The sequence below is a fragment of the Diadema antillarum genome, unplaced genomic scaffold (assembly GCF_040938485.1).
Source record: "Diadema antillarum isolate AM-2024a unplaced genomic scaffold, OU_Dant_1.0 seq00000183_RagTag, whole genome shotgun sequence".
NCBI lineage: Eukaryota > Metazoa > Echinodermata > Echinoidea > Diadematoida > Diadematidae > Diadema > Diadema antillarum.
The window spans coordinates 2388150-2451769 of record NW_027271250.1 but is presented as its reverse complement, the minus strand read 5'-3'; the positions used below and the strand labels follow the sequence as shown (position 1 = coordinate 2451769).

Genomic DNA, 63620 nt, shown 5'->3' with positions numbered 1-63620 from the left:
GTTCGTTAGCAAGGAGTTTTTGCGATCGCTTTCTTTGCAGCGTGTAGTTTACATTTTGAATAATTCCCCGACATGTGTGAAGTACGAGATCTTTATTACACGAGTTCGATCGTAAAATACTGTGCTACAGTGGGGAAAAATCGCTAATTATGATAGGGGTGGGGTGCGTTCACTTCCGAACTGTAGATAGTGTAGGTTTAGGGCTAGCTTATCGACTGGCTACATTTTGGCAATTGACGAAAACTAACCTTCAGATAAAATTCTGTAGTGTTTAAGGGATTTATTTTACTTTGCATAATTAGATAATGCTTTGTTGAACAAATTATCAGCAAACTGGTGGTGATAAATGCATTTTTTTTTTTGCTACAATGTAGGCAGTTTTACTGACCATTATGAATCCAACGCAACTTTGCATTTGATCTGAACCAAACACAAAGCTGCGTTTGATTGCAAAGGACATGCGTTTAAACGCAAGTCCTTTCAGCAACAGACTTGCGTTAAAACGCAAAGTTTCTAGCAACGGGGCCCTGATTGATTACCCACTTTGTGTGTGTGTGTGTGTGTGTGTGTGTGTGTGTGTGTGTGTGTTATATCACTCATGGTATTACAGAAAATTAGATAACTTCATATTCTATCTTAATATCGTAGGAATGTGGGCTTACAAAAGTTAAAATGAATGTGTAGATCCTTCCATTCTTTTCTGGGCTGTAGTATAAAGATACACTGTACTTGGGTATTAACATTAACTGTGTGTGCATTGCTCTGATACATCTGCAACTGATATTAAGCTTTTTGTATGTATGCAAACATCTGAAGAAAGAGTGTGTGAATTTGTGCCCCACCCCATCCCCCTCAAAAAAATGAATAACACATGACAAATAACCAGATCAGAAAGGTTACCCTCCAAACAACAATTACCTACTGTCCAGATTACCAGTATATGGATGCAAAATACATAATACAGCTGTAACATTTTTCTGTTGTCTGTCACTTTAAAGGAATTATTTGCAGGAATATCTTCAAATAATACATCATCCTACTTGCAGCTTTCAAAGTGGATTAAATCTCTATAGGGATGTATCCCCCTAGGCTTCGATTGCAGTTTTACTAGGAAATTTTATCTTGTACTGTACTTACTACCTAGCAATTTCACAGATGGGTTTTTACAGCAACAAATCTAATTAGAAATTGCAAGATTTGGTTCCTTCCTCTCATTTCTAATACCTGATATATATTGCCTGACAATATGTGGAGTTAACAAATTTACCAGATTCAAAGTGGCAGTAAAAGGGGGGGGGGGGGGGGGGGGGGGGAATCAAACTTACTGCATTTCTGAGGAGTTTCACATTATAGGGAAATTTACAATCAGGAGGTCTATACGGCATGTTCACAAGAAGTACAAGCATGAACACTAAAGGCTGCAGTATTTGGTCTGAGCATTTACAGCATATCAACTGTGGCCCAAAGTGGAACATGTCACCTACATAAATACTGGTTCTCAGTGAAAACTCTTATTTGTTCACAAACAATTTTGTCTCTAAGCTGGTAAATCTGCCATCCCACAATCTGTGAGCACATTACTGAAAAGAAAGAGATCACACACACATGAACAGATGTTGTTGGTCAATAAAATCTTTTAATATTCTCTGCTCATTCATGAAATGTTCACATACAGGGATAACTCTTTCCCCCCTCAATAGATCACAGGCATGCTGACAAAGCATGATATTAAGTTACAATGAAAAATCTTGCCTCTTTTAAAAACTGCACCAAAAGAAAAAGTATAATGGTGAATATTTTTGCTCGCCAGCTCAAAGTTCACTTGGGAACTACTGACTTACCAGGACATGACCAGAGCTTTCAGAGTGTAGAGTACTTCTCATTTCACACAATATACTTTTAACATCACCATCTTTCTATGTTGGAAATTTTATACAGCGCAAATATCTCCTGATTTGCAATACCCGACAACAAATATCCATCTTCATCTGGAGGGCACATTTTAATTACTACACAAATTTCAAACACTCACGAAAAATATTAGATATTCTACAGAAGTGAAACTACTCTACAACCTCTACATACATACAAAGCATTCGTCTACATCATTTTCATTTTCAACAGTCTAGCTGTTATGTCCTTGCTGCAGACCTTTCTCCTGCCTTCCTGTAAATTCATGTATGCCAAACTACATACAGAAACTATTTTGTGCTCCTCTGGTTGATCATATTCATACCAATAACAAAGAACATTTTGAGATCATATCGTGCCATACTTTTAAGAACAAGCGAAGAGGAGCTTGTTAAAGCTAACTTCATGTTACTAGGTTAATAATAATCCTTTCACCTTTCAGGCAGTTACTAGAAGCTGCTTTTTCTTAACGCAAATCTGTTCATTCATATTTTTACAAGTGCCTGTAGTATCAAAAACTTCAAATAAATGTTTTCTTCATTGCACAAAGGTTCTTTGACAAAACACCACAGTGCGAAAAAGAGCAAACAGCTCAAACCATAGGTAAAGAGCACACCAGCCTTTGAACAAATATCTTCCACAGTCTCTTTTTTTTTCACAGATGATCTCTTTAAGAAACTTGCCAGAAACACTGAGCAGGAAACAGTCCGTAACAAGTTTTCATGCATGCCATGAAGCTACCTATATTTTGATAATCGCAAACGCCCTATCATTATAACAATATTTTCAATTTTCTTGAAAATATACCTATTTTCTTTTTCAATGCTATTACATGAAACTAATCACTTGTGTAATTATGAAATCTGTAAAAAAAAAGTCTTACGGTTGTTTAAATTAACAATTTCAATCTAATAGTTTTATCATTGCTCAGGGAAATTACAAGTAAAAACTGACAACTCCCAACAGTGTGCTGCTCATTTGTTTTTATTCCTTTTCTTGCATTTCCTGGTTACAGTGAGGTTAATCTGGAAAAGAACAAAAGTATTGAAATATTGATCAGTTTTTCTAAATTCAAACTGCAAACATAGAAATGTTTACTGCTGTCCAACATAAGAGCACACCCTGGAGGAAAGTTCATTAACTTCATGTTATCCTTTAACCCTAAAAAGACTGGGGTATTTTGGTAGCTGGAAAAACTGGGGGGGGGGGGGGATCTCGGCCATGGATCGCGCAATCACCGCAAAAATTTGCACAATGGTAGTGTGCGATGTAATCTACAAGATCACATAATTAGATTTTTCAAAATAGTCTTCTTTTATTTTATATCAATTAATTATGCTAATTTATGCAAAAATCACTTTTTGCTATAAATCAGTAAATAAAGTTCCAAAAGTGCAAATTTTTGGTCCAAATACTCTTTGTGGAATTCTTAGCAAATGTACTTGAAAAAAAAATCGGTATCAAAATTAATTTCTGATGTATTTTATTGTTTTATGAATTTCTTATGTATTTCTTTGTTTTTTGACCTTTTGTTTTTGTCTTTTTTTCAGCAAAATTTTATGTTGGACGTTTTTGAAGAACAATACTGCTAAAACAAATTGATTTCAGCCATTGAGAGTAAAAATAAGCATATCTATATGAACCATGTGAAAAATATCAATTTGCATTCACTTTGTACACAAAATCACATTTTGGAGCCATTTTCAGTCCGATGTGCACTTACAAAAAGTTACATAACATCAGAACCATACCCCCGGGCGTCACAAATTTGGTGTCAAAATGAGCGGGAAACTCAAAAGAAAAAAGTCATAGAGCGTCGCGGTGAAAGCAATACGCGTTGCCAAGTAATCGCACAAAATATCGAGGGGGGGCTTTTTAGCCCCCCAGTCTTTTTAGGGTTAAGAGAACTGGGGCATGCTGAAGATCCACTCTTTCATTTGAAATCAGTGGCATGCATTTTGAACTAAAGTCAACCTTGCCTAAGTTAAATCTATGTGGACTGAAGAAATAGCTTCAACTTAGAGAAAATTCAACTTATGGGGGATTAAATCAAGAGAATATAAAGACTTGAAAAGACCTTTGACTTAGGTGATTATTCAACTTATGCGAGGTCGACTTATGCAAGGTTGACTGTACAGTCTACCAATAGTACGGTTGAATATGGATTGATTTCCTAAATCTCCCCATAACTTTTATTGAGGTTTGCACATAACATCTCAGCCACTTGCCCTTGCATACTTTAGTCATGTACCAGTCCACAAAAATGTATGCTTATTGATATCTTGTTCACAATGAAATCTCATTTTTATCAAATATTTCTCCCTGCCCTAAATAAAAAATGACAACTGATGTGCTAAATTTTGCATTTATTCTAGTAGTTTTGTGATATTTGGGTGAATGCTTCAATCTTCTTGCATAATAATTTACAAACTTCTAACAGCCACCCAGAAATGAAATGGGTACTGAACCACTAGTTCAGAGGCACGACCATAAAATTTTGTTTTGTATTTCAAGAAATTTGCTCACGCACAAAAAATCAACAGAATAAGTTACTACCAGTCACTGATGTTTGCTTCAAGATTTTTGTTGTTGGTGGCAGTCAGACAAACTAAATGTGAACTTGTTGGTGATATCTTTATGATAAATATATTCTCATATATCATACTCTAAGTGGAAGAAATGAGAGTAATACAGGTTATTCAGAAGGGAAGTATCACTTGTGTGTGTTGGATATCCTCAACCCTGATACAGTGCTCAAGTAAGTGCGGTATTTACAGTCATGATTGTGTTGTCTCTCTGTCTGTATTACCAATACTGCACTCAGAAGATTCAATGGCATCACAAATAACAAATGAAGAAGACATAAACTTTACGAAGCAGCAAGACAAATCACACCTACAAGACTACAACCAATGGAATGAAAATGAAAGCAACACAAAGTGACAAGACAAAAAAAAAAAAAAATGCCAATGCTTGGAAGTCACATTGCAAAGGCATTACTAAGTGTATCTTGAATTTGCTAAAAATCTGCACCTACTCAATACTACATCAAAGGCAAGATCAAAATTTAGGAAGTGCTTCCAGAACATTCTACAACCAGTAATCTGACGAGGTAATCATTCAAAGTCATACCAATACTCACATAGTACAAATTATTTCTGTACCATGACACACATACACTTCTGTTTGTTGAAACATCCTCATTCAAACTGTGAACATATTATGCTGATCATACTTTCACTTAACCATGTTTTGATGATCACTGCAGAGAAAAATTACTTATAAGTAAGTCAGAAATACAGACAACCTCGCCAAGTCGAATCCAAAGGGACTGGGAGGGAAAAAAGTTATCAATTTACCGGAATTTTGACTCGCGTAACAGAATCAACACGTTTCTATCCATCTGGGGTAGAATTTTTCTTTGACTAAGCTAATTTTTTAATTTCTTCAAAGTTGACTCAGGTGCCTTAGATTGATTGTATTTTCCATAAGTTCTTCACATGGATGGATACAGTATGGTTTAAAATGTTTTGCTCTTCACTAGTAATTAGTTCTGCCATGTTCTGTGTTTGAAAGATTACCCTAGGCATCAGTCAATTCTTCTAAAAAGGCAGGCTTTCACTTAAGCGGTAGCATTAATGTCACTACTTTGATGATGACAAATCCCATTTGTCAAGACACAATGAGTCATCCAACAGAGCTCACACTATGGTCCTTGCAGAAAATAAACCAATATAATAATTTGCCACATTATGCAAGTTAAGGACAGCAGGTTCTCCGCTGGTTGAGGAAGAAATGGTCTTGGGACTTCAGTACTGCATTTCATATCTCCAGTATGACATCAGAACATTGTTACAATGCATCTCCAAAGTAAATTATTATCTAAGATACAATGATGTTTAACATACTCATTTGTCTCTGCAGATATAATGTTAGCATTGCTTTATCATTCCCACTGAAGTACTAGGATTAGAATATGAGATTCACTCTTACAAAACAACCTTCTCCATTACTATCTGTGGACTTTTCCAGGGAAAACAAGCTGTCTTCACCATTTTTCCCAGTATTTCTACAATAATTTGGAGCTGGCTATCAAGGTAGGGTCGAGTAAGATCAGACACAAGTTATGTCCACCCAGTTCCGGGTCCTACTGGACCTTTCCTATTGCCCCTACTTCCCCCTCTAGTTCCTCCTCTTCCTCCTCTACTAAATGAGGACCATCCCCTACCACGGCTACCAGGAGGGAAACCTTTACCGGAAGTGAAGGAGTTCCGCCCTTCTCCACTGCCAGATGCAGAACCACCAAATCGGTCTTTCCTGTAGGATTCATCTTTGCAGTATTGTGCACCAGGAAAAAGGGCCTTTGGCTGCTGGATGTGTACACTGTCCTGAGATGTTTGGTCTTCCATATCTGGGGGTGCAGCTGCAGCACCAGAGTTACTGGCATTGTTTGCATTGTTGCCTATCCCCAGTTCTGTCAGGCCTTGCTGGGCTATCATCTGCATCAGTGCTGCCTTGACACCAGGAGTCACAAGGGGGGCATCCTCCTGTTGCACCTCATGTTCCTCAGCTTCTGGGGACTCTGGAGGAGGGCCAGGTGGGGTGGGTGGTTTCCAGCTCTGCTGAGAATCATCAGACATTCCCAAGTCATTCCTGGAATTATCCCTGGAGTATGGCACACTGGAAGAATCTCCTATATGGGAGCTATACTCATCTAAACGATCTGATATTGAGCTGTGTCCGCCACTGAGTTTATCTGATATGGGGCTGACATAAGCACCCCCCTCTGGCACATCACCATAACTTCTGACTCCCTGGCTGGAGGAACTTGTTTTCGTTTCACTGCTTCCAGCATTGACTGGCTTACCAAAGAGTGCCGACACATACTGTGCTAACGATGTTGCAATCTCCTTTGCCTGCTTCTTCTGTTCAGAAGACACAGAGCCAAAAACCTGTTCCAATGCACCTCCACCACCCTTGGACCCTTCAAGTGCCCTCACCAGTAGCTCTGTGGTGACTTCCTTGCTCGGTAGCACAGGAGCTTTACTCTCCTCACCCCCTTCCTTTGACTTCTTTTTAGTGGCAGCAGCAGCTATCAACAGCTGCATATTCAAATTCTCCAAGAGCTTAATGGTGGAGGAATCCACTTGGACATTGAGGGTTTCTGCCAGCTTGTTGATATTCAATGCAGGTTGTGCCTGCAGAAGGCCTATCAGCTTGGCAAGCTGTTTCTCACCTGATCCTTTCCCACTCTCCATGGACACATCCTTACCTTCTTTGACCTCAGGTGTGCTTGTGAGACTAGCCAAATTTCCTCTCTTTGAGCTACCTCCTTCTTCTGAACTGGGTCCAACACCCTGAGAGGTTTCCTCTTCTGCCTGTGATGGAGGAGGTGGCTCCTTACGGCTTAGTTTGGCATGACTTGGGTCTGAGCCACTACCCCGACTCTGTGCAACAAGCTGCTGCTGTTGCCGTTCCTGTCGCCTTCTCCGTTTGCTCCACAACTCATGACAATCTTGCCAATGTGGTAGACTGTGAGGAAGAAGAAGAAGAAATGTACACAAAAGGGAGTTCACATATTCATGACATGTTGAGTCACTGTTGATTGACTGACAGACTAGACAGAAGCACACAGACCAGAAACAAATTCATCACACTAAATTAGCATCACCATCAAAGCTTTATGATAATCTATGGCACAAAGAGTTTGCACAGGGCAACTCCCTCAGTCTTTTGTTCCCTTCATAAAAATGTTCTGAAGAAACAGAATGCATGATCTCAGCTGTGTAGTAAAATGCAAAACTTTATTTGATAGCGTGAATGGATGATTAAATCTGCATGAAAGGGAGGGTAATGTGTGAATTACCGTTGTAGCTAACTTGAAAATTTGATCAACTTGGCAGTTGCAACAAGCATATGGGTAGAAATATATCTCACTCCAGTACAGTTGTACCATCTTTGCCAGAGCAGATAACTACATGGAACAACTCCAGACTCCAGCCTTAGTCGGATCACTTTAACCTGCCCAGTCCACTTATTCATCACCAGAGAAAGGACCTGGATCTCATTTCATGAAGGATGATAGGTTAGCAACTCTTGCTAGAATAGCAACTTCTTGTGGCAGCAGCCACTCAGATAGAGTGGAATTCTTGTCATTGCCATGACACATGCCACTGCAGCATCTTTCTCAGAAATGAAGCCCAGACCACACTGCTTACTATGTTTGCTATTAGGATATCTCTGCACAACAACAACAACAACAACAACAACAAAAATAATAATACTTTGAAGGTAGTGTACACTTGTATTTGTGCATGCCAAAAATCACACTAGCCAAGTACTGGTATCTACCAGAAAGCTCTTCCCCCCCCCCCCCCTCACCCCTTGACTATTGGCCTCAAGGGCCAACACATCTTGCTGGTGAAAAATTTAGGTTGATTGCAAGATACATATGATGTCGGAGAGTTGGCATGAGAAGTTTCCCTGAAAGAAAATATAATCCTTGGATATTACTGACATCTATTGATCCTCACACCTATAAATATATAATCCCACTTGAAGGAGTCTGCTATGGAAAACATGCATATGATAAAGATGAAAAAAAAAATTTAGAAATGTCGCTTTGGCAACTTGTATTCCTCCGCCACATTGCATGCTTCTCCCGATAGGTCTAGCGCATGTCTTGACAATGTGAGAAGGCAGTTTCACACAACTAGCAAAAAAAATAAATAAATAAATAAAATAAATCTAAATGACACAATTGTCCCACATGTACATATTGTTTACTTTCCTTGAACTTGGTTTCACTTGGATGGATGGCAAAATTGTTAAAGAGAGCAAGTATTTCAGAATTTGAGCATTTCTACTTGACCTTTGACCCTTACCCTTTGACCCCATGGCAATTTTTTTTTAATATAAAATAATCACCAATTGGTAACATCCATTTTCATGACAATACCTTGAGCTATTTTTAAAATATAGACAAAAATTGTTACATTTTTAACATTTTCACTGGACCTTTGACACCATGGCCAAAATCTTCCATACAGAATCAATGTGCACTAATGCATGTATATCTAGTTTGAGTAAGTTTATGCATTCCATAATCTCCAAGGTATGGAAAAATGTATATTTCAGTATTAAAGAATCTTAGCATTTTGACCTGATATTTAACATTTGACCTTTGACCCCAAAATTCCCAGGAGAATCATTGTCAGAAAGTAAATGCATTTGTACTATGTTTCATTTCTGAGATATGGAGAAAATGAGAGATATTTCAGTATTTTCACTTGCCCTTTGACCTCTGATCCAAAGGCCCAAACTTTCTTCAGAGAATCTTCATCTGGCAATACATGAATACTAAATTTCAAGAAAACTTATACCTTGAAGCTTTGCATAAATATGGAGAAATAGTGAAATTGTAAGAATTTGACCTTGACATTTGACCTTGACCATGTGCACCAAAGGTTAAAAGGCACAACTTCTTCTACTCTATACACATGCCAAGTTTCATTAGCATACCTCAAACAGTTTTTTAAGTTATACTGTCCACAAATTGATTACGGACGGATGGACGGACAACCTGAAAACACAATGCCTCCGATGACACTTTGTGGCAAAGGTAAAAATAAAAATTCTTACATAATATGCTAATAGACAGCTGTGTGAATGTGCGGAGCATTGTTTCAGTTGTCACCAGGCCAAAAGGGCTCTAAAAAGACACATTAGGATTCCAGAAAAGTACACCTCATGCATATGTCACTGCAGAAGAGATACAACATCAATATGCCTCCCCTCTTTTCATTACCTCCCACATTATCTCCGCCAAGGGAGGAGGTTATGTTTTCGTTACCGTTGGTTTGTTCATTCGTTCGTTCGTTGGTTGGTTCATTTGTTTGTTTGTCCATTGGCAAAATAACTCAAAAAGTAGAGAACGGATTTGGATGAAACTTGCAGGAAAGGTTTAGAATGGCACAAGTAACAAACGATTAAATTTTGGTAGTGATCCTAGAATTTGGGGGGGAATTTATGAAGGATTTTTGACATTTTGGCAGGTAGGGTCAATGAACTTGGGCGTTCAGGCTGCGCGTATTGAGGTTTGCATGCGCGCACTAAAGTGCATGCTCTAGTTTCTGCTAGGGTTAGGCGCGCCATGCAGCTGAGGGTTTATGACGTGACAAAAGCTTCCATATTGGGAAATCGGGTGACTTTCAGCACATGTTGTCATGCTCTAAGTACGTATGGGTGGAAGTCACTGATATCTCTAATGGAAGAACAAGATCAGTGGTGGAAATGAGCTGCATGCTTGGCGGAGGTCTGCGCTCTCAGAGTGCTTCTCTAGTTTATAATGCACTTTAATAGATATTCTAAATCACCCTGCAGTATCATCACGTAGCAACTTTCTCCAAACAAAGCAGAGCTTTTTTGAGATGTGATCCAGTGTAATTAATAAATCCTGCATATTCATGCATGTATTATTTTGAGCATTGATATGTGCCTGAAACCACAGATGGAAAGCTCACACACTTTTTGATGAATATAAGGACTTCTGCCATGACTTTGAAAAAAAAAAAAAAAGGAAAAATTACAAAAACCCTAAAGTTGATGAACAAATACTTACTCTGGCTGGGGTATCGAGATTACATTCAGCCCCCTTAGCCAGACACAATTCAATGCATCCTCTGCAGTTGTTCTCTTGTCAGGGTCCAGGGTCAACATTCCATCTAACAGGTCAAGGGCATCCCTCGGCAGTCTGTAAAAACAAAAAATAACACAGAATATGTAGATGAGAGTATACCATATCATGAGACCTACAAATGCACTCTAAAAATACTGTATCATGTGACGTAGAACAGTCCATATAAAAGAAAACATTTAGAAACGTTTCTCCCTCAGCTGTACGTAGGAGCAACAAAAGTTGGATTCCGGTGATTTGATGGCAAACTTTAATATGTGATCCAGCTAGAACAGACATAGCAACAATTCCCTTTAATTCGATAATATAATGTATGTGCAAAAGGGTAGTATAGAATGTGTGCATGTGCTGACTTACAAACTGTTTTTATCACATTTAACCAAATGACTGTTCCTTTTTAAAAAATTTGGTTGTTGTTGTTTTTTGCCATCTCTATGGCACTGCCATAATACACACAACACTATGCATAAATATTCCCAAACATTTACATTTGTGTTTAATTTTTCATACTGCTGGTGGTGTTCAGCAGATCATAATTGACTGTGTATGTTGACATAATCTATGATATACCATCAGCTGAGAACCTGAAGTGTTTGAACACTATATTCTTTACACAAGGTAAAAGCAAAAGTTTATCAAAATATATGTGTGGATTGAATGAATGCAGCCATATTGAATTCTTTACACAAGGTAAAAGGAAAAGCTTATCAAAATATATGTGTGGATTGAGTGAATGCAGCCATATCACTAGAACACATCATTGAAAATTGAGGAAATCAGACAATCCGTTCAAATATGAATGTTCAAAGTTTCTGAGCAGCCATCGCTTGATGAGAAGATTAGTACAGTGTGTGATGTCACATATATAACAATATGATGAAAAAATAAAGAGAAATCCACAAAATTTATTCTTTTATGAAAATCACAAAATCCCTTGACTTGATACTGACACATGTGATAGGCAATATTATTCCCCCCGCTTTCTAAGAGGTAAGTCAAGTGTTCTTTCATTTTGCTAGAAATATGACAATATGTTCAATTCTGTTTACATTATCTCTATATCACTGTCCTTCAGTGACAAAAAAAAAAAAAATATTGTAGTCTTCTCATCTAGCTGTGGCAGCTGAGAAACTGTACAACTTCATGATTTTTGAGCGATCGTTCAATTTTCTTCAAAATTTCACCATTGTGTTTTACTGACATTGCTTCATTCACTCAATCCACACATACATTCGGGTGAATTTGTCCTTTAATGCCTTAAGGCTCCTATCTACTGAATAAGAATGAACATTAAAAGCACATTATTTTCTGAAAGACTATGTAGTACAAGTTTCATCTCATCAGATTGGTGAGCATACTGCCAGTGTATAAATTGTGATTCTTTACAAACCACGTAATGCAGAAAGACTCTATAAAAGCAATAATGAAACCAAGAAAAGAAGAGCAGTATAGATATGAAGATTCTTCTGTTCTTACGTTGAGAACTCTTCTCTGAGTCTTCGATTGTACACCTTCTTGGGCTTCATGGTATTAAAGAGTGGCAGTCGTATAACATCTGGCCAGACGGCTGGTGTTGGTGTTCCACAGATTCTGCTAATGAGCTCCAGCTGGGCTAGCTCCTGGTTGGCCTGAAAGATGGGTCGTTGGGTGAAGAGCTCCCCAAGGATGCATCCACAACTCCAGACATCCACGGCTGGGCCGTACCTCTCCTCACCAAGCAGGAGTTCTGGGGGCCGGTACCACAAGGTGATGACTTTGTTGGTGTACGGACGTGTCTTGTCATCGGCATGGTACAATCTGGCCAAACCAAAGTCTGCAAGCTTGATCTGCCCCTGCAGGAGAACAAAAATAGCAAAAATATGGAATGGTAGAGAGGTGCATTTGTCAAGGAAAGGCCCAAACTAATCACATGAATGGATGATGTTGTCCCTACAGCACACAGCTTGAGTTACAAGTGATATACATTAACATGCAAAGATGGATACTGCCAAATCAAAGGGATATCATCATCAGTTATGATTGCCGCCATGAAGTTGCATGATTGTCAGTATCAAAAACAGTCCTTGTGAAAATGACAAAGTTATAGATTGCCACCAACAGGAACTCCTTTTCTGAATCCGTCGACTCTGAATAACAGAAAGCTGACATACAGTAATACCCTTTATGTTGCAATGGAAATTACTTTGTGTTGCAGTGAAAATCGCTTTGTGACAGTGAGCTTAAGTGACATTTGGTTTAAAGAGGCCCAAGGCCACGGAAAACTATTGTCATTCTGTTTTAGCTTTAAAAATACACACCAGTGAAATACCTAAAGCACACATCTATCTACGTAACATCCACTGCATTGAGTGATGTATTGCTACAGAGCATAAACCCAGCAAAAGATTACACAAATGTCTTTTTGTGGGGTCAGAAGGATTTTCTGAAATGAAGATAATTGTAATTATATTATGAATGGTGTACAGGTGTATATGGCATATACCAAAGATGAATTCCTTGCTTGGCCATGCCCTTTATACGCACCTGAGTCTATTCATAAATTGTCATTCTTGCGACAAAAAAAAAAAAAATATATATATAATAATAATAATGACATAATTGAGTCATTATAAACCTTGTCACCGTATTGAATGTATAATCTATTAAGCACTCATGTCGTAGTATAATTCCAACACCTTTTGATAAAGCTTAAATGTTCTTATCTACAAATCTCAGCTTAATTGTGCAGCGCATTTATACATGAACTCATGAACTTTGATACAACATTAGTTGAACTTTCTGGGAATCTTTACCTTGTTGTTGAGAAGTATGTTTGAGCACTTAATGTCCCTGTGAAGGAAGTTCCGTTTGTGGCAGTAGTTCAGTCCATCAAGGAGTTGTTTCATGAAGCTGCCTATATGTTCCTCACTGAATGTCACAAGCCCTGATTCTAATAAGCCCATGAGATCATGATCCATGTACTCAAATACGAGGTAGAAAGATCCTACAGAGAAAAGATAAGAAAAAGATCATCAGAGTGGTAGTTTCCAGTATAAAGTAATCTTTACATTTGCTGTTTGTAAATTGGGCATATGATCATAATGGAGAATACAGAAAATAAAGTAAGTTGCATTAACCACTTAATTTCAATATAAATGGTGCTACAAAACAGTCGCATCATGCTGAGCAAGATAAGACTAACCAGCATGAACAGAAGACATAGAAAACTGTACTTTTTTCTTGGGGGGTGGGTGGGTAATGGGTTGAATTTATTTCCATTCTAATTTCATGAGAAAATGCATGACTCCCACAGACTGAAAGTAATAAAATACCTTTCAATCATAATGGGTGCCATGGTGTATTCTTTGGGATATGTAAGCCACACAATAATTCTGTACTGCAAAATTTGTATAACACTGTCATATAACTTATGTATGTCCAGGAGTACTAAAATGCAATAAGTAGCTCCCCCTCTCTCCCCCCCCCCCCCCCCCCCCCCCCCCCAATTATCCAATAAAGTTGATTTGAATGTAACAGCTGGCACTGCGACAACAGGTGGTGGTATACTTAGAGCCAATGTTTACCAATGGGCAAACAACCTACCATATGAAAATTTTGTAATAATGCCACAAATATAAGGAGATATCACTAAATTTCTCACTAAACCATAACTGCCAATGGTTTATTCTAGAAATTATTTTTATAAAACTGTTGTTCATCTTTTGTTTATTTAACAGTACTTAACATTGATTATACTGATTTACATTTTCACATTGGTTGTTTCTATCCCTAACTCACTTTTTAGAACTATTTCGAAGCAGTACAGCTGTTTGGGTTTTTTTTTTTTTATCCATCTGCAAATGGTAAATAGTGGCTTCCAGGTTTCTCAAATCATATCAAGTACGGAAACATGATTTTTGCTAATTCTCTGTAATATTTCACATTTCTCAAGGTCAACATGACATCAAGGTCTCACTTGCAAGGTAAATGGCAAGTCAATACTCACCATCTGACTATCATGAAAAATAAAATGCGAAGTTACCATATTATTCTACACAATGATACAACCATCTCCACCAAAAAGGTGTTCTTCAAATGAAAGCTACCAGTCAAAATAAATATGAGAAGAGGCAGACTTCCAAATGCTTACCTTTGTCCTTCTTAAAGTCCAGAGCATCCTGTTTATCTGTCACAATCTCATGCAGCCTGACCACACTGTCATGGTTCAACTGCCTCAAGATCTTGATCTCTCTCACGGCTGTAATGGGGAAGCCCTCCTTCTCATTGTCAGTCCTCACCTTTTTCAGTGCCACCAGTGCACCTGTGCAGTCACAAGGTCAAGATGAAGGTAGGACATAGTCTTATCACATCAAATACTTCAGCACAGAATGTAAGCATCAATGCATGGGCTATGAGTGGAATTATGATGGCTGTATCACAAAATTAGGTCAGATATTCCACTAGGCAACAATAGAAAATTATTCCAATTTCTTTCCAGTAGTTGTCTCTTTTGCTTTCAATTTTGAAGACGTGGGATTTTTTTCTTGCAAACGTGCACATAGGTTTTAACACATTATTTTCAATCCCTTAAAGATGTGTCATTAATTTTCACATCATACTGGTACAAAGATGAGTTATGAAACTTTTGTTATACCTGTATCTTTGTCTCTGGCCTTGTACACCTGGCCGTAGGTCCCTTCTCCAATCTGGTTGATGATCTCAAACACATCCACGCACCTCTCTCCCCAGTCTGGGGAGTTGCCCGCCACTTTGGCCCTCTTCCGCCGGATCTGCTCTCGCTTCTCCTTGGCCACATCCACCTTAATAGACTCTTTTGACTCCTCCTTCCCTTTCGTCTTCACACGAGACTGCTGAAGCTGAGGTGAAGGGGTGTCCATTGGCGATTCCTCGGGAGTCGGGGCCATGGGAGGAAGGGGAAGATCGGCTATGGATGTTCTGGACCGTACTCTTTCTGTCTTTACAGACAGCCGGGTCGTGTCTAGGGCAAAAACTGTGGAATGGTCCTTTTCCTTTGGCAATCTGACTGGGCTATCTACAGCATCAATGGTGGGCGGAAGAGGCAATGGTGCAAGGGGATGTTTAGGGGGAGGGGTGGACTTTACAACTGGTGGCACTGGTGATGGCACTGATGGCTTGATTTCTTTCTTGATGATAAGGCCCCCACTACCTGGCACTTCCACAACAGTTCTTGGCGGTGAGGATGCAGGCTTAATATCATTTTTAATTGTAAACACCATAGGGCTTTCAGGCTTGGGCTTTTTCTTCACAACTTCCTGTGGCTTTGGACTGGGCTCTTTCTCCTTCTTAACCTCTTTTGCCTTAGTAGCCTGAATACTCTTTTTATATTTCAGGACTTCAGCACCCAGTGAAGTGGATGTTAACCCAAGACTGGGGCTGTGGCCACGGCGTATACTTCGAGAATGCACAGGGGAGGGAGATCTGGACGGAGAGTACCTGTTCCGGCGGTACGTCGGGCTGTCACTTGGTGAACGGGACATCCTCCGCTGCCTTTTCCTGCTTTTAGTTTTAGATTTGCTTCAGTTAGTTTAGGAGAGAAGTTTCATGTTACACATACAAACTTTCACATAATACAGCATACAATGCAAAAGATCCACTACTTTGTGCGAAAAGAGCCATTTCGATACAAGAGCAAATGTTATACTTCAATATGCTAGATTTTGACGGAGGGGCATATTACATATCTGGTCAAGCTAAATAATAATACAATCTTGCAGGCAGACTACTTCAACTCATGCCTAATTACTGAATAATGTTTGTTCATATCAACTGGATACTCTCTTGCTTTATGCACAAATAGGGTACATGGTATGTGCGGTCCTTACAGAGCAAAAATCAGAGAGGAAAATGAATTAGGCAAAATCAACATTGGTATTCTACTGAATAAGAGCAAGTAATAAAATGTAAATCACCATGTTGCAAATCATTTCAATTAAGAGCAGCAGAAGTGGAGTTGCCTTCAGCAATAGGAATACATCTGTAGAACCTCTGAATAACTTTCCTGCACAACCAGTTTTAATGATGTAACAATGATGGGGAGTTAACAATGATCTTGAATAAACCTTGAAATCATTTCACCACACTTACCCATGTGATGGACTCCTGCTTCTGGACTTGTGGCTCTGGCGCGATGAGTAGAAGTCTGGGCTAGGACTCCTCTTCTTCCTGCTGTGCTTCTTCTTGCTCGGAAAAGGACTCGGGGACTTTCGATGCTTCTGCTTTGACTTTGACCGCTTGGGGGAAGGTGCATACCGGCTCGGAGGCGAAGCTGGGTACCTACTCGGGGGTGGGCTTTGATATCTGGCCGGGGGCGAGTATGCTCGCGGACGGCTACTGCGCGAGTAGCCACGCTGAGATACCGCCGGTGGGTCAGGGGATGGTGGTCTCCGCGATGCTGTTCTAGACGAGTTAGACACATGAGGGGAGGAGGAACTGCTGCCCTGCTGAGTCATATAGTTTTTGATTGCTGTAGCTGGGGAAACATGCCTCCCCTTTTTTCCTCTATCGGGACTTGACCTTCGCTTGGCAGAGGGGACTGGCGATCGCGGAGGGCTAAGGGAGTAATCATCGCTACTGATGTCATCATACTCCACTAGCGGCTTGACCACTGGCTCCTTTGCCTGTTTCTCCCGAGACCTGGAATGTTTGCTTTTGTGTCGCCCAGATTTTGAGGCCTTGTGCTTCCTCTTGCTAGGGCTGTCCCTGTGTTCACTGTAGTAACTGGGGCTGCTGCCCCTACTGTGGTGGTTGCCTGGCATTGCAGAAAACAGCACCAATTCACTACCTTGTTATTTGCTCATCTGAGGTATCTGCAAAGAGAGAGAAAAGGAGAATGAGATAATTAGAATCACTAGTACTTCACCATATAACAGATCAATCCTACATAGTTGCACCAAGTACCAACTACGTTTTAAACCATTGATATAAAATATCAAAGGGCATATATCTATCTGTATAATTTGTACATCTTTTCATACAAAACATGACATACTCTCAGTGTCACACACCTCAGTAGCATCTTTTTTTTTTCTTTTTTTTTTTGGTTATAAGGCTTTTGTGTTTAAACTGTAACAGTAACAATTTCAAGGTAATTGCTTCCTGCATTTATATGAAGAACAGTATCCTGGTACTTAACCCCTTGACATGCCATGATCATCTTACAATTTTATCTGCAAAGAGGGACTACACTGCTTGCAAATCAACTACAGTTACAGTATTTATTGTGCCTTCATACCCTGGTTTTGCTCCCATGCAAGTAACATACATGTATGCAACCTTCATACTTGGGACAGATTCACTTTGAAGCTTTTATTTCCTGTGCAGCTTAAATCCGCTCTGCTAAATGATGCAAGCGCAAAGAGTCACTGTCATGGGTACCATTGTTGATTTGAATCTGACTCGGCCTATTACTGTTTGAGAAATAATAAAAACTAGACCGAGAAGTCAGAGAAAAATCCAAACATAATCTAGCAGGTGACATACATGAAGGGGATAGCCAGTAACTGACCAGTGGGAATCAGTGGGAATGCTGGGGGATGACATTTCCAATCCTTGTGAGGTTCATTTAAGAGTTCATTATGTATCTATTGTTGTGTGAAGATTATTTGCTTCAGAATGGTCTTATATTTAAGTAATGTGCAGTTTTATGTTTCCAGGTTAGCATGCCTGTACAGTGACGGGGCATTAAACTGCACATTATTACCTCCGCCAAGGGGGAAGGTTATGTTTTCGTTACCGTTGGTTTGTTAGTTAGTTAGTTAGTTTGTCCGTGTGCAAAATAACTCAAAAAGTAGTTAACGGATTGGAATGAAACTTGCAGGAAAGGTTGAAAATGACACAAGTAACAAACGATTAACTTTTGGTAGTGATCTGAGAATTTTGGGGGAATTCATGAAGGATTTTTGATATTTTGGCAGGTAGGTCAATGAACTTGGGAGTTCAGGCTGCGCGTATTGAGGTTTGCATGCGTGCACTAAAGTGCGTGCTCTACTTTCTCTGCTAGGGCGAGGCGCACTGTGTAACTGAGGGTTTATGACGTAACAAAGGCTTCTACTAGTATATTGGGAAATTGGGCGACTTTCAGCACGCAATACTATAAGTACGTATGGGTGGAAATCACTGATACATGTATCTCTCTGGACGAACAAGATCAATGGTGGAAATGAGCTGCATACTTGGCCGAGGTCTGCGCTCTCAGAGTGCTTTTCTAGTTTGAATATGAGACTGTTCTGAAGCAAATAATTTTCACACAACAAAAGATTAAACAACATACTCTTAAATGAATCCCACAAGAATTGGAACAGTCATTCCCCAGCATTCCCACTGATTCCAATTGATCAGTTACTAGCCATCCCCTTTAAACGGAGGATAGGTTATTGGTTTGGCACTGCCCACATTTGCATGAGTTGCACCCACTCCTTAACAGTAAATGTCAGAACATGTTTGTCCATTCTTTCTGTTCCCTGCGAATGTTTCCTGCAAACAAGGTGTTCAACAGCAAGAAGGAAAAAAATATATGACGCTACTGACAGAGTCAGCACTGCTATATATCGTGGCTGCATTTAGCTAAACTTGCGTTACTGAAAATGTGATTAAAAGTATCCTAAAATAAATCTTCTCTCCTTTATGTAACAATGTAAATTCTTATCACGGCATCATTGTACAAACCTTGCAACTATACATTGTTTTGTTGTTGTTGTTTTTCTGGGAGCACCCCCATTATACGACAGAAAAAAACAAACAAGCGTAATAAAATTCTGAAGCGAGCTATGCAGCAACATTAGGTTGCATCATCGCAGAGAAATGTTACTTTAAGTGTCCGTATTGATCTTTCCCTCTGTGATACATTGTTGCATAGAAAACAGTGAATGTGTATATCACAATTTATTCTTTCTGGCATCTCTTATTAATTCCTTTTAGAGGCACCAAGTTTAAAAGGAAAACAGAAAAAGGAAAAAAGGAAGGCGGAACAAACTGGTGCAAATGCTATGGAGCGGCATCCATAGCAACATTGTTTGCATTGGTGAGATATGTGACGAAAAACATCAGACTTTTTTCCCCCTCTTTGTGATACACTGTTGATATTTATCATATTACTACAGCTTACCAAGGTACACATAGCAGTTTATCCTTTGTGTTTTTATGATTTAGGATTCTAATTGGGGTTTGCAGTATTTCTATAAAATCTTGAGTTTAACCGCCTCACTATAAAGCATGACAAAACTTAAGCCAAAACTGAACTCGCACGTCACATACATATCTGAATCAGTCAATATTTTTGTTTGTCTATAAATTTGCGAGCCAATAGCGCCTGACTCACGAAATTCCCAATAATAAAACTGTCACGAAATATTTTGCATATTACAGTTAGTAGTGCAGATGAAGGTCACTATTCCTACTATCAACTTTTGAGGACTGATCATTCTGCTCCCCCCCCCCATTACATAAAAGGTATGATTTGTACAGTTTAGGAGCATTCTTTATTACTATACCTAGCAAATCACATTTCCTTTGAATACTTCTATAGATAGCTAAATTTACAGCCAGAAAATCATTTTCTTTTGCTCTTAGTTCAGCAGCTTTAGCTTTTAAGTTTGCTCTCACACCTGTTGTTACAGTGAACTAATTGTGTACTTATTTTTATTCTTTCTACTGTATACTACTGTAAAACTGAAGATTTTCACGGTGTTAAAATTATCTTCGAGCAACCAGAAACTATAGCGTGTAAATAAAAGCATGTGAATATTTTTGCTTGCCATAATGTTGCAGCAGTCGATGTCTTATTTTGCGGAATAACAACATGCAAAACTCTTCTCAACCGACGGAGTGTGAAAGATTATTTGTGCGAAAATATCCACTTTTATAGTAAATTATGTTACCCACTGATGACGTCACTGCCTATCTTGAACTGATATATGGCTAGAAAGTGATAGTTTGGCTGAAGTTCACAGATTACTTATTTCTGTCTTTAGGAAGTTTGCCAAAGTAAATCAGCATATATTCACCACAATACGAAGCATACTTGGCCAAGTATCAACAAAACTACCACAATGTGTCTTCGTTCTCACTCTTAATGTTGTGCGGACATACGAACAGACAACCTAAATCCTGAAACACAAGACCTATGAACAAACTTGAGACTAGTCGCCAATCTACTCACTTATAGCATTAAAATAGCACATCATTTAAAGTTTGCTAAGGAAGATGATGAAAACTTAAAATCTAGGTCCCAATTTGGATGTCCAAATTTGGAACTTGAGAAGAAACACAAACACTATCATCTTTGGAGAGTAGGTAAAATCACTGGCATGCTATGAACAAATGAACAAGTCATTGCTAAACAATGCCAAAATCCCATTCATGCCAGGAAATCTCTCCTATACAATTGTAGTCTGTCCTTACCCTCTTCCCGACATTCTATTTGTGAGATGATTCCCTGCAACCCATATTGTTCCTCTGAACAAAGGAACAGTATGGTCAAAGCAAAACATCACAAGAATTTTATAAGTAAGAATCTACAAATCTCTCATCTGAACAATCACCACTTATGGTGCCGAAACATGGACCCTAAGGAAGGCAGACACATGTAGACTTTAATCCTTTGAGATGAGATCGTCGCTTGCCCGGAAGAAGGGAACGAGCGCGCGAATACGCGTAAAAATAGATTTCGAGAAAATCGCAATTTAAAGTTTCAATTGACTATATCTTTGATATTTGAATATCAATACTGCTGAAAATTCACAAGTGAACAGATAACATTCCAATTTGGTACTAGCTAAAGTGGCTATAATGAATAATCTACAAATTTTATGATATTGCTTATGATCTTACCTCATGCAGGTCTTTTCTCGAAATCTATTTTTACGCGTATTCGCGCGCTCGTTCCCTTCTTGCGGGCAAGCGACGAGATATCTCAGGACCATTGCAGGCGTTCATCTCCTAGACCGCACCAGGAATGAAGACATCAGGAAGTCTCTGAATATCACAAGATCCATCAGCCAAGAAATCCCCTCACGTAGAACGAAATGGTTTGGGCATGTAATTATTATTATTAAGTACCATTATTACTGAACTTATAGCCTACAGGACTTTCATAATGGACAGATGTCATTGTAGCTAAATTAAGTTGACTGTTCACTTTGACTTTTCACCCTGTCATTTCAGGCAACTAAACATCAAGCTGTACTTACATTGTATATTTCCTTTACCAGATATTACAGTATAGTTAAAATCATGTCAGATACAAGGAGACCCCACTTTAAACAAGGCAATTCATCAGGTACCAACTCAGCCTTCACAACATGGAATTCTTCTACTGTGAGACAAATTTTTGGCAAAAAACAAGAAAAGCAAAGAAGAATTAACTAGAGAAGCACTCTGAGAGCACAGACCTCCACCAAGCATGCAGCTCATTCCCACCACTGATCTTGTTCTTTCATAGGGATGTCAGTGATTTCCACCCATACGTATAGCATTGTGTGCTGAAAGTCGCCCGATTTCCTAATATAGAAGCCTTTGTTACGTCATAAACCCTCAGCTGCACACTGTGCCTCGCCCCAGCAGAAACTAGAGCACGCACTTTATCGCGCACATGCAAACCTCAATTACGCGCAGGATGAACTCCTAAGTTCTTTGACCCTTCCTTCCAAAATATAAAAAATCCTTCATAAATTCCCCCCAAATTCTCGGAACACTGCCAAAAGTTAATCGTTTGTTACTGTACTTGCATGTCATTCTCAACCTTTCCTGCAAGTTTCATCACAATTCATTTTGTACTTTTTGAGTATTTCGCACACGGACAAACTAACGAACTAACTACTAACAAACATACAAACCAATGGTAACGAAAACATAACTTCCTCCCTTGGCAGAGGTAATAAACATATAGCCCAGTAAACAGCTGTGCAAAATTCATGTGCCGTGTCCAATACAGCAAAGTGTGGAATAAAAAGTCCTGTACCCTACATTGTACATGTACATATTTAGCACTTTTATCCATGCGGGCTTGCAGCAACTGACTATTCCTTGCAACAAGGGCCAAATACATGTGCACTCCATATTATCTGAGCTCCAACTGGCTTAGTGAACAAGATCAATGCAGGCAATCAACTGCTTGAGAGATGTCACTTTCTGTAAAATACAAGGGATTTGGAACTGCCCTTACTCAAATGGGCAATGTTGTTTGAGAGATAAGAATGGGTGTGCTTTCCATCCATACCTTGGTACCCAGTATGTTTTGGATGCGTCAACTGAAACTTCAACCCTATGATATTATCAAATCGGTAACTCAAAAACATTAATGCTTTATTCATAAGCATTACAGAGCCAAGTGCTGCATGCCAATCTTGGCACTGTGCACAGAAGAGAGACATCATTTTTTTTTCTAATGTTTTATCTATAATTTATGCCTCTGCAATATATCAAACAGCATGTTTTATCCACTACCTAGTACATGATCCAACAACATCAAAAATACCACAAGCGTTATTGCTTTGCACCGTACAAGCCCTCTTGAGGTACAGCGTTCACCGACACTACTGTGTACTTCTGAGAAATCGATATACTCATTGGTCTGTCTTCAAAGAATGGTGCCTTTTTTTGGCACCTGTTAAATTTGGTTCTCTTTTCTCTTATTACCATTGCTTTGCAAAGGTCTACAGCACTCTGTCGTATTGTGATTAACACAATGTATTTAAAGATGATGTGCAGACGATGTGAATATTCATTAGCAAACATAAAAGGCTGGTTAGCTTTACCAGTACGTCTCCAACATGACAATTGTCAAAAAAAATTGACATAATGCATCAAGAATAACAGAGTCTTCCCCCTAATACTCTTAGCACTTTCCCTGTCGCATTTCCCTTTTTTCCTCTTCATGAAATTGCATCATGTTACGTAATATTGTATATGACCCATCAGAGCAGAACATGATGTAGGAGTGCAAAATACATATTACATGTGTGTTTTCCGAGTGTCGGCTACAAACAGGGTCCAGTTATGACGGGGTATTAATTAGCCGGACCGACAACCTTGTTATAACAGGATTCTTAGCCTGCATGTCTCGAGAATGACAACATGCGTAAGTATACTGCCCTTTGACTTTTGACTTCTGTCGATGCAAATACATGGTAATTGTCAGTTTTCGTACCTTATCCACCATGTTACAGTTGTATATCATTACTGGGCATTCCTGGCTATTTTGCAAATTATTGGCCTTTGACCTTGACCTTTCAACACAAAATCCTACCACTTAATGGAACAAGGTAAGCGCCGTAATGTGTCTCGCCCACAAACGCACAACACCTTTTTATTTTGTTCACAAACGGACCTATGGATCAAAAGTTAGTCCTGAGTCATAATTAAATGCACAGTACATTGGGCCCTAAAAGTTCATTGACACCTGCCTGTGACCTTGACCTTGCAGTGACCACCCACTCCCAACGGTACATCTACCATCAAAGTTTGGTCACAAATAGACTTACGGATCAAAAGTTAAGGCCGTGTCACACCAGCCTTGCGTGCGACTTGCAAAGAACAATTTTGACTACCCGGAGGTCCCCGTAGATATCCGCACGTGACAGTACCTAGCATGTATCTCAAAAGTAGTCGCCCGGAGGTGCGCACGCATATTTTTTTACCCGCAACCGTGTTTAGGCCCTGTCACACCTTCCCGGGCAAGCTACTCGGGCTTGTTACGTGTAGGGATTTTCTAGCATACCGGACATTCCTGAGGGCGGAAAAGGATTTGTGCGAGTCAGCGCATGTGTCTTACTTGCTGGACGCGTTATACTTGCGTGTATACTGTGTGACCTTTGTACCAGTCGCGTGGGGGCTGATAACTTAGTGAAGGAATTCCTCTAATGGAATGGCTGAAATCTCACAGAATTTCATTATCTTGGCTGCATACGGGACTGCGAAGTACCTGCGCGGGAATTGCCTGGGAAGTACTGCCGCTAAGGGTCTCCTACTGGCGTTCTGCGTGGACCTCTACGGGCATTCCCGCGACTCACCCGGAAAAAGTTTTGGTCATGCTCAAAACTTGGCTGCGGTTAAATCGGACTTGCGTGAGCACCTCCGGGCAACTACGCGCTAGATACTGTCAGGCGCGGACCAACTGCGGAGAGCTCCTTGGAGTAAATTTGTTTCCCCGCAAGTCAAGCCGCAGAAGTTCCCCCGTACGGTATGATAAGGCATGAATGAAAATTGCAAACATTCTTGTTCGCCCGCTGAAAATCTTCTACGTGCTGGAAACTACCTCCTCGCCAAAAGCCCGCGTTATGGTGTGACACGGCCTTTATGACCCATAATCAAAATGCGCAATAAAAACTTAACATTGGGCCCTAAAGTTCATTGACCCCTGTTTGTGACCTTTGACCTTGTGGTGACCATTTACTCCCCAAGGTACTGTAAAACACAATATATTCGCGGCACGAAATTTTCGCGAATTGGAGCCGACGGCCTTTTTTGTGGCAAGAAATTTTCGCGAATTGCCTCTTGCGTTCAATGCATACAGTGTAGATAAGAAATTTCGCGTGCATTTTAATTTCGCGAATCTTGGCGCTCGCAAAATTCGCGAAATTAAAATGCACGCGAACATTTCTCGTTTTACAGTACATCTACCATTCATGTTTGGTCACAAATAGACTTACGGATCAAAAGTTATGGTCCATAATCGAAACGTGCCCTAAAAACTGAACATTGGGCCCTAAAAGTTCATTGACCTCTGCCTGTGACCTTTGACCTTGTGGTGACCATCAACTCCCCAAGGGACCTCTACCATCCAAGTGTAGTCACAAATGAACTTATGGATCAAAAGTTATGACCCATAATCGAAACGCGCCCTAAAAACTTAACATTGGGCCCTAAAAGTTCATTGACCCCTGCCTGTGACCTTTAACCTTGAGGTGACCTTCATACTTTGTAAAAGGTAAAACTTTGTATGACCACTCTACCTTTCAAGTTTGATTCAAATTGAAGCCCAGAGTACAGTTATTCAAGTTTTTATAGCGTTACGGACAGACGACGGACGGACAGACACCGCAGGCGATCCCTTAGTTTCCCCTCACCTCCAGTGGGCTCGACAAAAACATGTAAAAGTAAGTTAAGTCATTTCTACCCTTTCACCAATTAACATTATCACTGTATATTCCTACACATAGATGAAATTACTGCTGATGGATTCAATTTTCAGCCAAGGTTTAGTAATTAATAACGTTTGACTAAGTGGGATTTTGCCCAAAAATCAATCAGCACATTGACAACCTATGGATGTAACACACATACTGTAAAGCAAGATATTTTCAAGGCAATGTAATTCCATTACAGTACCACTTGCTTAACAAGTTCACGTGTGTAGAATTAATGCATGCTTTCTTCTTTTATTCTGCTTCCATATGTACCCTGTCATGCATTCCTTATGAGATGATGCTACAGTATGTCATCAGTCTTGTTCACTGTGATTTGTTACGAATTTTTAAAATATTCATATTCCTTATCCTAATTATTATTATTATTATTTATTCGGCAATTCAATATACAATACAAGCTGACATAAAATACAAACAGAAAATCGTATTACATGATATAAAAATTGTGATGATTCCACGAGCATGCTGCTGGTTGCCAGGGGAGGAAAAGGCAAACTTAATCACCGAGGCTCGAGACCTTCCTCCCCGACCAGTGCATGCACCCAGAATCAGCTATATCAATGTAAAACAGATACAAAATATTATCAAATAATACATTATTACACAAAGATGCTCTGAATTCAAACACAAATATGACTAAAATTATAACTGAATATAAATGATGCCCTACCCTGACCTGATGGTGTTAGCTCATCCAGCAAAACTGGTGATTTGATATTCTTTCCACAAAAAAAAAAAAAAAACAAACATACAAATCACTGTACATTCTGTAATTCTGCACCCAGTATGACTAATTTATAGATATGTTTAAATGCAACAATCTGAAAATCATCCAGGTCTCCTTTAAACTGACTCTTCCCCCCTGCACGAACTGTTGTTGACTTAACATTGCCTACGATATACACTTGACTCCACTTAATAAAGTCCTGGGGACCGGCAGTTTTCTTTCGTTATAATATCAAAATTTTGCTATAACTGAACAAATAAACAATAAACAAGAGACCCGCAGGTCTAGCGCTCACTTGAGTATCGCAAGTTCACCTTTCACGCAGTCACTAATCTTAATTATTTACAGCTCTACCAAAATTTGACCAGGCATTCTCAAGTAGAAGATGAAAATGAACAATAAGGCCCCCCCCCCCCCCCCCCCCCCCCCCCCGGGCCCCCCGGGGTAGGGATGCTACCCCCTGCCAAGTTTGGTGAAAATCCATTGTGAGGTTTTCAAGAAGAAGATGAAAATGTACAATTTAGGCCCCCATTTGGACCTCCCTTTACTCCCCAAGAGGGGCACCACTGGATCTGCTATGAACAAACTTGAAACTACAGTAATTAATGTACTAACTCATAGTATTATCTTAGCTCTATCACTTCTGATTCTAGAGAAGATTCCTTAATTTTGGGAGGTTTGGGCCCCTTGGGGCCCTCCAGGTGGGACATGGTGGCCATTTGAACAAATTGACATCCTATGCCCCTAGGGATACTACCTGCCAAGTTTGGTTAAAATCGGTCATGGGATTCTCAAGAAGAAGATGAAAATGTACAATTTAGGCCCCATTAGGACCCCTCCCCACTACCCTCACTGGGTCCCAAGGGGGCACCCCTGATTCCGCCATGATCAAACTTGAAACTACAGTCATCAATGTAATAACTCATAGTATTATCTTAGCTCTATCACTTCTGGTTCTAGAGAAGATGATTTTTAAAGATTCCTTAATTTTGGGGGGTTTGGGCCCTATGGGGGCCCCCTGGGTGGGGCAGGGTGCCCATTTTGACAAACTGAGATCCTTACCCCCTAGGGATACTACAATGTACCTGCCAAGTTTGGTGAAAATGGGTCATGGGGTTCTCAAGAAAAAGATGAAAATGTACAATTTAGGCCCCATTAGGACCCCTCCCCACCCCCCTCCCCTGGGTTCCAAGGGGGGCACCCCTGATTCCGCCATGAACAAACTTGAAACAACAGTCATCGATGTACAGTTGTACTAACTCATAGTATTAACTTAGCTCTATCACTTCTGGTTCTAGGGCAGATTTTTAAAGATTCCTTAATTTTGGGGGGTTTGGGCCCCCCTGGGGCCTTCTGGGCGGGGCATGGTGCCCATTTTAACAAACTGAGATCCTAACCCCCTAGGGATGCTACCTGACAAGTTTAGTGAAAATCGGTCTTGCGGTTTTCAAGAAGAAGATGAAAATGTAAAGAGTTTATGCATGCCGGATGCCGGACGCCGGACGAAGAACGATCGCAATAGCTCACAATAGCTAAAAAGCACAGAGTGGATAACTTTGCAGCCTGAATTTTTACTGCGTTGTAACTGGAATGTCACTGCAGCCGTGTTCGTCATTTAACAGGAGTACACTGTAGAAACAGTACACTTGTATGCCAAGTAAAAAAAGAAAGTTTCTTGTCCAGATTTATGGAGAGAGGTGAATGCAAGAGGTCTTGACTATTTGACATCTTACTTTCTTTTTTTTTATCTGAAGCCGCTGCACAGTGCAATGCACTCACGAGGTTTTCCAGAGAATCTCTACTGGGTTACACATGTATACACAGGCTTCAAGAAAATGCCCATAGCATTGCATAGATATAAGGAAAATTGTGAAATTTTGAGGAGTTAACCTTGGCCTTTGACCCATAACCCCAAAATTTCCAAGAGAATCACTATCAGGCAGTACATACATACACTTTGTATACAATGTACTGAGTTCTATTAAAAAACCTTGAACCACTTCTGAGATACAGTAGGGGAAAAAAAATGTTTTTTAGCATTTTCATTTGACCCTTGACCTCCCTGCCCAAAACTTTCTCTAGAGAATCCTTATTGGGTAATACATGATACAAGATATCTACGAAATGTTAAAGTGTATTAGCACGGAGAGATCAATATCCTTCTAGTTTTAACATACTGTGTACAGTCTAGTTGTTGATTGAAAATGGCAGAAAATACATTGATTGGATTTAGCAATACCACACAGGTCACATAAACTGTAAATCACAATAAAGACAAGATGTACAATGTATACAGCACACTGAAATGTGTAAATATCAATTGATATCACAGAAGCATTTAGAACCTCACAGAATGGAAAGAATGCTAGGAACATTGAAGATATGAGATAACACTATTACTAGATTCTAGTATATACAGAGTACAAAACTGTGTTAGCACCCTAGACATCAGTTCAACTCATTTCAAGGTCTGTAACTCATGTTAAATCTACCAAGTTTTAGAGTAATTCTTCTTGTTTGTGGTACAAATGTAGGGTGCCTAAAATTTGTGGCAAGGGCAGTTTCAGTCGTTGATGAAATGCCCAATCAGGTGCAAGAGTGCTCTCACTTCCCGTAAGAACCCCCATTTTCAGAGCTACCAAGTCTCACGCATTCTGAGTGAGACTCAAGCATTTAGGGGTCGTCTCACGATCTCACGCATGGCACTCATTTTTCTCACGCATCGGGCAAAGTCTGCAATTTGGGCCCATAATGAGGATCATAGCTCAAAGGATTAAAGTGATAGTTACAATTGAAGGAATATTTTCCTTTTGTCTTTCAAAATAAGTAAAAAATAGTCACTTAGTATGCACCTGATCGCAAAAAATTGAAAAAGCTCCCTACCGTGGGAGGCCAAGGGGGGAAACCCCTCCCACATCCTCGCTTGTGCGCACATTCGCTCGCCTAGATGCCGAGTCATGAAAATCTCACTCATAAAATTTTTTTGAACTTGGCATCCCTGCATTTTTGTTACTCGGGCCTTACACTGTAGCATACTACAGCTGTATGCTCTTTAGCTGAAAAACACATAAACATCCCATAGGAAGCTTCTCAAGCCAGAAAGTTTGCAAAGTACACTGGTAAGTTACAAGGCTTATGGACATGTACATAGATATGCCCAGACATAAATATAATTGTGCTTTAGATGCCAATTTGAGTTAATGGGAGAGAGTAAGAGTGGCTTTCTATTCCCAGTCAACGCAAATACTCAAAATGAACGATTTCACAAGATTTCTTAGGGAAGCCACAAACAGAGCTGTGATAGAGGATGCATGCTACTATGTGCATCAGATGGCATATCCCACATGCTTTCATCACATGCGCGCAATCTGCTGGTGCTGCTACAGTGTATGTAAGAAATTGTGTAACCTCGAGCTATGACTGGATCAGAAAATTGGATCGACAAATTTGCCGAGATATCGGTATTGGATTGGAAATCAGCGAAATAATCGCAACACATTTTGGCGTGTTTTGCATTACAAAAAAAAAAATCTTTACTGCCATGCTCTGAAAATCAATCGTTCTCAAAGTCTGATTTGCAGTACTACTGCTTACGGTGCGATTCATGCTTGATTCATATTTTCTTAAACCAAATTTTCTAGATTCATTTTTGTTTGGTGGCTGAAAATTACAAGCATTAACTACTCTACTGCACACTTGCTTTCTAAGCAATGACCAAAACTTACATTGTGTAGTGACAGTGAGAAGATTCGTTCAATCTGAGAGTGAAAAGATTTGTTCAATCTGAAAGTGAAATAATGTTCGTCTATATTCCAAAACTTTGTTATTCTTGATCACAAATATTCAGTATACTTGTTAATTCGAAAATGAAATAGGGTTCATTAATCTGAACATTTGTGGCGATATTCTGAAGTGACGTTTGTTATTTTGAAAGATTAATAGACCGAAAAGTAAGTACAATTCGTCATTGAATTTTCAAGTGCACACTTACAAATTTAATTTCATTTCCGGATTAACAGACCTTGAAATGGAAAAAAAAACAACCTAATTTACGGATCGATGAACCTTCTCAATATTACAATACAATCGAATTTGGCTTTCGGATAAGCGAACCTTTGAAATAACCTTTTTTTTTCCATTTTTTTGACTAACAAACTTCATCCTACGGTAAAACTTACCTTACTTCATTTATGGATTAAACGAACCTTTGGAAATAAAATAACGAACTTCGTTTCATTTACAGATAAACAAACCTTCAAAAAAACTAACATTCTTTTTTTTTCAGACTAATGAACCACTTTGAACTAAAGAAACTTCAAAATATCAAACTTCATTTCATTTTGGGATCAAACAACCTTTCAAAATTACGAACTTTTTTCCATTTTCAGACCAACGAACCTTCGAAATAACTAACCTTGTTTCATATTTGGATTAAGCAAACCTTTGGAACAGCAAACCCTTATTTCATTTTCAGATTAACAGACCTTCGAATCAGCAAATAAGGATGTAATCGTTTGTTACCTTTTTTTTCATTATTAATAATTTCTTGAAGTTACATTGCAACACATGTTGTGTTGTCTTTGATTCCTGTGATTCTGGCGAACTCTCTATCAAGAACGCACATGGGAAAGAGCCACGCATGCCTACACTCAGAGTTTCGGGTTTGCAGTCTGTCAGTCTTGACTGTTTCTCTGTTACCGCTTTCCTTTTAGCTGTGTAGGGAAGATCTATCTACACATGAAGCTTCATCAACATCCCAGAAGCGAAGCGTTGGAGTGATAGTTGGGAAAAACTACAACCTTGTGGTGCCCAGAGACTACTTTTCTTGGAAAGAATGCAGCCAGTGCTTGCTTGCATGTGAGATGGAAAAATGATTAGAGCTCGTTGCACTTTTTGCTCGATTTATGACCATGTTGTCATTGATGTCTGTTAGACCTCTTTTGAGGACAAGGTCTGTGAAACAGGTCCATGTGGTGAAAATCTATAGCTTGCACATGCTTGGCAAAGTAGCACATTACTCAACAATATACCAATTCTTTTCAAAGCGTGATCATCACTGATCGGATGATCTGTTACCCACTAGTTATTATACCCTACAAGTGCTGTAGCCTCTTATCCACCTATTGTCTCATGCCACAAACTGCAACACTCCCCTGCCGCAAAATCGGACACCCTGATGCTAACCTGCACATACCAGTTTATACCCTGCTGCAAATAGGGACACAAAGACCGCACATCAATTGAGCCACTCTTGAGCATGCGAATCGCTATCAGATAGTACACTGTACATGAACTGATATGGGTATCCTAATCATGCATCCTGATCATGCATGTTGAGCGAGTTGCAATTGTCAAAGTCATTAAACAATTTAGAGGTTCTAGTGATCATGGTGATTGTATTATTTCTCCCGACTTAGATTCAGCGAGGATAGACGATTATAAAAGGGGGTCAAAGTGTTTTGTCGTTTCATATGCTGCAAACTGGGATATAGGCCCTGACCCACTTTCGCACTTCGACTCAGAATGGGCTTTCCTACTACAGCGGATAGAGTCTGTATAACAAGTGCGATTCTTGTTAATATTAATGCATACAGGATCTTACTTTTTTTTCAGGTTTACTTTGCATTTTCAGGGCTAGAATAAGCCCACCAGTATTCGGCCACCTGCCAAAATTCGGTCACTTATCACAAATCACAAGCCAGCCAATTCTTTTGTCACAACACACGCATACCGTCGCTGGGGTGACATGACCTTGCATCTCAAATTTTGGTGAAAATGACTTTTTTGGATCAATGGTCAGATAATCAGTTAAGTAATGTCCTGTCCAAATCCTAGCTGTCTTTCCCCCAAAATGGAGCCACCATGGCATGCCAAAGGAAAGGCTATCCCATTTGATACACTGTCATATATACTAGTAGTGCTTTGGCCGCCTTGGTCTTTTTGCTCTCCTGAACATTTAGATATACTGTATCAAATTATTTCACATACTGGCACTGTTATTCACAACAGGAAAGTCCCTCAGTTATCTCTAAAAGTCTATCAAAAATAAATCGATGCAACCTTTTCAAAGCGTGCAGGAATTAAGTTCAGTGTTAAAGAATCAGGGTCGCTGATAAAGCACTAAAAATGGAGAAATATGGCGTTCTGTTACAAGATTTTTCGCTTAGCGCAAGCTCAGGGTGTGATGGTATACGCCAAACCCCCCCCCCCCATATCTCAGTATGTGCCGATGCAGTGACTTAACCCTAAAAAGGACGGGGGGGGGGGGGGGGGGGGGGGTTTGAATCAACCCCCCTCGACATTTTTCGAGACTATTCCGCCGTGCGGAAACTTTTGACCGTGCCGTTCGCAGACTTTTTACTTTCAAGTCTCGCGCATCTTTTGACACCATTTTCGCGAAAATCGCGCATACCGTTACGACGCTGCACGACCTTTTATACAAGCCTGTCAGACCAAAAATGGCTCAAAAACGTGATTTTGTGTATAAAGTCTATGCAAATGGAGTTTTCTCACCTTATTCATAAAGATATGATTATTTTCACTTTCATAGGCTGAAATTAATTTTAGCATAATTATGCTTGAAAAAGGTTCTGTCATAAATTCTGTAAAAAAATAATGATAAAACAAAAAGTCGAAAAACAAGGAAATACATAAGAAATTCATAAAACAATAAAATACATAGGAAATTAAGCTTGATACCAGATTTTTTTTTTCAAGTACATTGTTAGGAATGCTACAAAGAATGTTATCACCAAAAATTAGGATTCTAGGAGCTTTACTTTCTGATTTAGAGCAATATGTATGATTTTATGCATATATTACCATAATTAACTAATATAATGAAAATGTCAATTCCTTTTCATACAATGTGGTAGATTACGGCACAAGTAATACATGTGCCAATTTTCATGGCAATTGCGCGATCGACGGCAGAGATCTGGGGGGGGGGGTTCGAATCAAATCCCCCTCGGCCACAGAACACCCCAAATAGCCCAGTCTGGTTAGGGTTAAAGGGGTCGTACGGTTTTGGTTGAGACCTAATTTCAGGTTTCTAACATTTTTGGTGAGATAACGAGAAACCTCTACTTAAATATGAAAGAGCATGTAATTCCATGAGGAATTCGATGTTTATTTGATGAAAATTGGTTTTGAAATAGCTGAGATATCCAAAACAGAGCGATTCTAATAAGTGTGACACACACTTTATTACGATCGATTTGTTTTACTTTGTTTTTGGATGTTTCAGTCATTCCAAACCTGATTTTCATCAAATAAACTTTGAATTCCTCTTCATTCCAAACCTGATTTTCATCAAATAAACTTTGAATTCCTCTTCATTCCAAACCTGATTTTCATCAAATAAACTTTGAATTCCTTGTGAAATGGTATGCTCTGTACTATTTTATATGTGTTTTCTTGGTATCTTGCAAAAAGTTAAAAGCCCAATTCTCATCCCCACCAATACTGTACCATCCCTGAGGTTGAATGCAAATGCCGACATGCGCTGCATGCCAGAATTCTTCCACCAAAGGGTGCCTCACTCTCCCCGATGCAACTTTGCACCAACAAGTTATGGCGCGGCGCATTTTTCAGCATCCCTGAATGCGCATTGAAATTGAACACGCATATCGCGCGACCAAATTCTGGCTGGGGTCGTTGGATTCTGGTTGGTTATCACAGCAATATCGATCTTTATTTTTGGATTTAAAACAAATTCTAGGATGTAAAAGTAAAAAAAAAAATTGATATGAAATAAGTTTGATGTATTTAACATACATACACTGTAGGGTCTAGATTTCTACATTTTTGTATACAATTTTGTATATAGACCCCCTAGTCTATATCTATTAACACTATTTTAATTGAAAAAACCTGAAGTGGCCAAACTCAATGTCTAAACCAATCTACCGTACAATTAACGCAATCATACATAAAGAAAGGGCAAAGTCAAGGAAATGAGGTCTAACCACATTACTGGTCAACTGTGATAGTCTGTGTGTAACACGCATCTTGATACTAAATGACAGGAAGATCTTGCAATTGTCTCATCCACACATGAACAAACATTAGATTCTAGAGGTTTTCAGAATCCTGTAAAAATAGGAGCTTGAGCTAAATGTCCGAGGGTAATCTTGGTAACCATTCTGGCAACTTCGAAATGCAATAAATATGTTTACCGTTTAGAAATCTAACGTTAGGGATCTAGTGACTAACTACACTAGTAACAAGTAGCTAGATTCTAGACCCATTATTGATCTAACAAGTAGATATCTAGACATCGTGGTGTGCTGAAAATTACTTACACAAAATATAACGACAGAGGTGTTTGTGCCACGCAACTGCCATTTAATGCGATCTGAACAATTTGTCAAATCTAGAATCTAGGCAGGATTGTTCATATGTAGCACAAACTCTTGTTGACTCCAGCTCTGTGGATGTGTTGTCTGTTGAGATGAAGGTATTAGCGGCACTCTTCTGTTCTACTGTTCCACCACCACTGCTGCTGTAGGGTGGCTACTTTCGTCAGTTTGCAAAAGTCACACAGCAACAAGGCAAGGCTGATCTGACACAGAGAGCCTCAAGCCAGGTTGTGTGGAGCTTTCAAGCTGCCGAGTGCTGACGCGCTGGCCTGGGATCCGAGTGTCCGACTTCCAAGACCATGAAGACTGATGTAAAGAACCTATCGCTGGAAATGCAGAACTTTACGTCCCACGCACGATAAGCGCTGTGGCGTGGCACACAATATGGAGGAGTCAACGTTTCGAATCATTAGCTGCCCGTGTTTCGCTTCACTCACACAGTCTCAATTCATCACCAGTGATCACGGAGAGTTGTATCTTGTAAATGGCCGGCCGGCTAGTTCACCAGGCCAGGGCCAAGAGACCTCAAATATACCTAGCTAATCTGAATCACTTACGCCGAGTTCACTGAATGTTGTCTTCCTTCAACCAGAGTTGTAGAGTGTCTCTAAGCATGCACAGTTCAGCTTCAGAATGGGTATGGTTGTCCAAAATTCCCAAGGACAGTGACGACCGCCATGTTGGTAAAGCTCATGGGTTGATACGTTGTACGTGCGTCATATGTTGGTACCGCCGTACACAAGTTACGTTCGTACTTGTGTAGATCAATGCCTGGATTATATGCGCGTATAAGTGTATGCAGCCAACAGCCTAAAACTTATTTAAGTGCAAGTGCGAAGCCTTTTCAAATGTCCATCGCTTTCAGAGTTAAGACAGTCAAAGTGCTTCAGAATCCAGTTTGAGTTATTACTGAAATGTTCGTAAATAGATAGGTGATATTTTCGTTAAGTGTATTGCCACAAAAACGCAGATTAATAACGATTTTCACAAGTTTTTCTTTAATTTCCCAATGATAGACTCTTACAATTGGGGCACACACACACGAAACTAGGGAAACGCACGCGCGGCGGGCGTGCGCCAAACGTTCTTGCGTACCCGGTACCCGCCGTGCATGCGAGTATCATGCATAGCATGGTACGGTGAGTGCAGTGCGACGTGCGGCAGCGGCCGTGTCGCCAGCTAGCTCTACGGACGGATGCAGCGTATTGTATCGATCAACGAGAACTAAGAAGTAGTTTGTAAATTGTATAATATGATAAAAATATGCATAAAATGGGAGTTTATAGATTAAAACATATTTTAGGAAATAATGGTGAATTGAAATGTGATAGATATTTTAGAGATTTAGGCTAAGGAGTAAAAGATATTTTTTATTTGTTAAGACGTATTTATGAAAGTATACCGGTGGTTTGGAGGAGAAATATGAGAGAAAAAGAAAAAGATATTTTGGAAACTGATTTTATTATAGGAGGGAAAACAATTGACATTAGTAATTTAAGATCAAAGCAAATGTATTTGCAATTTCTTAAGGAAAAAGAAAGTGCAGCACCGATTTTTGATAGAATTAAACGAAATTATGGGTTTTCTGTTAAGGAGATAGAAAATATAATGTACATTAAATAGCCGATTACGAGAGTTTCAATTCAAACTGGTGCACGGTATTGTTTATACAAATCGTCATCTTTTTCGGTTCGGTTTTGTTGCAAGCAACTTAAAATTCTCTTTTTGTGAAAAAGAAGATGAAACATACAAACATTTACTTTGCACTTGTGAGCATGAGAAATTAATCTGGAAATTATGTAAGAGAATGATAGATGAAGTTGATTTAAAAAATTGTGCTTGGGAAGAAATTCTGTTCGGGAGGAAGGAGGGCAATATGGGAAAACACTTATTGTTAAATCATACTTCAATTTTGGCTAAATATTTGATTTTTAAAAGTAGAGAATATGGAAAGCCGCCTACATATAATGAAATAACAAATGATATATTAGAGGATAGATTTGAGGAAAAGAAATTAGCATCAATGAGGGGAACTTTAACCATTCATTTCAGTAAATGGGAAAATTTGAAAGTATAAAGACAAGTATGGAAGGGCCCGGAGCCAGATGTCCACGGGGAAGGGGGAAGGGATGGGAAGGGTACTAGTAGTTGGGAGGGGAGGAGGTATGTATAGGAAGAATGGTTTGATGGGTGTATTGGTTTATAATCGCGGGGGGGGGGGGGAGGGGGGGGAGGGGGGGTTATAAAAGGGGAATATCGATTCCATTTTTGTGTGTGTGTGTAGAGATCGATGACGTTTCAAGTATTTTTTTTTTTTAATGAATGTACTGTCTTGCTGAAAGTACAGCTCGATTTGATTTTAACGAAAGTAAGTGAGCAGTGTATAATGTTTTTTTTTTTTTTTCCGGTGCATTGTATATTCTTTACGAATGTACTGTTTTGCTGAAAGTACAGCTTGGCCTGATTTCACTATAATTGTGTTATGCTGAATCGTGGATTTTGTAATATATGTGAGTTGAGTTATCATGAATTTGTTTCGAATATGGAATTAATAAAAGGTTATGGAAAAACAAAAGTATTGTGCGCCAGCACGAGGTACTTCTACGCTCTTTGGTATCGATAGCAGCCACAAGTAGGCGTGTAATTTTTTTTTTTTTTTTTTTTTTTTTTTTTTTTTTTTTTTTTTTTTTTTTTTACACCCGTCTGTTGCGCGCGTTGTTCCCGGATTATCGCTAAAAACGGCAAAAGACCGGCTGAATTGTCAAGACTGGCATGCAAACCTTTAACCTGCGATCGTTTCAAACTGGATTTCTACTAACCACGTACAGTTCCGTCACATGAAATTGAAATTGGAATTGAAACAGTACACATTTTCATTTTTCCGAAAATAAAGATTCCGTTGAAAGAACAATAAACATAATTGCCTAAATTAATCAAATTTGCATTTTTTTTTTAAATCAAGCCCTGATACCAAATTGATATGTAGGCTATATTGACGGTTTTCTCACCATCCATAAATGAACTCAGCACCCCAAATAGCCCTGCAGTACAAATTTTCATAGGTCCAAACGCATGATATCACGATGAAATAAAATAATAGGATGTTTTACATACAATAATTGAAATCTGCCTAATTAGGCACTATGAGCACATTTCTGATCAAATGATATTCATAATCGGATGGACTCAGCACCCAAATATTATCCCACTATACAAATTTTCAGTGATCCAATGCACTCCCACCAATAAAAAAAAAGAGGAAAATATCACATTTGCAAATTAGTTACATTTGCAAAATAAGCACTGATATCAATAGAACGTGCAAGTTTCTGACTTGGCAACATTCATGTTTGGATTCAGCACACAAAATTACCCACTGTATATACATTTCATAACAGGTGGTGCCTTTTACAGACTACGAAACTCAAAAACTAGACTGATTTTTCCATGTCATCCCAAATGGTCTAATAGGTGTAAAAAGTACTTTCTATGATACCGGTGAACTTACAAGTTACAGAGGAAATCTACCCCAAAAATAGATAAACTTCATGACAAAGAGAAGAAATATTCCGTACAGAATGATACAAAGATGGCAAAAATTGAATAAGGAATAAGGATACAGAAGATTGACAATTTGAAATTTCACCCTTTTTTTTTCCTCCAGATTCTTTTAAAGCAGAAATTTATAGAAAATCTAGAAATATGACAAGTTTGATATCTACGGAAAGCAAAGAAGCTATAGTTAATTATACTGGATATCTTTTAGACGATGTAACTTACCCCCAAACTGTTTTTGAGATTGAAAAAACACCCAATTTCCATGACCACGTATAAATAGCTCCGTTCGCTACAAGAAACATCGGATTTGAGCGACGTCACCAAAATGTTTATGAGCTGATTTGCCGTACGGCTTTTTGAGACCCGCTCATGGCAAAACCCGAAACTTCTCGGCATTTTTCTGGTTTTAATTTTCTAGTTTCTGATTGATATCAACAACATTTCGAAATACAACCTACAAAATGTGGAATTTTGAAGAGAAAAGTGGGATGTCAATCTCAAAAGTTGGCCAAAATCTTATTCCAAATATGGTCATGGCATGATGTCATGCTACTCACTTTCATTCATAAATTCGTCTGAAACATGCGTAAGTTTATGCAAATCGTCTCCCTTGCATTATCAATTGCACAAGAAATTTTTAAAAAATAAGAAAAAATCGAATGTTTCTTTGTGAATTACAGTGTAAAATGATAATGAACAAAATCAGATTGTATCAAATGCGTTTGTGACTTTTTCTACACATCGGCGCACGAACTTGCTGCGTAACCTGCTCTTGGTGCTCAGTTGGATTGCGATGATTTTAATGAATTATTTTAGCTGTGATTTTCTGATGCACGCGCTACAAGGAGTTCTTTATTTTTCTCCCTATTGTTTCCTCAAACTTCAACGGGATTGTGATGATTTTATGAATTATCATTCGGCTGTAATATTTATGATGCACGCGCCAAAAGTGGTTGAAAATGTGTCCTGTGTTTTTCTCCCAATAATCTCTTTGCATTTCATACATGCGTTCTTAAAAGGTATAGGCCTACTATACGACACGGCCAAATTCACGATCCTTTTAGCGCCTATTTCCGATACAATATCCGCGGGATTGCGATATACGGCTGTAATATTTTGTGATACACGCACCAGAAGGATTGAAATGCGTTCCTTATTTTTCTCCCGATAATCTCTTCGCATTTGTGCATGCGTTTTCAAAATTATACACTGCATGCAGGGCCGAATTCGAGATTCTTTTTGCGCCTATTATTGTTTACTCAAATTTCAACGGGATTGCGATAATTTCATGAATTACTATTCGGCTGTATAATCTATATGATGCAAGCGCCAAAAGGGGTTGAAAATGTGTCCTTTATTTTTCTCCCGCTAATCTCTTCCCATTTCGTGCGTTCTTAAAATGTATACGACACGGCCGAATTCACGATCCTAAATTTTTGCGCCTATTTCTACCTCAAATATCAGCGGGATTGTGGTGATTTCATGAATCTTCGGATGTAATCTTTTGTAATGCACGCACGCACCAGAAGGGTAAAAATGTGTTTTTTTATATTTCTCCCGATAATCTCGTCGCATTTGTGCATGCGTTTTTGATAACCAACACGGCACGCAGGACTGAATTCAAGATCCTTTTTGCGCCTATTATTTCCTCAAATTTCAACTGGATTGCGTTTATTTCATGAATTGTTATTCGGCTGTAATCTTTTATGATGCACGCACCAATGTGTCCTTTATTTTTTTTTTCTCCTCTATAATCTCTTCGCATTTCGTACATGAGCTTTTGAAAGGTGTACGACGCGGCCGAATTCATGATCCTTTTTGGGACGATTTCTACCGCAAATATGTAAGCGAGACTGCGATGATTTCATGATTTTTTTTTCTCCCTAGTATTATCTCTTCACATTTTGTGCATGCGTTCTTAAACAGTATACACGGAAGGGCCGATTTCGTGATCCTTTTTGCGCCTTTATTCATTATGAGACCATTCTGAAAGAATGAAAATACATTTGTATTCATTTGTGAAATGACTGTGTAAAATGAAAATGAACGCAATCAGATCCATTTACTGTATCGCTGAATATCGAATATGTTTTTACCTTTTATAAAAATCGGGACAAGGAACCACATGTAGGGTAGTTCTAACCTCGTCATGTCAACTGCCAGGGTGCTGCGCGCGAAGCCGGGATCGGATCCATCTTGCGTTAAAATCATGAGTAAAATGACCCAGAAATGCGTGCGCTTCTGTCAATGCTTCTTGTCTGGCATGACCGCCGATCAAGCAAACGAACAAACAAAACGGGGATCGGGGAATGACATGCATTTCAACAGTTACATTGTTTCCTGGTCATCTCGGACCGGTAACTTCTGGATTTCCTGAAAAAGTTACCGATCCGACTGTGACTTTTACCGGTCTTTGACCGTCGGACCAGCGCCAGTGTGCAGCCCTGTATATAGTTTGTGAGGCAAATTTTACATTTCCTAAAGCTGAAATATGAGTTGTTGTTTTTTTATTTCTGTATATGAAATGGATGTGAGAGCATGATATCATCAACTTGCTCATTTGAATTTTCAAAAGGACTGGTCCAAAAATTAGATATTTTTCAAAAAATATAACTTTTCAAAATGTCATGTCTTCCTTAATTAACCCTTATCCAATTGTCATTTTTGTATCGTTCTGTGGGGAATAGTTTTTTTTTCTTTCTTTAAAGTTTAGTTATTTTTGGGATGGATTTCATTAAATGTTCAGATGTTTGTCGAGGCTCACATGTGTTCATACATGTGCTGCATTCTATGGGGTGCCAGGTATCTCATGGCCTATTTCGTTACAAAATCAGTCATTTCGTCAACGAAATGGTCAACAAAATGATTAATGAAATGATTATTTCATCGACGAAATGTTGTCACTTCGTCATGCAAATCATTGGTCTTCTCGCATTTTTTTTTTTTGGGGGGGGGGGGTGGGGAATGTGGAGGGGAATGTTGTCATTTCGTTAACTCGCACAAACCATGGGTCTTCTTGCATTATTATTATTTTTTTTTTTTTGGGGGGGGGGGAGGGGTGCATTCCCATTTTGCAACCATCCCCCCTTCCCCTTCGCGATTTGAATATCAATAACAAGTCAAGAAATGTTTTCCAAAAAAAATGTGGGATTTCAAAATGTCATATCTTTCTGTTTTCTTTTCAATTTTTTTTTTTTTGCCATTTTTGTATCATTCTGGAGGGAATCTTTTTTTCTCTTTAATTTGAAGAATGTTTGTTTTGGGGGGTGGATTTCTTCTTTAACACGGGGGTCGAGGCTGACTGGTTTAAAGTGCAGGCAGGGCTTGTGTCTAACTCTCAAAAGAAATGGAAGGAAAAAAGCTCGGCAACCCTGGATTACTCAAGGTCTTATATGTTCTATTCTCACTCGAAACCGTCTTTATAAAATATCTCTGAGAAAACCTACTCCTGAAAACGTGAAAAGGTACAAAATATATAGAAATAAACTAACTACTTTGATTCGAGTTTCACGTAAATCATATATTTCGAATAAACTCGAATCTAATAAGGATGATAAAAGTGCTCTTTGGGGGACCGTTAATGAAATACTGAAAAAGAAACCTACGGAATTTCCTGACAGCATTACTCATAACGATAATGTTATTACCAATCCTGACCAAATTGCAAATATTTTTAACAATTTTTTTGTTAATGTTGGTCCTTCTTTGGCAGCATCTATTCCCATAAATGATATAAAGAATGATAAAGATTATTTATCTGAAAGTAATCAAAATTCTTTGTTTTTTACTCCAATTAATGAATCGGAAATTATTGATACTGTTCGATTTTTGAAATGTAGTAAATCCTGTGGGCCTGATAACTTAAGTGTGAATTTGTGGAAAAAAATAATTTACCCCCTAGCAGCCCCTCTCACCCATATATTCAATCTATCCCTACTCAACGGAAAGTATCCATACTCCTTCAAAACGGCCAAAGTTGTCCCCATTTATAAAAGAGAAGATCCCTTAATGGTGAAAAATTACAGACCCATTTCATTGTTACCTGCAATATCGAAAATTTTAGAAAAAGTAGTTTACAAGCGTCTCCACTCGTTCATGATTGATAATGAAATATTGAATGCGAATCAGTTTGGTTTTAGGAAAGGATTTTCTACCGATTATGCTATAATTAAATCTGTTGATAATATCATTGATGCGCTTACTAAAAAGGAGCACATAATTGGAGTTTTTATGGATCTTAGTAAAGCGTTTGACACTATTGATCATGACATTTTACTTGAAAAATTACATAATTATGGTGTGAGAGGGATTACTCTGTCGTGGTTCAGAAGTTATTTAAGTCATCAAAAACAATATGTTGCATTTACATCCACTCACTTAACATATTCTAACGTGTCATGCGGTGTCCCTCAGGGATCTACCCTCGGGCCCCTATTGTACTCTTTTTGATTTATATTAATGATATTATCAACTCCTCTCCTCGTTTAAATTTCATCTTATTTGCAGACGACACCAATGTTTTTTATTTCCACAAGGACATTGTAACACTGGTTGATACATTAAATACGGAATTAAGCAACATCTCGAAATGGTTTAGAAGTAATAAGCTTTCATTGAATATTGATAAGACATGTTTTATACACTTTCATACGTTGCAATCCCAACCCACCCTTCCTCAAAGCATTTTTATTGATGATATAAACATTGCTGAGAAACATTCAACCAAGTTCCTAGGAGTGACCCTAGATAGCAATCTAACTTGGAATACTCATGTTCAGAATATTACAACAGCAATATCTAAAGCAACTGGTGTTTTAAGAAGAATAAAATATTTAATCAATGATCAAACTTTAATCATGTTATATAACACTTTATTTTTACCATATGTAATGTACTGTAATATTGTATGGGGCAACAGTAGCAAAACAAAATTGAACACAATTTTTCTTCTCCAGAAAAAGGCTCTTCGTATATGCACACTTTCAATTTTTTTGGCTCACACTGATCCCATATTTTATCGCCTAAAAACTTTGAAGGCCCATGATATACATCTGTACCTAACTGCCATATTTATGTATAAACGCACTCGAAATTTATTACCATTTTTTCATAATACCCTAGTAACCAATGACCATATTCACGTATACCCTACCCGTCGTTCCCATGATTTTCATTTAAGTAATCCGAAGCTTTTACTTGCTCAAAAGTCGATTAGATATCAAGGTCCGGATACATGGAACACTCTTCCTGAGGAGTTGAAACAGTGTGCCTCCTTGTTTTCATTTAAAGCAAACTTAAAGAAGTACATTTTATTACAGTATACTTCAAATACGAACTAAAAACAAACAAATTATACAACTAATGTTGGTCTCCCGATAGCAACAACGCATATCGTCCCCTCTTTCAGTAAACCAATTTTATTATTCTAAATTCCAGCCTATCTGCCATTGTGCACCTTCAAGCACCTGCACACACATTCACCACCACCACCATCACACACTAGAGTTTATTTTCCCCTGCTACCTTCGCAGCAGAATTTATTTGTTACGAATCTAGTACGTCCTTATCTTTTCCTCGGGCCGGCCATCTTTTCAAGCAATGCTTATAATGGCGGCCCTCTGCATAATCGTTTCTGAACTATAAATGTTATTCTTATCACTGCTGCATAGACATGCATATTGTATATTATATTTCTTTCATATCGTTGTTTATGCACGTCAAAAGACTGTGTTAAATCTATTTTATATATTTCCTACATGTTCATGATTATGTACTTATATGTATCGTGGTTTATGCAAGTCAAACGACTCTGCGTTGAATTTACTTTGTATATTTCCTGCATCTTCATGATTATGTAACTTATGTATATTGATTTGCAGAAAATAAAGTATCTATCAAACAAACAAACATACCTACATGCATGTATTTGTTTCTTTCAGGTATAGGTCCATTCACATTTTAAAAGCAAAGCTTGCATGTGATTATATAATGTGGTTATATAATACATTGTTATATGTTTGTCCAAAAGTTCATTAATTACTCCGACAATGAAATAAGGTTCGTTATTCAAAAGGTTCATTATTCTGAAGGGTCACAGCTCCGAAAATGAAACAAGGTTCGTAATACCGAAAATGAAATAAACATTACCCGGTATTTGGTGACAAAATACAGTGTTGCAGTTTTATAAAAAGTATAGGATAGTAAGCAATGAAAATCAAATGAAAACACACACACAAACACAAGCACATTCTTGTACATAGTGACATGTACATAAACACACATTAAAAAAACACCTGATACATGTACAATTATTAATATACATATTTATTGACGAACTGAAATACATCGTAGTTAGTAATTGTGTCATTGATGGAAACAGAAGTATTTTCTCCTCTGTGTGGTGCTCTTCCACCTCTTCTGATCTACATGATCATCATCAGGATGAGCTATTCTTCTCCACAGATTATTTCATTTTCGCACTAATGAAACTTACGACATTTTAGGATTAACAAAACTTCGGAATAACAAACATTATTGTGTTTATGGGTTAGCAAACCTTTGGGAAAAGGAACCTTCAGAATAACAACCCTTATTTCATCTTTGGATCAACAAACCTTCCGGAATTTAACAAACCCCATTTCACTTTCGAATTAACTAACCTTTGAAATAATGCCACAAATTGTTAAAATTAATGAACCCTTTTTTTTTTTCATGAAATGTATATATGTTTTGGAATTGCGAACCTTCAATATAATAAACCTTATTCCATTTTTGGAATAGCGAACCCTCGGAGTAAGGAGCATCACTCCATGATGCCTATCTACTGGCTCATTCAGTTCCTACTGTAAACACAGAAATTTTCGCAGTACATTAATTTTTGCATATTTCGCGCTACTTCTGGCTAGCGCGAATTCTAAAACCCGCAAAAAACATCTTCACAATTTTCTCTGCACATTGTGAATGGGTTGACAATTGCGCAGCACGAATTCAACAACTCGCGAATATCTTCTTGAATGCAGCTCCGTGCAAAAAATTAATCACGCGAAAATATCGACGTGTACAGTATATCATTATTACAAGTACGTGAAATAGCAATTTGCTCAAATTGACTACGAAATGACTACACCATGGTCTAGCATATCTTCGAATGCATTCATTATATTCCACAATAAAAAGCATTTGCTTGACTGCAGTGTGGACACCATCATTGAAGTCACAAACTATAGTATACATGTATTCGCTCTATACACTTGGCTATATATACACTGCATAAATAAAGGCAAGTGAGCACTGTGATTAAGAACTTCTGTTTATAACAGCATGTCCTGCATGCTTAAAGTGGTCACTTCATACAGAGTGACAGCACACAAAAGTGTACCTTTTCAAATCTGCTATGCACCTAAACATGAGCAATTCCTTGAATATGTACATGACTGATCAAAAGAGACATCTAAACTTGGTAATCAAGCACATAAGGCCTATGGATACTTGAGTATATACAAGTAGTATATTCTGCCTCTGGTGACAGTACAATGACCAAGAGAGATGTACTATACCTTCAATGTACATGATGGAAATGGGTAAATGTACATCCACTCTATACTCCTGTATATTTTTGGAACAAAAACTTGTGTCACAGTCATCTGCTCCTGATAAATTTCTAGTAGCTAATGCTTATGTAAATTATTGGTAAGAATGTCTCCTTTGAAAAGATGTGCAGCACACTAATCAGTTGACATCAAAGCTTAGGTTATGTAAAAGAACATGCTAATGTGCAAGTAATGTGCAGTTTGACTGTATTTCTATATTGGACTTTCAAAAGTCTTGAGTTGAACTTTTGCTCCGTATTTTTCTTCACCACACATTATGCTTGTCAAAAAGAGGTTAAAAAAAAGATCCTTTGCCACTCTAAAGGTTTACCTTATTGACAGAAAATGCACTGTGATTGAGAAAGACTGTACCGGTCAAAGCAAATTCTAGTACTTCTAATAATTACAATAATTGCTTTAGGATTGAAATAAAAACATTATGTGTGAAAATATTTCAAGCATCACTAATCAAGGTGGCTAATGGGACATAAAGAGGTAATTTTGTCCTCTTTGCATACATTCTTTCATCAGTCATGATATCAATGCTCTATTTACACTGATTACAAAACCCCAATAAACTAGTGAAAACAGAAAATAAACTCTCATTCATGCATCACAGTATATATCAGAGAAAGTATTCAAAATGATGGATTTTAGTTGGGGTTGATGCCAGGAATTAGAATAAGTCCTCTCTAAGAAAGTACTTACATGCACACTTTCAGTCACGGTGTAAGTGCAAGCAATATAGTGGTTATACAGGATGTTATCTTGATTACAAATACAACTTAATTGCAAAAGCATCGTCATAAAGATGTACACAAAGATATAAATACATGTGCATTACCAAAATGATGTAATGAATATAAATATGTATCAATAATTTATAGATATTAAAAACTGGAAATAAACCTTTTAGTCCTACTCATAGCAATCTTTTGCAATTCTGACCAACAGTGCTCATGAATTCTCAGAACTATGACAGCATTTCACTATGTAGCTCCTTATCTACTAAAAAGAAAATACAGCATGAATGACAAAAACAGTTCAATTTCAGCTATCCAAAGGAATATACAATGAAATTCTCATGAAACATGCCCTGCTCTTCTTCTCATATATACGTAGGAACACTAATGATGGACTTTCACAGATGCTAACACTGTCTGCAAATGAGTGTTGCTATCTCAAGCACCATGACTGACAATAAATAGAGGTAAGAAGACCCAACAAATTGTGTACCTGACCATGAACCTCTAATATGATGTTTATACAGTGTTATTAAAAGATTTTTCTCAAGTGCATGAGAATGTAAATCTAGAAAGAAGATTGAGACACACATTTGAATTGCATGAATGCATACCAGTTAGTAGTTTTGAAGAATCTGTTTTACTCTCTTTTAGCTTCCTGCTCTCCTACAACGTTATAGATACACAATGTTTGATTTGCTTCGGCAGCAAATAATTACATCACAGACCACTGGCAAGCACACTAATGCAAGCATGTTAAAAAAAAAAAAAAAATCACTTCCACATAATGTTCTGGGAAGGCAGGCTAACAAATAATATGAGAATACAATAAACCCTTGCATACAAATCTGTCTAAATCTGTTTGAATGGCAGGAATGGCTTCAGCCTAATGCCTTACTCAAGCAAAATGTACAGTAATGATTGACTCAGAGCAGAGATGAGGTTCTGTGAGGTAGGCAACTTAACAGAGAAGTTGACTTCAGTCAAGCCACATAACAAACTTTAATTATGACCCCTGACTACTGCTTCTACATCCAACACCTCAACCCCTTTCCCCTCCAGTTCTTCCCTATACAGTGTACCACACTCTGTCTTCAAGTGTAACATCCCTTGACATCACATCATTTCTGTGGCAAGTGAAAATTCTTGTCACGGGTTTTGATCGCAATTAAATTTGGTCTCCTACATGATGCGGCTTTGGTCACTTACACACATACACTCACATGTGCGCGCATGCACGCACACACACACACACTACAAGAGCAGTTTTCCTCACTGAGTGAATGTCTTTAGAAATTCCACATGAGATGTATACAAATTAGAGTAATTTGACTGCTGCAAAATCAAGTTGGATACCTCCTCTTCTCAAACAATCACAATTATGTTCTGTACATCTACATGATCTTACTTTTATTTACACTTTGATAAAGACACTAAACACCTGGCGATGATGGAGGATATTCATATGGCTTTCAAATTCAGGAAATTCTTCCATCGAGATGTTTTCATTGCAAATGATTGACAAATTGCCCTACATCGATGTAAATAAGCACTGAACTGATCAGTGTTTTAGTAGTAGCCATGAAAACAAAAAAAATCATGGGCGTACATACTCGAGCAGGATTGGAACCTACGACCTTCTGATCTCCGGACAGGCATCATCTCCACTAGACCACCAAGCTTCCGCCCGAGAGCAAGTGTTGGTTCTAATCCTTATAGCATGCAGCGGGTAGTGCGTAATTATTCAAAATTCATGAAATTCGTCAAGATGTTTTCATTGCAACCGATTGACAAATTGCCCTACATCGACGTAAATAAATAATGCTTATTCACGTTGATGTAGGACAATTTGTCAATCAGTTACAATTCATATGGCTTGTTACACTGTGTTCAACATTTTGTCTGCCTCTTGGGACAGCAGTATTGCTGTAAGTGAGCAAGTGACAAAGGAAATTCCCTTATCGCCCAACCTGTTTACCTTGTGTTACTAGCACTTGGCTGTCTCATTTCACATGACACGACAGGATTCACAATGATGCATTGCTTTGCCATAGATTCAAACAGGGTGTGAGTAGCCAGGCACATTATTGCACATACCCCTTTATACTGTAAATACATTATCCCATCAATAAGTTATCTGACAACCATCATCATTATAAATGTTATTATACTACCAGAGGAAGAAAATGCAGAAGCAAAAATAGGAGAAGAAGTAGAAAAAAAGAGGGTCATCATTCATCACGAAAAAAACAAACAAACCCCAAACTGATTCATTCCAGGGAACTGTCTACAAAGAAATGTCATACAGTAACCACTAAAATGCCAAATTATTCATGAAAAGTACAGATCTCTAGATAATACACAAGGGACAAAGAAAGTAATGTCCCTTTTCCTTAATAATGATACAAAGTCAGATCTGTTACCTTTGACCACAATGCATGAGCAAGACTAGGCACGTACTGGATTTTTTTGGTCTACCGTGGGGCAGGGGCCCTTGTAGGGAAAACAACAACAATAACAAAAACACACACTAACAGTATCGCATAACGGAACAAAAGTAGCAAGTAGCAAGTGGCGGCTACAGGCGACTCCCGTTACAACCAAGTCCTCGGGACGGGCAGTTTTCTTTCTTTATATCAAAATTTTGATACATCAGAACAAATAAAGTGTATAAAGACATCTAAAATACAGGGACCAAAGTTATTATCTACATTGTTGTATCCGCAATTTCATTATAACCATGTTTGCTATAACAGGAGTGCACTATATATGTCTGTTCATTTTGGGGATCATGCATGATTACAAATATAAACTGGATTTACATGCATACTACATACACCTAAATCTCGCAGTTTATGATATATTTCACATAGATTTAAAGGGCAGATTAAAAAGCGAAGCTAATTATCTCTAGTGCTTAGTGCCATTGCATTTTCTTTTACTGAATTCATAAGCTTTACAATGAAGCATCAAAGACAAGTCTAAAAATTCTTAAAGCTGATCTGCTGATGGCAGAGCTGCATTTGACATAATATGTATTCCATAAGGCCACTGGTCAACAGTATTCCACTGAACCACAACAAATAGCTCATATATAATTTACATTTCCTTAAATAAATAACATTTCCATTCATAACAACTACATCATCTAGCTCTATAAAAATATACAATCTACAACAATGAGTGTAGAACATTTGCAAATTTATGGCCTACTTTAAATACACACTGGAATGTGTTTTTTTCTCCCTTTCTTTTACAGAATTTGATATCTTGAATAATCAATCTGTGACTACTAATAGGTTTTAAGGCAACATGACTGTCGAGACAACAAGAATAAATGGCCCATCTAAACCTGCCAGTTCCTGCCTCACTTCTTCACTGCCGCATGGATTGTAGCCAGCACGCTCTCACTGCGGAAACAAACAATGCCGCCAGAATTGCTCCAGGTTTGTCCCTCAGGAACGGCGCCCTCTACGTCCGGCTTCTCGTACCTGACGCTAATGCCCTGTACGTTTCCTGCCTCTTCCGTAGAGGCAGATTTCCATTTGTCGTAATCGACAATACCTCCCCCAAGAGACTGCAGAATGGCATGTGGGCCGCAAGTGTCCCACTTAAAAGTGCTGCCCTTGCTGAGAATGTAAGCGTCCACCAGTCCTGCAATGACACACAGGATCTTGTAGCCCGCCCCGCTGGCATAATGGACTGTCCCAATAGAGGTCATGGCATCCTTGATGTGGGCATCTTCACTGGAGCTCATGATCAGGGACAGTCCATTCTCACTGGGAGGGGCAGTCTCGGCGTCTGCTGATGATATGAGGGAGTTGCAATGAAAGTCTCCACATCTCACTCCCCAGTAGCAGCTCGAGGTCCAGCTGAAACGACAGTCAGAGAAGTACTGAAATTTAATCATCAGAAATGCTCAGTGCAAAGTCTATAAAAAAAGCAGAGTGCATGGTACATAAGAATTGGGGGAGTTCCATACAAGCTAATTACTAGCCTTATGTCCATCACCCCTTATGACACAATAGAAGATATCTGCTAGCTCACCCATGACACTCCCAACTTCTTGCTTGGTACTTCGACTTTCAGCACAAGTGCAAGTACAGTAATTAGTAAGAGAAAAGTTTCTAGGCTATTGCACACACACACACACACACACACACACCAAAGCACACGGACACTCAATTTTACACAACTGAGCTTCCTGGTCTCAACACTTACCGAATGATAGGATTAAGTAGAGTCAGTGAATATGTGACCGCGGCTTGAACCAGTTATTGCATATGTACTATCAAGTTCTGCCAAGGAGTGGCACTTTGAAAGGATTTACTCTCACTAATTTGTGCCGGTATACCGTATACCTGTTCAGCCTTACACCCGAACTACTTAACTCTTCATGTGCCATGGTGGAAACCCCCTTTGTGCCATATCATTCTGAGACACTAACGGTTTCATGCTTTGAGAAAACATTCTGTTTTCAAGTCTATGTAACTTACGAAAAATTTCTGTTGAGCTGGGCAAATAGTGAGTAAAGTTGTAGAGAAAATGCCAAGCTTTGCTTTGATGTATTATTGTATGAGAAATCTATAATTGTTTTCCTTTCACATGACCAGTAGCTACATTACTGCAAAGGCATGACTTTTGCACACAAAACAGTGACAGAAACTTAGAAATTACTCTCAAATCCAGTAGAGAACACCTCTTCATAGTCAATCACTACATGAAATGCAAGGTTATATGTGAGAGGAACGGAAGCGCGAGAAACGCTTTCATTGTACCACGGCATTTGGCGATTTATCGATCGGATTGGGCGGATTGGTGCGTTTGAGCAGAATATGCGAAGTTGGCACGCCGTCGACTGAGTCGGACGTGCGAACGTGGCACATAAAGAGTTAACCCTCTCTGTGCTAATGGGTCAAATGTGCACAAATTTTACACACATATTTATGGACAGGAAATGAATGTGGCACACAGAAGGTTTATGACCCAATATACTTCTTGTCATTAGGAGATTTAACAAAATGCAATGTATCAAAAAATGTAAAAATCTTCACTAACATAAAGTTAAATGTAGAAGCTTAAATACAAAGCTTTAATCCTGAAACAAGAAGTAGAAATTCTACACATGAACACACATTCATGATTTACATTTGGAGATCATGTCTTTGTCGAGTACTTCTGAGGAGTGAAAATACGTGAAATGTCACAGAACTCGCAAACTAATCTTGGTACTTGACACCAATCAAATATCAAAGAGAATCCATTTAACTTCATGTATTTTGAAGTATCCTGTTCACCTACATTCACCCCCCTCTCTGTCACCTTTTAGTGTCTGTGTCCTGTTTTGCAAAAGGCTGGTTTATGACCCCCATGAGCGGTGATCCCGTCTTGCGATCGAAGGCACCAATTAAAACCACAGCACACTGCAGACCGTGCTGATATATACCACTCTCTGCTTCTTCATCTTCAATGCCCTTGATGTATTCTGCAGTGCTGTCTGGAAAGTGGAAATCAAGAAGGAAATACCTCAGCACATGGCAACATTGAAAGAGCCTGCTTTCAAAAACTGCAATTCTCCGACATGCAAAGGTCAACATATAGAATTTACCACAAGTGACATGCCTGAACTTTGTTGACAAAATTGGAACGAATTTGTTTGCTCAAAATATGTGACAGATCTGTGTATCATAACTATTGGGTTTTATTTAGCCCCTTTGTTGCTTACTTATATTCTCACATTTGGCTGCTTTAGACAGGTTCTTTAACATGCTTTTTCTCTTGGAGGGAATTGTTTTTATTGGTCGCATATGGTAGGTGGCCGCTATAAACAGGTGGTTGCTGAGACAGGTTTGACTGCAGTTGTCAAAATGTTCAGGCAGGCAATATAAAAAAATATAGTCATGCCTCTTGACCAAGCTCAGGGCCCTTTTGACTCCAACGAACACAATCAATGTGACCTCATATACCAACTTGTCCAGATATCATGACAGCATTTTCAAATCACATACATGTAACAATAACCTCCATACTTTACTTGACTTGGCTAATATTGTCACAGTGAAACAGGAAAGGCCTAAAAGAAAACGGAACCTTCACCATCGGCACCTACCTATCTTTCATTTATTATTTACGAACTGCTGCCCACAAAAGGTATGGAGTTTCCACTTTGTTTCTGTGAGAATATGCCCCTCACAACGCCCATCATAACATCTCCGTGACAATGTATCATTTAATGGCATTTTAGCGGCAATTTATCTGTGTTGAATTGAGCATTAGCAAAGTCTTCCGCCGCAAGAGCGATGTGCAATTCTGGCGTCCACCGTGAATTGCGCACTTGCCAGCGCAAATAGTTCTTTTCATAGGTGAAGTGAAAGTACTTGGTTGGGATAATCCTTGCGCTCTGAGAGCGGGAAGGAATGCCATGAATGCGACTTGTGAGCAAGCCCGTTATGTTGCGTCCAAGAAACGCCCTCGTTAGGCTGATGAATAGAGGGATTAAGTCCCCCATTCTGCACGCAGGGGGAATAGGGACATCCTCTAACAAAAGGAGCATTCCCCGCGTGGCCGAACGCTCGTGATACTAAATCTGTCACGCCTTAAGTATCTGCGTATAACTGCCAGTCACAAGTAAATCACAATTGCACATCTACTGATATCAGTTCATACTTTTCACTAACACCAGCATGCAGAGGTTGCACGGAATGGTTGTGGCATGAAGCAAAATGACAGAGCAGCGGTCACAGTAGGTGGGTTTGAAATAAATGGCAGAACTTAAAATTGCATCAAAAGAGCATGTACACGTGAATAGGATCATATACTTGAAACTTCATTCAATATTTCATTTAACTTTGATTAATTAAATAAAATCAAAGAACCAAAATGGTGGATTAAGCTTGAATATGAAATAAGAAAGTTGAGGAATTGAACATGTTTCATAAAACAGTGAAATTAGTTATAGTAAATCACAATTCTACATTTATCGTAACATAATATGTAAATTAGATGAGGTGATGATTTCATTGCCTACTGACCACTTGCACTACAACTGATCTTCATGCAAAACTAACTAGCTTGTCTGGTAAAACTTTTACCATCTGGTCAGTTTGATAAACTCTACTAAAGTAAACTTCAATGTTGAGTAGAGTTATGCTTAAAGGACTTTCTTTATATGATGGGAGGAGACATGAATTATAGTGTACAGTGGACTCCCATTATAACGAAGTCCTTGGGACCAGCAGTTTTCTATTGTTATATTCAGTTTTTGTTATATCTGAACAAATAAACAATAAAAAACATACAGTGGATAATGTTGTGGTCTGAATTTTTCACTTTGTTGTAACCGGAAATTCGTTATAGCCATGCTCATCATAACAGGAGTGCACTGTATTGCATTGTCAGTAAAACTTCATCCATGTTACTCTTGGAGGCTAAGGTAATATCAGCTTACCTATAGGGTCAATCCAAATACCAACATTGTCAATGTCGAGGTCAAACGCTAAGTCAGCTAGTCTCGCATCAAGTTCTGTATTGGCTTCGGCATGAACAGCCTGGGCAAGCAGTGATGCTGCAACTTGATTGCCATCCAGAACTTTGGTCAGTAGATTCTTTGTTTCATCCACGGAGGGTTGCACAGCGACCGTTATGCTTTCCCCTGATGTGTTGGTGAATTTGTTGCTCTCCTCCCCAAACACAAACTCCTTGAGACCTGCAAACTGCAAAGCAGGATGAAATATAATTGAAAAAGAAAAACTTTAAAGGTATTAGCTTCTAAATCCACAATATACTGTGATAACAAATATCTATACAGACAAAATTCTAGATAATAATGATGATGCAGGGTGGTCCACAACTTGAAATTTTAGCATGTTGCAAGCTCAGAATCTGAGAATATTGCAGAAATTAAATATGCGCGGAGCGCACACGATGAGTACGTAGTACGCAATATTTTGCTGCTTATCTCTCTTTGTGCTGCTTACATTCAATGTTCTCTCTCGTGTTTTGCACACGAATATCTAAAGATAAAGTACCTGGTAGTTTGATGTTTCTTGTGTTATGCACATGTTTTGCACATTTTTTAATACTTTTACTTTGAGCTTGTTGCAAATTCTTAAGGATGTTGCATAGCATGTTGCTGGCTTTTTAGGATGTTGCACAAGAATTTTAGCATGTTGCAGCGACATGCTAAAACCCCTCGTGGACCACCCTGTGATGGTGACAATGACGATGATGATGATGATGAAGATGATGATGATGATGATGATGATGATGATGATGATGATGATGATGATGAAGATGATGATGATAATGATGATGATGATGATAATGATGATGACGATGATGATGAGAGGATGCTTGTTGAAACTGATATTGATCTGACCCTCAGTACCCCTGCTGAAAGTCCCATGAAGACAACACACAATTTGATTATCCCTATTCTTCATGAAGATCTCTGCCTTACTACAAACACTATTAACCCATTGAGGATAGGCTGATTTTGCTACAACATGTATTTCCAATAGACACCTGTCCGAGTATACTCTGGACTCAACTCTTCAATGGGTTAAAAGAGAATGAAAAAAGGGTTCATTTTTTTCCTTATCTTATTACCCCTGGTACACTAATGAACAACACTCTCTTTGTCCCATGAAGCCATATATGCACTATACAAGCACAGCAAACTACTTGATGTGGAAAAATACGTTTTTAGTACTACATGTGTGGTGCTTGTGCCCCTTGGTACATCTCCCCATAGTTGCATCCCCTGTCTTTGGGATCACTCCTGCCAAGAATTAAGCTTTAAGAGATAATGACAATGCTCATTCTAAAAACACACCTCTTTTCCAGCTCTTCCTCCCCCTTTTGCCAAACAGATGACTGACAAATTGGTATCAACAAGATCATCAGGGAATAAATCTTAAAAAGAAGCTGAAGAAAATATCCATACAGCCTACCTGATTGCCAACGTCATATCTAATCATCTCCTGAATAAGGACATCTGCTAGCGTCTTGAAGTCGTGGATGAAGCGCTTGTTCTTGGCCTCTCCCTTCTTCTCTTCAACGAGCAACTCAAACAGCGCCCTCTCAGCCCTGATGATCCGCGCCAAGTTGGCGGCCTTCTCTCCTAACCTCACCAGGGTCCTCAAGAGCTCTGCCATGATGCCCTTCTACACTGGCAGTGCCTTGGAGATGTCTGTAAGGTTCATAGAAGATTCAATGTTCAATTCTGTCTGTGCATGTGCGAGTTATGACACATTCACTAAAACTTTCACAGTGAAAATCATTAGGCAGTACCCCTCAGTAGACACTTATAAAATCTTTGTGCAAACCACAAAATTGCGTTAACTTCTCACTGACATACGTCATGACACTTAATATATTCCACTAAGTCTTCTGAGATACCTCAGAAATATCTGTACAAGTTATGCTTGATGCCCGAAAATTTCTTCATTTATTCAAGATTGTAAGTTTACACTGATTTTATTCATCATATCGCTACAACCAAAATACACATGTTTTGTCTCGACACAGTAGAGGCAGCTGTATGCTATTTCATCTTAGAGCAAGTGTGAAACATGTAGTCAAAATGGGCCGGGCTTGGTACAAGCATTTGGCTTGACAAGAGTCACAGTCCTCCATCCATGTATGTTAAGCAAGCTGATCAAACTTCGACCATAATGCCATCAAAATTCGAAAGCTGGCTAATAGTAAATGCAGAAACCTATGCCTTTGCATGCGGTCAAATTTTGGCATGGGAGGTCGAACTTTGATTGGTGCAAGTTTTTTTAGTATTTTTGTAAAGTTACAGATGAATTCAAACGTCTGATAAAGACTAGCTAAAGCTAGCTCAAGATTAGCTGAAACGGTGGCTCAGTGGCGTAAATATTCAATTTTGAGTGATACACGCTATTAAAACCAAAACAACATCATGTGATGAGTGAAGCATACAAAGCAAGAAACAATGGTAAGAGCTGACACTTAAACAAGAGCTTCAGGTCTTTATACTCACCAATGTTACCAAGACTTTCTTCTGACAAAATTCTTCACAGAAGGTGTAACTCTTCAATGCTACATCAAATTATGACTTTGCCCCTTTACCCATCACATCAAAACTGAACGAAAAGATATTTGACAATTCTGCAAGACATATTTACACTTACAGCCCTACCCCTATGAGGGCTATATTGTTGATAATACAGTACCAGGTAATTTTATGAGATGAAAATCCATAATGCCATTCTTCCTGGTAACGAATTATATCACATTTTAGTGTTGAATTATGGTCAAGATCATCTCTAAATAATACTCTTCTTCTTCTTGTCAGTAGTCTGCTTCCTTCAACCTTGAAGATTCTTGCAGAACTTGGTGATAGTGTGTGTCATACACACTGAAGGTGTCATACACGCTGAAGGAGGAAGGACGCTGACTTCAGCTCCGGTGTCTACTAAAAAGCGTGTGCCGTGTTGTCGATCACAGATGTAGAATAGGCAACTGGCCGTGCCACTGCCAGAAGACGGGCTCGTCGCCGTTAGTTTCTGCTGGCTAGCAGGATGCGGTTGCCGACACGGACGGTGTTTCCGTTGCGAACGGGGTGGTGTTCGCTGTGACTGCCGCTTGTCCTGCTCCAGACATGTGGCCAGTGCGCACACCTGCTTGGTTAGCAGAAGGACCTGCGCCATGAGGTTCGCTATGACATCTGCCGGAGGGCTGGCGGTAGTTGCGTTAGCCATCATATTCGTCGAAGTGAAGAGTGAAGGATGTAGGATGAGACGTGTAATTGGCCCTATACAATCACGTCGGGGTCACCAATGTAGGTATCATTGTGTGGGCCTATAATGAAATACCTACTCACCAAATGGCTAACGGGACGTTGGGCTGAAGGAACCGCCAGCAGGAGTGGTAGACGACCGTAGCAGAATGCACTAGGGCACCAGAAGAGGTGAACGGTGTCCTTGTAATGGTATTGCACTTTCCGAAATGATAAGAAACAATATGGATTAACTCCGAAATGCACTGGGGGTCCGAAGATGACAAAAGATCCAGCGACAGCGTGGAGTAGCCTCAGAGTGTCACGGCTAGCACAAGCGAGGGTAGAGTCCACCGCTGGAGCGCTGGGTCGAAAAACTGCAAGGCTCTGGTGGAGTCTGCACACCACGGACAGCACGCTAACAGGACCAAAGCAGCGATGTAACGAGACGCAGATCGCGTTGAACGCAGCGATGTAAAAGTCCAAGATGGAGTGTAAAAAATGTGCAAGTCGCGATGTAGGATGTAGCGAGAAATATGAAAGCGTATAATCCGTATGCGTATAATCCGAGGGCATATAATAATCCGTATGAAATGACAGTCCATGGCACGAGGTGTCGTCCGCGAGAAAAGACGTGGGAAGTAATGTAATATACGGACGTGACTCCAACGATTAGGACACGTGCTCTCAGGATGAAAGCTAATCGTGAAGTGAGGAAGCGTGGAAAACCAAACAGCCTGGTCGGAAGAAAAATCGCCACGGACAGGAGCTTAGAGAGTTGTAATTGGCTGGTGAAAATGCACAGCTCGCAACTAATTGGTAGTTCGTGTCCATGACAGCAAAACAAGAGGTGTGTTTATGGGAATCCGACTACTGTTGGGATGTGAGTTACGCGTACCTCGGCACGATGACAAAGGCGAAGAATGTAGTGCGCACCTGTCTTGTGTCGGCGCACAAAGAAAGTTCGCTTGGATGTTGACAAAATGCTGGGGTCGCCAGAAAGCGTAATTTACAGCAGCCAGAATACCAGACAATACATGGATATTGAAAACCGCTACAGGGGTAAGGTGCATGCGCCAATAATTTACAGGGTGCAAGTAAAAACTGCCTCGAAATTAGCGGTTGCTTACTTCCGTCAGCAGGAGACGAAAGGCGTTAACTGAAGAGGCCATCACAACATCGTCAGGGAGCGTCGTGCGCACAACAAGGCCATCATATTATACAAGATCATCAACGGCCTTATTGCTATCCCTGCTTCCCCACCATACCTGTATCATTCATCAGACCTGCCAAGAGGCCACCACATCCAACTCCGGCAACATCACTGCAGAATCCTCTCTTATCAACACAGTTTCTTCCCAAGTGTTGTTTGCATCTGGAACGGCCTTCCCACAGCTGTGGTTTCAGCTCCGTCTCTCGAGACCTTTCGGAGCAGTTTGAAACCACTTACACTCCGATAACCCTCATACTTAGGAGGTTTTTTTTTTACTTGCACCATTAAGTTTATTTTCTTGCACCAGATGTGATGTTTGTTCCTGTAGTCACACCTATAGCACCCAGTACGACAATACTCTTTGAGAGTGATGTACTTATTGGAAGAAGAAGAAGAAGAAGAGGGCATTCCAGGATCTAACAGTTCTAGGAAAGAACGAGTTTTGGTGCTGTTGAGACCGGGATTGAGGGATGAGGTAGCCTTGAGTGTTCACACCTCTGGATGGTCTGGTGGATTTGGTGATGAAAGCCTCACAGTTGAATGGTACAAGCTGGGTGTGGATCTTGTAGAACATCACAAGACGGAGATGTTTACCTACTTCTCGGGCTTCTACTAGAACTACTACAAGTTACAACTGCAAAAACATTCTTGAGGGACTTGAAACTGTGTTATTTTAGTGTTTACTATACTGACACTTAATCTTATTACTGACCATGTCCAGTGAAGTTCCACTCTTCTTTTTAACAACACTCACATTAAACAGCCCAGCACCCCTTTCATTGAGAGAGTTATTTGTGTAATACAGCACAATCATTCTGAGTTTAGACTTCTCGACCTAATCATCCCGGGATAGCTTCTTGGAGTTGCAAGAGGGATTACAGTATCAAGCATCAAGTATCAAGTATTGCATATTGGTATTGTCATTTATATTGGTGTGGGCGTGGTCCATCACCTTAAGAAGCTCACACGGATATCAATACATGGGACATAGCATTAAGAACTGCCACTTCTGTGTGTATCTCCGCTTCAGTTATCCTGTTTTCAATAACAAAAGACAACTCACATGTGTCAGTAAAACCAGATGACAAGAATGCTTACTTTTCTTGCGGCGGAGCAGCAGCGATATTCGCGCGATCAACACAACTCTCGCTCTGGACCTCGAACGGTGGATCTGTTAGTGTTGGCGTAGCTGTATCTGTAGCTGTCGCTTGCTGGGCCGCGGCACTATGCGTGCGGCAGGTGTACCAAAGATCGTGTACGATCTTGTACAAGCGAGGTGCATGTTCTCTCTATCCAGGCAATCAAAATAACGCCATCTAGCGATTCACCTTGTAGACACACCCATTTACTGTTTTCAACGATGTCTCAATAGCAGCTGGGCTGCCTCTGCTGGCAACCCTTTCTTTGTTTCTTCCTTCCTTCTTACTCATATGTCTTTTTTTTTTCTTCCTCTCTTTTCCCTTTCTCCGCCCTTTTCTTTGTGGCAAGATTCATTGTGCCTTAGATCTTCAAGCCCTATAGCTATCTGAATAATATGAAAAGGAATTGAAATGAATTGGAATGAAAATGTTCGATTACCCACTATCGATCAACACGAATAATAATTCTGCACCATGCCCTTCAAGTAACAGTGAATAACCTGAAGGCATGCTATAGAAAACATCAATATACACGTTATTTACTCGCACAATAATATACCGGCATCGCTACAGGACATATTTATGAGAATCTTAATTAAAGGACAAGTTCACCTTCATAGACATGTGGGTTGAGTGAATGCAGCAATGTGAGTAGAACACATCAGTGAGAGTTTGAGGAAAATCCGACAATCCGTTCAAAAGTTATGAATTTTTAAAGTTTCTGCTCAGTCATGGCTGGATGAGAAGACTACTATAGCTTGTGATGTCACATGAGTACAACGGTATAAAGAAAGTATAAAGAAAATTCACCTTATTTTCACTTTTCTCGCATAACAAAAGAACACTCGACTTCTCTCTTTCAGAAGGCAAGGGGAATAATATTATCCTTAACATATATCAGTAACAAGTCCAAGAAATGTGTACTTTATTCAAAAAGTCAAATTTTGTGAAATTCTCTTTTTATTTTCATTCTATCGTTGTACGCATGTGACATCACACAGTGTAGTAGTCTTCTTATCCAGCAGTAATTGCGCAGATACTTCAAAATTCATAACTTTTGAATGGATTGTCGGATTTTCCTCAAACTTTCACTGATGTGTACTACTAATATTGTTGCATTCACTCAATCCACATGTACATGAAGGTGAACTTGTCCTTTAAACGAATAGCAGCGGGTTACTGAAAATTGTGTGTGAAGACGGTATGGGAATGCTTCACAAATAAGCTAGTTATTATATCCATGATCATGTACTAACCTAGTTTTTATTCGTTTGATTTATTGCACATAAGACACAAAGTGGGAGAGAGGGTCGAGGAGAGATGGAGAGGGAGGTAGAGAAAGAAGGAGGGGGAGGATAGAAAGAGAATAAAAAAAGCTGACAGAGTGAAATACAGAGAGACAGACAGCTAGAGTTTCTTTTACACAAATTATGAAATCTGAACACTTTTAACACTACCGGTACGCTTAAAAGCGTTGAATATGAAGCGGGGGTGTAAACTCTAAAAGCGCTTGAGAAAATGTTGATGTAAGGAGATATTGTGATGATTTTTCATGAGAAATAATTCATCATTTAAGTTGAATACTGATAATGAGGGGAAAGTTACATCACTTGCACTACACACACACAGGCAAACATACACACACGTACATACACATACACACACACACACACACACAAACAAACAAACAAACAAACATGAATATGTCATACACAAATAATTACAACAGAATGTCATTTACAAGTATATGTACGGATACTAAATCTTAACAATCCTATTCAATTGATTACAACATAATATTTACAAAAAGGCGCACATGCATGCAGACTTAATTATTATTTGTGAGTTGTTTCTTTCCTTTCATTGGTAAATGTCTAGGTGGCGAGGGGTAAACTGTATAGGAATGTAACTGCGAGACTGAATACTAGATATGATTATTAACTATACTATCGTTATTATGTGAGAACATATTAATAGATGAATCGTTGACCGCACTGAAATTAAAAGAAGAAAATAAAAGCACCCCTTTTCCCACGATTAGGTCACAACTTAAAAGATAAAAGGTCTGACCAAGAATCGTCCATTTCAATTCATAATCATTAGTCCATATCTTCATGGGCTATATTGATTGTTTTTTGAGATAAGCCTTTTATAGCTACACTATGATTCATTCATTTTCATTAATTCATTTTCATTTCCAACAGAAATATATAAATATATTACAGAAATTGAATTCATATAAGATTTCATCATAATACAAAATAAAGGATGATGCGTTTTCATTAAAAAATACATATATCGATGTCACACATATATAGACCTACCTATACTTAGACTTGAACAGACTCGGCTAAATTTGTAGCTTACAACTTAATTCCTGTATATATGAAAAAGGGGAGGGCAAAAAGGCCTGTAAATTTATACGTTCAAACACAAAACTAAAATCAATTGGTAAATGGGAGTATAAACAACGTCATAATTATCGATGTGACTGGCGGTAAAGTTCGAGCACCTCGAAATAAATGACACTCAAAGCGGTTTGATTGCGTTTTCAATTTTGTTTGTTGATGTTTTAGTTTGTTTGTTTGACTAGATAGGAAAACCAAAATCAATGTTGCTGTTCTTTCTGTCTTACGTTTGTCATGTTATGTAAGAAGTTATGTAAGAAGCATCACATATTCGTTTGTAAACCGGAGATGTACGTATATAGCTTACATTATAATTTATAATAATATGACACGAATTTGCCCCGATTGGTCATAAAAAGTTATATCATTACAGTGTTTGCACTTGGCACTTGGCACTTGGCACCATCATTCTATCACGATTGACTCGTAGGTGACCGGGTCATGCTAAACTCGGTTGATAAGTAGCAAAATCTCCAGAAAATACTTAAACATAATATAATGATAACGAAAGATGTCTGGGATATAAATATCATTTGAGATTATTTCTGCTATAATAGGGAAGGGGCACAAAAGGTTGACTTCAAACAGTGATCTGGAGACTATACACTTGTGATAACGTCGTGATTTTGATTCGTTCGTTGCTTGTTTACCAACAATTCCAACTTCCTCCGTTCATTATACATATAGAATGACTTCCAGATAATATATGTCCTATAAGACAGAATTTGCATTACCTTCTATAGATAGGATCAAAAGTGGTCGACTCTAAACCCACTTGGGTACGAGTGTGCTGTAAATAAAAATATATTATGTACGCATTAGGATACATAATTTTGCTAACAAACTATATGAAAATTGATATCGTCTTGTTTGGCATACTTTCAGAACAGGTCTAAGGGTTATTTCTATATGAATGGGAGACACTCTTTGCCACCAGTAGTTGTTGTTGTCGTCGTTGTCGTTGTTATTGTTGTTGTTTGTAGACACAATAAAGCAAGCAATAAATAGTGATTTAAGACAAAAATGGGAGAGTGAAAGAGAATTATTTTGTTGAGCCAAAGTCAGGAACAAAATAAAAAATATTAGATTTACGGAAGGAAATTGAACAAACGAAATCCGACAATGTCTGAAGTATATGCGTTTGTGTGTGTGTGTGTGTGTGTGTGTGTGTGTGTGTGTGTGTGTGTGTGTTTATTTTGATTTGTTTGAATTTCTGTCCAGCTATTCATAGTGCTCATGTAGATCTGTACATTAACGTAAAGCCTCAGTGAATATTGTGCTGCATGTGTGCGAATTGTTCGTGAGGCTGAAAGAGAGCTTCATGTTTCAGGTCCTGATTTTGATGAAACTTCTCTGCAGTGCCAGCTCT

At 38.9% G+C, this 63620-nt stretch overlaps 2 protein-coding genes across 3 annotated transcripts; both read right to left on the bottom strand.

Moving 5' to 3' along the window:
• Window positions 1-4947: 4947 nt before the first annotated feature.
• On the bottom strand, window positions 4948-35882 carry LOC139728562 (uncharacterized). 2 transcript variants are annotated; one of them, XM_071639500.1, is made up of 8 exons: window positions 34801-35882; window positions 16712-17433; window positions 15240-16141; window positions 14736-14906; window positions 13399-13589; window positions 12083-12438; window positions 10532-10663; window positions 4948-7443 (listed from the first exon to the last, which is right to left on the bottom strand). In XM_071639500.1, exons 2-8 carry the CDS (start codon window positions 17380-17382, stop codon window positions 6036-6038), a joined length of 3831 nt encoding a protein of 1276 aa, XP_071495601.1. In that variant the 5' UTR covers window positions 17383-17433; window positions 34801-35882; the 3' UTR covers window positions 4948-6035. The 2 variants fall into 2 exon arrangements, with proteins under 2 accessions (XP_071495601.1, XP_071495602.1); XM_071639501.1 differs by having other exon boundaries at window positions 15240-16123.
• A 14146-nt stretch (window positions 35883-50028) lies between these two features.
• On the bottom strand, window positions 50029-59920 carry LOC139728549 (inositol polyphosphate 1-phosphatase-like). The gene is made up of 5 exons (XM_071639486.1): window positions 59803-59920; window positions 55699-55937; window positions 54195-54459; window positions 52070-52244; window positions 50029-50619 (listed from the first exon to the last, which is right to left on the bottom strand). Exons 2-5 carry the CDS (start codon window positions 55900-55902, stop codon window positions 50115-50117), a joined length of 1149 nt encoding a protein of 382 aa, XP_071495587.1. The 5' UTR covers window positions 55903-55937; window positions 59803-59920; the 3' UTR covers window positions 50029-50114.
• Between the last annotated feature and the right edge of the window lie 3700 nt (window positions 59921-63620).

Excerpts from the sequence above, each read along its gene's own strand:
- LOC139728562 (XM_071639500.1), bottom strand. The coding sequence starts at position 17,382 with ATGCCAGGCAACCACCACAGTAGGGGCAGCAGCCCCAGTTACTACAGT. Across the intron at positions 13,590-14,735 it reads GGACTTTAAGAAGGACAAAG|GATCTTTCTACCTCGTATTT; the intron begins GTAAGCATTTGG and ends TTTTCTCTGTAG. Across the intron at positions 10,664-12,082 it reads CTCAGAGAAGAGTTCTCAAC|ACTGCCGAGGGATGCCCTTG; the intron begins GTAAGAACAGAA and ends TTGTTTTTACAG.
- LOC139728549 (XM_071639486.1), bottom strand. The coding sequence starts at position 55,902 with ATGGCAGAGCTCTTGAGGACCCTGGTGAGGTTAGGAGAGAAGGCCGCC. Across the intron at positions 54,460-55,698 it reads GATATGACGTTGGCAATCAG|TTTGCAGGTCTCAAGGAGTT; the intron begins GTAGGCTGTATG and ends CCTGCTTTGCAG. Across the intron at positions 52,245-54,194 it reads TATTTGGATTGACCCTATAG|ACAGCACTGCAGAATACATC; the intron begins GTAAGCTGATAT and ends TCCACTTTCCAG.